The sequence below is a fragment of the Psammomys obesus genome, unplaced genomic scaffold (genome assembly GCF_907164565.1).
Source record: "Psammomys obesus unplaced genomic scaffold, mPsaObe1.curated_primary_1811, whole genome shotgun sequence".
In the NCBI taxonomy this organism is placed as follows: Eukaryota; Metazoa; Chordata; class Mammalia; order Rodentia; family Muridae; genus Psammomys; species Psammomys obesus.
The window spans coordinates 18,042,948-18,110,194 of NW_026596120.1; the positions used below are offsets into that span (position 1 = coordinate 18,042,948).

The 67,247-nt window shown below is 53.2% G+C and overlaps 4 protein-coding genes across 4 annotated transcripts in view; all 4 read left to right on the top strand.

Annotated features, from left to right (window-relative positions):
- Positions 1–1,400: 1,400 nt before the first annotated feature.
- LOC129693038 (cytochrome b-c1 complex subunit 1, mitochondrial) lies at positions 1,401–13,819 on the top strand. The gene is made up of 13 exons (XM_055629599.1): positions 1,401–1,863; positions 2,101–2,241; positions 5,921–6,007; positions 7,767–7,896; positions 8,568–8,766; positions 9,262–9,341; positions 11,162–11,277; positions 11,461–11,604; positions 11,734–11,894; positions 12,015–12,100; positions 12,720–12,808; positions 13,110–13,185; positions 13,633–13,819. Exons 1-13 carry the CDS (start codon positions 1,795–1,797, stop codon positions 13,695–13,697), a joined length of 1,443 nt encoding a protein of 480 aa, XP_055485574.1. The 5' UTR covers positions 1,401–1,794; the 3' UTR covers positions 13,698–13,819.
- Positions 13,820–17,280: 3,461 nt separating this feature from the next.
- Col7a1 (collagen type VII alpha 1 chain) lies at positions 17,281–48,316 on the top strand. Its single transcript, XM_055629932.1, has 118 exons — positions 17,281–17,368; positions 17,861–18,041; positions 18,592–18,751; positions 18,838–18,931; positions 19,022–19,183; positions 19,282–19,445; positions 19,522–19,651; positions 19,764–19,880; positions 20,136–20,282; positions 20,369–20,482; positions 20,563–20,712; positions 20,797–20,925; positions 21,885–22,028; positions 22,114–22,239; positions 22,331–22,474; positions 22,963–23,082; positions 23,217–23,360; positions 23,687–23,812; positions 23,917–24,063; positions 24,277–24,399; positions 24,760–24,906; positions 25,149–25,283; positions 25,365–25,511; positions 25,595–25,731; positions 26,048–26,174; positions 26,262–26,408; positions 26,494–26,666; positions 26,759–26,794; positions 26,879–26,905; positions 26,992–27,036; positions 27,107–27,169; positions 27,644–27,715; positions 27,808–27,843; positions 27,983–28,018; positions 28,192–28,263; positions 28,369–28,446; positions 28,808–28,834; positions 28,916–28,969; positions 29,058–29,120; positions 29,199–29,258; positions 29,354–29,389; positions 29,581–29,625; positions 29,696–29,731; positions 30,019–30,063; positions 30,160–30,195; positions 30,308–30,340; positions 30,718–30,750; positions 30,899–30,952; positions 31,032–31,091; positions 31,176–31,211; positions 31,323–31,403; positions 31,504–31,539; positions 31,736–31,780; positions 32,004–32,075; positions 32,274–32,318; positions 32,556–32,582; positions 32,778–32,807; positions 32,938–33,009; positions 33,084–33,119; positions 33,194–33,229; positions 33,321–33,401; positions 33,611–33,646; positions 34,038–34,091; positions 34,178–34,222; positions 35,085–35,120; positions 35,191–35,226; positions 35,334–35,429; positions 35,544–35,579; positions 35,672–35,707; positions 35,807–35,854; positions 36,150–36,185; positions 36,303–36,425; positions 36,517–36,717; positions 36,810–36,845; positions 36,931–36,984; positions 37,150–37,218; positions 37,293–37,337; positions 37,438–37,500; positions 37,668–37,712; positions 38,011–38,046; positions 38,160–38,195; positions 38,347–38,391; positions 38,503–38,535; positions 38,611–38,673; positions 38,791–38,826; positions 38,908–38,988; positions 39,097–39,165; positions 39,290–39,325; positions 39,404–39,445; positions 39,618–39,662; positions 39,753–39,797; positions 40,685–40,720; positions 40,804–40,863; positions 40,969–41,076; positions 41,231–41,302; positions 41,423–41,458; positions 41,560–41,619; positions 41,724–41,768; positions 42,168–42,203; positions 42,321–42,356; positions 42,427–42,483; positions 42,632–42,703; positions 43,048–43,119; positions 43,330–43,365; positions 43,631–43,711; positions 44,054–44,107; positions 44,212–44,265; positions 44,339–44,401; positions 44,758–44,820; positions 44,924–45,040; positions 45,809–45,886; positions 45,979–46,032; positions 46,181–46,229; positions 46,854–46,886; positions 47,038–47,124; positions 47,327–47,455; positions 47,553–47,747; positions 48,003–48,316. The coding sequence occupies exons 1-118, from the start codon at positions 17,281–17,283 to the stop codon at positions 48,011–48,013; spliced, it is 8,823 nt and encodes a 2,940-aa protein (XP_055485907.1). The 3' UTR covers positions 48,014–48,316.
- Positions 48,317–49,487: 1,171 nt separating this feature from the next.
- Ucn2 (urocortin 2) lies at positions 49,488–49,829 on the top strand. The gene has a single exon (XM_055629470.1). It carries the CDS (start codon positions 49,488–49,490, stop codon positions 49,827–49,829), a length of 342 nt encoding a protein of 113 aa, XP_055485445.1.
- Positions 49,830–55,294: 5,465 nt separating this feature from the next.
- Positions 55,295–67,247, top strand: part of Pfkfb4 (6-phosphofructo-2-kinase/fructose-2,6-biphosphatase 4) — a 22,931-nt gene continuing 10,978 nt past the window's right edge. Inside the window, exons 1-3 of the mRNA XM_055629878.1 lie at positions 55,295–55,445; positions 61,439–61,555; positions 61,712–61,808. Of these exons, the coding sequence (XP_055485853.1) occupies positions 55,349–55,445; positions 61,439–61,555; positions 61,712–61,808 (311 nt within the window). The 5' untranslated portion in view covers positions 55,295–55,348. The remainder of the gene's footprint in view (positions 55,446–61,438; positions 61,556–61,711; positions 61,809–67,247) is intronic.

Consider the following 67,247-nt stretch of genomic DNA (forward strand, 5'->3'; position numbering starts at 1 on the left):
TTTAAGGTCTGTGAAGGAAGGTCGAGTTGGTCACCCTGGGTTTGGTCGCCCTGCACAGGCTTCCAAACAGCACACTCCTTTTTCATCAGAGCATTAAGTTGAAAGTCTTATAAATGGTCACGCTAAAATCGGGGATGGCTGAAAACAAAACATACAAGTTACAAACAAGGGAAGCCTAAGACAGGCAAATGGAAGGTACTGTCCTGGGTCAGAAAAAGGACATTAGGTTAAAAAGAAAACAAACCCTGAAGGAAATCTGTGCAAACTATGGACTTTAGTTAATAATGAACTAATAATGGCCCATTAACATTAATAGATGAGCTGTATTAATTGAAAAGGTCAATAAAGGGAACAGCTCACTTGTGCTTGCAGGAGGGTTCTCTACACCATCTGCTCAGCAGTTCTGTAAGCACAAAGCTGCTCTAGAAATGGCAGCAGCAAAGGTGCGCCCCACACGCGCCTGGTGACCTGGATTTGCCCCCTGGAGTCTAGGTAAAGGTCGAAGGAGAACTGACTCCTCGAAGTTGCCCTCTGACCTTTGAACATGTGGGGACACCCACACACGTGCAGACATCATGTGCACACGCACAAATAACAGATAGTAAAAATACTTTTAAATTAACAGTTAACATTTTCAAAAAGCTAAAAGAGGTCTAACGATGTTGCTCAGTGGGTAGTGTTTGCCTAGCGCTCCTGAGTGCCTGGCTGTCCTCCTCAGCAGCATGGAAATCAGGTGGTGGCACTTGCCTGTGATCTTAGTGCTTGGGAAGGGGAGATAGGAGGATCACATGTTCAAGGTCATCCTTGGCTACAAAATGAATTTGAGGCCAGCTTGGGCTACCGCAAGACCCTGTCTCTGAAAGAAAAGAAAGCAGGTAACTCAGGTTTGTGTCTGTTTGCTTGTTTGTTTGTTTGAGACAGGCTCTCACAATGTAACTTTGGCTCACTAGTAATGTATACCAGGCTAGCTTGGAGCTCAAAAGATCTATTTGCCCCTGCCTCTTGATTAAAGGTTTTTGCTACCAGATCCAGCAATTTAAAATTTTCTGTTTCACTTTATTTTCCTCTCGAAATTATAATTTTGGTCCACCAAATCTCAATAATACTAAGTACCTTTTGTCTGAACATTTTGAAAAGATAACAACAAAGACTTTTTGTTGTTGTTGTTTAGTATTTGTTTTCCTAAAAAGGATTCCTATTTCACAAACTAACCTTTACATTGTTCCTTTTTTTCATCCACACTTTTATTTTTACATTTTGGAGAGGCTGTCTTACACAACCAGTGACCTTTCTCTGTGCCTCCATTTCCCAAGTGCTGACTTCAATACTACTTTGGTAATATATTATTAAACGTCTTTCAGTCAACCATTTAAACATATATTTTATTCTTTTAAACTAACTGCAGTGGTCACCTTGTCCCCCTGGGGCAGCACAAACAGGCAGGTGCTTCAACCCTTGGGCTTGAGAAGCGCGCGCTGCGCCCCAGGCCTCTCGCGGCTGTCGGCGTGCGGTGCATTCCGCGCTCCTGCAGTTGGACAGAAACAGCGCACACCGTCGCCGTCTCCCCCGTCGGAGCGCTGGCGGCAGGCTGCTGGACAGTCCGACGGACGGAAGCTCTCAGAGGCGCTTGGACCAACCAAAGGTCGAAACGGGCGAGTAAATCTCATGAATGGACCTGGTGCCCGCTAGGGGGCGACCGAGCGCCAAGTCTGCCTTATAGCGCCTGCGCCTCAGACTCCGCCTTCCCGGTTCCGCGCATGCGTGGCGCGGCTTTAGGCTGACGGGAGTCAGAAGATGGCGGCGTCCGCAGTTTGCCGGGCGGCCTGTTCCGGGACGCAAGTGTTGCTTCGCACCCGCCGCTCGGTGAGGTGGCGGCGAGGACGTTGGGCTGCAGGGCTCAGGGCATCTTCACACAAATGAGGAGCAGGCTGTCAGCAGTGGCGGGTCGGAGTGGAGAGGTCGCGGGGTCAGGCCGTGGGAAGGTCACGGTGGAGGGCGGGGATGGGGTTGTGCTCGGGCTCGGGCTTGGGCGTGAGAGCCGGGGTCCCACTGCCGGAGGCTTGGAGAGCAGTTCTTACTGTGGTCGCTTTCTTCTGTTAGCCGGCCCTGCTGAGGCCACCTGCCTTGCGGGGTACAGCAACCTTCGCCCAGGCCCTCCAGAGCGTGCCGGAGACACAGGTTAGCGTGTTGGACAACGGGCTGCGTGTGGCCTCGGAGAAGTCCGAGCATCCTACCTGCACGGTGAGTGGTCGCCAGCCCTCTAGATGGGGCCCGCTGTGTTTTCCCAGGCTGGGATGTGACCTTGGGCTCCAGTCTTCTATGTGTTGGGTGGAGACTGGCTTACTGCCGGGTTTGTCGCTGTACCTGACTTCAACCCTGCCTTAACTTCACAGCGGCAGCCGGCCAGCCAGCATTACGATGCTTACCCAGGACCGGGCTAAATTCTTTTCCAGCTTCTTTTTCCACCCGCAAGAGAAAAGAGACTATTGTCTTTCAATGAAGAGAGACAGACAGACACAGAGAGACTGAGACTTCAGGTGGTTTACAAAAGGCATCCAGATCTACTAGACTTCCCACCTAGGCTATGTAATCTGTAGGCTAAACCAGAAATGTACTGCAAGAAATGCCTCGCCAGGGCCAGGAAGATAGCTCAGTGAGTAAAGAGCTTGTGACCAAAGCATGAGGACCTGAATTTGGATCCCCAATGTGGTGATTTGGGTTTAACCACTACTGAGGAGGGTGGAGACTAGTGTGTCTTGTCTGATTTTTATTTTTCATTGTATGAGTGGTTTATCCACATGTATGTATGTGTACCATGTGTGTACATGATGCCCACAGAGGCATGAAGAGGACATCAGATCCCCTGGACCTGGAGTTACAGGTGGCTGTCAGCTATTGGTTACTGGGAATTGAACCTGGGTCCTGTGGAAGAGCAGCCAGAGCTCTTAACCTCTACACCATCTCACCATCCCACATACACGTATTTTAAAAATAAAGATCTTTCCCCCCTTCCCCATTTTTTCAAGACAGGGTTTCTCTTTGTAGCCTTGGCTGGCCTGGAACTCTGCAGACCAGGCTGGCCTCCAACCCAGATCTGCCTGCTCTTGCCTCCTAAGCTCTGGGATTAAAGGCATGCACCTCCAATGCCTAGCTCAAAATAAAAATCTTAAAAAAAAAAAAACAAACAAAAAACCCAGAAAACAAACCAAGGTGGAGAGTAATAAGGGAAAACATGCAATTTCCTCCACCCTCCATAGAAGTTTGTATGGTGGAGTGTGCGTGCATGCGTGCGTGCGCGCGCGCGCACACACACACACATAAACATATGCTACACGTACACACAAGAAATAAATGCCTCTGGAAGACTGGGAATGTACCTGGGATGGAGCCTTTGCCTACGGGGTGTAAAGCCCTGAGCTTGATACACAGCACTGAAGGAAGGAACAAACATGCTTTTGAAGACTACAGTGAATTAGATGATTACCCCAAAATAGTTGCAAATCTGGAATCTGCTGGATTGCTCTGTGGTTAAGAGGGCTGGTTGCTCTTGCAGAGGACCAGCTTTCAGTTTCCCGCTTCCAAGCACCTGTAACTCTAGCTCCAGGAGATCTGACACCTTCTGGCCTTCCCCACTTCTAGTCTCCCTGTGTATGTGCATACATTGGAATACACACACACAACATATTTTATTTAAAATTGCAAATTTGGCTGGAGAATTGACTCTGGTTTATAGTTCTTGTGCTCTTTCAGAAGACCTGGGTTTGATTCTGAGCACCCACACTGGCTCACACCCATCTATAACTCCAGTCCCATGGGATCCTGCTCTCTTTTTTGACCTCCACAGGCACTAGGCACATACATCATAATGTGTACATACATGCAGACAAAGTACTCACAAATGTAAAACAGTAAATGTAGAAGTCAAGAACCCTCAAAATAGAGTCAAAGATTGAAATCTTTACTAGGTGTTTGAGAAAACTCCCAAGAGTCAATCCTCCCAACACATTTAGTAGGGCTAAAGTGTTGTTTTTCAAGACAGGTTTTCTCTGTGTAGCCCAGGCTGCCCTGGCACTCACTTTGTAGACCAGGCTAGCCTCAAACTAGGTCTGCCTGCCTCTGCCTCCCAGATGTTGTGCTTGAAGGTGTGTGCCACCACTGCCTGGTTACGGCTGTTTGTTTTTGTTGGCTGAGTCTGTCAGTTTTCCAGGAACAGTGTCCTGTGATAGAAATTGTTACTAAACACATGACATGGTAGGAGGTAATTTCCTTGCTACGCAGAACCAATATGAACAGCCTCAGAACCCACTAATAAAGCTTAATAAATCCTGTTGTATTCCACAGACTCTGAGACGCTATGATTGTGCTTTGTTAGCTAAAAGTCAAAGGATAGTGTGGATTAAATAGATTTAAGGTGAATTTTTGGGGCTAGAAAGATGGCTCAGTGGTTAAAGACACTGACTGTACAATGATGAGAACAGGAGTATTATTCCAGCACCCAGGTGATGAGCTGGGAGTCCTGCAAAAGCCTGCAACTCTAGCTTTGAAGGATATGGTGTCCCTTCTGGCCACCATTTGCCCACAGGCTCCTGCACCTACACACAGGTGCACATATATCCACACACAAAGTAAAATGCATGCAGAATGGTGTATCAACATCTGTTTGCAAAGTATGTGAAAAACTCAAGTGACTAAATAATAAAAAGCTCGACTATGTGGGTAAGTAGTATGTTTCTCAGCACATGAGGAGGCTGTTTATCATTCTTGCATGCCTGTAATTCTGTCACTTGAGGGGTGAGGGTAGGAGGATCCAGAATTCAAGGCCATCTTCAGCTACAGAATGAATTCCAAGGCCAGTCCGAGCTATATGACACCCTCTCACAAACATCCATATTTAAAAAGACACTTAATTGGGTGGTAGGAGGACACCTGGTATTTAATATGTTACATATAAGAACCTAAAATTTATTTTAGGTCTGTCTGGTGATGTGCATCCGTGGTAAAGTAATTGCTAATAAGTCATGAGGCTTTTCATTTAGTCCCCACTACTGAAATATAATTAAGTGTTAATAAAGATAGGCACAGTGGCATGTGCCTATTGTCCCAGGTATTTGAGAAGTCAAGATTGCTTCAACCCAGAAGTTCAGGACCAGCCTAGCAACATGGTGTGATACGTGTCAAAAAGTTACTGAACCATTACAGAGTCTCACTGTGAAAGTTACCTTCTCTTTGTTTTTGAGACAGGGTCTCACTATGTGATCCTGGCTGGCCCTGAATCTGCTTCAATATTACCTTGATGAAATGCAAAATATTTAAGCCAATAGCTTCCTCCCCTGATGAAAAAATAAAACCATCAGAACAAAGGCAAGGGGTAAAGTTTTGTCTTTTTTGAGACCGGGTTTTGCTATGTTGCATAGGCTAGCCTTGAACTCTTTTCTGCCTTCCAGAATGCTGGAATTACAGATGTGTGACAGATATCTCACTTAGCTTGCATATGATTCTTAGAATGTAGAAAATAAACTGCTGTCTGCAAATGATAGGCTTCATGTAGAGAAGAAAATAGAATTAACTAAAAATTACAGTTTATGGAGCCAAATAAATGGGCACAGCTGAGAATACAGCAGGGGGAATTTCTGTGATTTCAAGGCCAGTTAGGCTTCAGAGCATGACAGTGTCTCAAAGATAAACACCAAAAATGTTCTTGGATGTTTTTGATAACCCATGAGGGAATAGGGCAGGTAAGAGGTGAGGCAGTGTGATTAGTTACTTGGTACCTTCCCTGTCTGTGGGCCCTCCTGTCTCTCTGATTGTTGGGTTCTTAATGGAGCATACCAACGCTGAGGACTTACATGAAAACCCATGCTGAGTTACTCAGGATGTTCTGGGACTGGGAACTAGGCTGATTTGGTCGTTTCTTGTCCAGGTGGGGGTGTGGCTTGATGCTGGCAGCCGTTATGAGACTGAGAAGAACAATGGAGCAGGATACTTTTTGGAACATATGGCTTTCAAGGTAAGTCTTGTGAAGTCCATGTTTTCTGGCAGATTAGGGCACCTATCCAGAAGGCCAAAGTTTGAAAAGCTAGTCTCCTGATTGTGAATCTTTTAGGGCATAATCTCTGTCTACCCTTCTGGAAGGAGCAAGTTTTTTTCTAAGTGAGTGCCTATCTGATGAGCCCTGTGTGAGGTCCTACCTCCACCCCCAGGTTGCAGTCTTTCACAGGAGGGAAAGACAGTGGCAGAGGCTTGGAACAGCTAATCACATCACATCCACAGTCAAGAGCAGAGAGGATTAGACGAAGGATACTGCTTGCGTGTTGCTATGCTCCCTAGAGAATGGTGATGGCCACAGACCAACTTGATTAGATAATCCCTCATTGAGAATCTCTCCAGTGAGGGTTGGAGAGATGACTCAGAGCTTAAGAGCACTGGTTGCTCTTCCAGAGGACCCAGTTCAATTCTCAATACCTACATGGCAACTTACAACTATCTGTAACTCTAGTTACAGAGGCTTCAGTACCCTCACACATGGAGACAAAGCATCAGTGCACATAGAAATAAATAAAAAAGACTGCCCAGTGATTCCAGGTTTTGTCAAGGTGATGGTTAAGACTAACGATCGCACTAGGCTTGTCACATGCCTTTGTACATAGGAACTTAATGAACTTGCACATGTATGCATGTATATTAAATAACAAGTTTGCAGGCATGGCCATGTTTTCTTGCTTGTAATGTCGCACACTAGTAGATTACATACATCACTTTGTTTGTAAGTGGCAAAAAAATTGAGGCAAGTAACTGGGTGTGGTGCACACCTTTAATCCCAGCACTCAGGGAGGCGGAGACAGCAGGTCGATGTGAGTTCGAGGCCAGCCTGTCTCCAGAGTGAGTCCAGGGCAGCCAGGGCTACACAGAGACACCCTGTCTCAAACAACAACAACACAAAAGTGGAGGCAAGTCTGTGGTGTGGGTGGGATATGGAGCCAGAATCAACAAACCAGCCACTTATGTTGTCACAGATACGCAGGTGTGGGTTTTTTTGTTGTTTTGGTTTTGGTTTTTGATTTGGTTTGGTTTTTGGTTTTTCTGAGACAGGGTTTCTCTGTGTAGAACTGGTTGTCCTCCAACTCAAAAGTCATCTGCCTGCCTCTACCTCCCTGAGTGCTGGGATTAAAGGCATGTGCTACCATGCCAGTTGCAGGTGTGTTTTTGTACATTTGAGTGTGTGTGCCATGAGGTAGTACAATGAGACAGTTACATGCCTTACATGCACAGAAGCGGCTGCTAACATACATGAGTGAATACCCTGGGTGGGAGAATAAGTCACTTGAACCATGGCTGTCAGTAAGGGGACATGGGATACTGGAAAAGTTAGGCTTTTGGGTGAACTCTGGCTATTAGGCAACACTTGCTGCAGCCATACTGTTCTCCATCCTTTGGCCGGTGCTGCGCTCACTCAGCTGAGGGCCTACATGATGTGATGCATGCATACAGACTGCTGGGGGAGGTGTGTGCTGGGGTTTCAACCTTTGAAGGCAGGATCCTGTACTCAGTGACTCCTGATTAGTGTTCTTCCCCCCCCCCTTTTTTTCTTTTTTTAATATGTACCATGTATTTACCTATTTGATCTCTTGGCTGGGGTTATAGATGGTTGTGGGCTAATATATGGGTGCTGGGAATTGAACCTAGATCCTCAGCAAGTGCAGCAAGTACTGTTAACCTTTGAGCTATCTCTTCAGCCTCTGATTGGTCCTCTTGGTGTCTTATTCCAGGGAACAAAGAATCGGCCTGGCAGTGCCTTGGAGAAGGAGATAGAGAGTATGGGGGCACATCTTAATGCCTACAGCACTCGGGAGCACACTGCTTATCTCATCAAGGCGCTGGCCAACGACCTGCCAAAAGGTAACAGCTGGAGGAAGGCGTGAACACAGAGGGCAGGTGTTGAGGGATGCAGAAGTCAGGCTCCCTAGAGCTGCAGGACTTTCCTAGAGCCAGACTTACCCAGGGGCTCTGGCCCTGTTACAAAGCACCTAATTCAAGTGTATACAACAGTGGGAAATGCCAGGCTTAGGAATTTTTAAAAAATTATATGTTCATTAGTGTAAAGGTATCCGATCTCTTGAAATTGGCATTACAGACAGTTGTAAGCTGCCATGTGGATGCTGGGAATTGAACACAGGTTCTTTGGAAGAGCAGACAGTGCTCTTAACCACTGAGGCTTAGAGATTTCATGCTGTTGTTATCTGTAAATAAGTCATTTTTTAAACCTTTAAATTGTATATGTGTGTGGAGGTGTATGTTTGGTCAGAGGGTAACTTGAAGGAGTCCTTTCTGCCGTGTGGGTTCTGGCACTCAAACTCAGATCATTAGGCTAATGGTAAATGCCCTTATTCACTGACTCAGTGCTAAAGTTTTTGAGACAGCATCCCATTATGTAGCCCAAGTTGGCTTTGAACTCACTGTGTAGCCCTGACTGTCCTTGAGCCCTTAGTAATCCTCCTACCCTGGCTTCCTGAATGCTAGAATTAGGGGTGTGCACCACCTCTCCGTTAACACATCCTTCCCATGTCCAGCTGTGGAGCTCCTGGCAGATATTGTACAGAACTGCAGTCTGGAAGACTCGCAGATTGAGAAGGAACGAGACGTGATCTTGCGAGAGATGCAGGAAAATGATGCGTCTATGCAGAATGTGGTCTTTGATTACCTGCATGCCACAGCATTCCAGGGCACACCTCTAGCCCAGGCTGTAGAGGGACCCAGTGAGAATGTCAGGTGAGAGAGAGCTGGTTGAGACTGTGAAATAATGCATGCCCCATCAGCCACATACTCTTCAGGCTGTCTGCTGCCTGTGTTATTTGGTTTTCTAATTTTATCACTTTGAATTGAATTGTTCTATGGTCTTGTTAGCTCTGGGCCCTTCACTTGAATCTTGGACTCTGTTTAGGACATCTTTCTATGCATGTCCTGACAGTCTAGGGAAGGGAACATTGAGGTGTCCTTCTGTATACCACTTGTCCTCTGGTGGGGAGTGTGCCATGAGGAGTGTGCAGCAGCAGGAACCTGGTGCCCCCGTCAAAGCCCAGCGTCTGTTCTCACCTTCCTCAGTGTGTTGCCCTCTGGGTCATCTGAAATAGGTGACAGAGAAGGAATTGAGACGGGTGTGTTAAAGCCTGCTCTTCAGAGACACCTTGCCTCTTGTCAGCTACATTTTGTGTGACTCAGCCTGCTGTGGAGTAAGAGGAGTTGACCTGGCTGCATGTCTTGCAGGAGGCTGTCACGTGCAGACTTGACCGACTACCTCAAGAGGCATTATAAAGCTCCTCGAATGGTGCTGGCTGCAGCTGGAGGTGAGTGATGGGCTTGCTGAAGCCCTGGACAGGTGACCCACATCTTGCTTATCCATGCCTCAGTCCTCTGACTCCAGGGGACTCTGTTCTTGTCCTGACGTTGAGGTATGTGATTCTTCTATGCTTTAAGATGGAACAGGAGCCCATTCTGCTGCTACCACTGGACCTGGCCACACAAGGCTGCTCCTACTGTAGTACGTGCCTCAGTTTGGCTGCCAGCTCCTGCCTAGACCTCACCTAGGCCTAGAATACCCTGTTTGTGGGCCAGTGAAAGACATATGGGCTTATTCTTTAGAGCCTTGCCAGTGGGTACCAGAGACGCTGCCTGTGTGATAATGTGCACGTGCTGGTGACTGGGGCCACCCTAGAAGAGAGGCACAGAATTACAGCAGAAGTTTTAGTGGGAGCTTACACTTAGAGCTATGTGGAGAGCACGTGTCACTCAAACAAATTTCTGAAAGGTAGTAGTTGTCAGTGGGGAACGCAGGCCAAGGGAAAGGTGGCCTGCTATTACTCTAAGGCTTGCTCTGCTGCTGGATGGGGTCAGAGGAAGGCAGGCTAATTAGGACGGTGTGACAGGGACCCAGTGGGAGACAGCAGGAGCAAGGGGAGTCTTAGCAGGGTTAGGACAGGCTGTCCTCTCATGGTGCTCACCTGTCAAGGTGTGCCCTCGGGCTTCAGAAGGATACAAGGCATCTGGCACAGAGTCCTGCTCTAAGGCATGGCTGATGTTACTTGTACTCAGCCTCAGCTGTCCAGGCTCCAGGGTGAATCTTGGCCTGCAGGAGCACCTCCTTCAGGGCCATCAGCCATGTCTGTGTGATAGAGCTTGAGGGAAGGACAAAGCAGCCATGTAGCCCTGGGCTCAGGGCATGCCAGTTCCCTCATGCAGGTGAGATGATGCATCTGGGGTGAGAATCAGTACTTGCGTCATATGACAGACCATTGCCTTTTTTGTCCATTTTTTTAATTTACTTTTTTATTGTATTTATGTGTTTGGTCTCTCTCTCTCTCTCTCTCTCTGTGTGTGTGTGTGTGTGTGTGTGTGTGTAGTATGTGTGAATTGTGTGTGGACATCCGAGGACAACTTGTGGGAGTTGGTTCTTTCCTTCTACCATGTAGGTCGCAGAGAGCAAACTTAAAGTCATCAGATTTGGCAACAGCTGCCTTTCCTTGCTTTTTGTGTATGTGACTGTGTATTTCTGTGTATGTATGCCACAGGCATATAGGTGCTCGTGGAGGCCAGAAGATGGTTAGATCCCCTGGAGTGAGTTACTTGGAGTTCTGAGCTACCTGACGTTGGTGCTGGGACCTGAACTCAGGTCCTCTTGAAGAACAGGAAGACACTTAACTGCTGTGCCTTCTCTTCAGCCCCACTCTTATTTGTGGTGCTGAGATTGGACCTAAAGCAAGAGCTCTAACCACTCAAATATAATTTCTAAAAGATATATTTATGTGTATGAGTGTCTTGCCTGCCTGTATGTCTGTGTACCACATGTGCCTGGTGTTCACAGAGGTCAGAAGAGGGCATCAGATCTCCAACTGGAGTTGTAGATGCTTGTAAACTGCCATGTGGGTGTTAGGAACCAGCCCCTGGTCTGCAAGAACAGTGTTCTTAACTGCTGAGCCATCTCCGCTCTTTTGCTCTGCGGAGCCTATCGTGTCTTTGAGACAGCCCTGTCAATGGCCCTCCTTTTCCCTCAGCCTGTTCTAATGGCATGTTTTCACTGAGACAGGACGTGGAAGTCTGCTTCTGTCTGACTTCCTCCCACCAGTGCGGGGACTCTGGGCAGCCACTAACAGCGCTCTGTTCCCCACAGGGTTGGAACACGGGCAGCTGCTCGACCTCGCCCAGAAGTACTTCAGCAGCATCTCTCGGGAGTATGAAGAAGATGCCGTACCTGTTCTAGCTCCGTGTCGCTTCACTGGCAGTGAGGTGTGCTGCCTGGTTGCGGGGTTGGTGTTCTGAGCTGGGGACCTCTGGGAGGACCCTTGTGTGTGTGGTTGTCTTTGTGGTGTCTTTGTCCTCGGGAATTGGCCAGAGGGTCCAGCATTTCCCATCCTTTCTGTTTGCCCAGGAGGTCTGGTTGCCTCTCATCCTTGACATGTATTCTTTCAGATCCGCCATCGCGATGATGCCCTGCCTTTGGCCCATGTGGCCATTGCAGTAGAGGGACCTGCCTGGGATAACCCAGACAATGTAGCCCTCCAAGTGGCCAATGCCATCATAGGCCACTATGACTGCACTTACGGTGGTGGAGTGGTGAGTGCCAGGAACAGGCATGGCAACTTGCCCTCAGGGAGGAGAGGGTGCTGGGTTGTCTGAAGAGCTGTGAAGCTTAGGTTATGTGCCACAGATATGAGGGGTACTTTTGATCCTTGTTTCTGGCAGCACCTGTCCAGCCCACTGGCTTCCGTGGCTGTAACTAACAAGCTTTGCCAGAGTTTTCAGACCTTCAACATCTCTTACTCTGATACTGGGTTGCTGGGTGCACACTTTGTCTGTGATCGAATGAACATTGATGACATGATCTTCTTCCTGCAAGGCCAGTGGTGAGTGTCAGCTCAGTATTGCTTCGTGAGATGGGGGTGTTTGGCCAGGATAGTAGGAGGCTAAGGGACAACACTCTGTCTCCCAGAATGACCATCATTTCAAACTCCCACCTGCTTTAGGATGCGCCTGTGCACCAGTGCTACAGAGAGTGAGGTGATTCGGGGCAAAAACATCCTCAGGAATGCCTTAGTATCTCATCTGGACGGTGAGTCCTGCCTCCCTGGAGAGAGGGGTGCCCACAGTGACTCAGGCTATAGTGTGGCCAGGGTTAGAAAGGAGAACCTTGGCCATGTATGGTATTTCACATTTACAGTTCCTGAATTTGGGAGATAAGCCAGGAAGATTAGAAGGTCACGTTTATCCTTAGCTACATAGTTCAGGGCCTGAGGATAGTACATGAGACCATGTCTTAAAAAGAGAGGCTGGGCAAGGCAGCACACGCCTTTATCCCAGCACTCTGGAGGCAGGGGCAAGCAGATTTTGAGTTAGAGAGGCCAGCCTGGTCTACATAGCAAATTCTAGGCCAGCAGAGGCTACAGAGCAAGGTTTTGCCTTAAAAGAAAACAGGACAATAGGAGGGAGAGGAAAAGAAGACTTTAAGGCCACCCCTACCTAAGGCCACACCTACCCTGCCATCCCATATGCAGGTATTTGGAGCTTCAGGTACAAATGGAGGTAGCCCAGGTCAGTAGGCCACTACTGTTGTTGTAGCAGGTTGCTGTGGAAATAAAGGTTGTAATCTGGGGCCAGAGCCTGGTCCTAGAGTCTTTGTGGGTTCAGGATTGGACTGTGCAGACCTTTAAACTTTTCCCCTTCCCTTGAAGGCACCACCCCAGTGTGTGAAGACATTGGTCGCAGCCTCCTGACTTACGGCCGCCGCATCCCTCTGGCTGAGTGGGAGAGCCGGATTGCGGTAATTGGAGCCCTGGAAGAGAGTCTGGAGCCTTAGGCTAGAGGGCCTCTGCAGCGTTGGAGTTGAAATCTGATATAACAAAAAATGCTCCCATAAACGTGTCTGTTATCCAAGGCAGCTGCCACTTGCAGGGGTGGAGTTAATCATAGAGGTCCTGATGTTGGGGGACATGGGGAGAACCCCGCATAGGCAACCTTTGGGATAGAGGAACAGCTCCAGAAGGTGTGGGCCAACTCAAGAAAGTGCTGGCTGGGAGTGCCCAGTGGCTGTCATTCACAGCTCTCTCTGCTTCCCCCTACAGGAGGTGGATGCTCACATGCTGCGTGACATTTGCTCCAAGTACTTTTATGACCAGTGTCCAGCAGTGGCTGGATATGGTAAGTAGTCTGGAAGGCCTGCCTGTGGTCACTCTCTCCAGGCCATTATCTTGGCCTCCCCTCCCGCCTCTGTTCCCCCATTCCCAGCTTACACTTCGAGGAGGAAGTTGAGGCTCTCTTTAGTAACCCGGCTGCCAGGGAGTTCTTTTTCAGAAAACATGTCCAAACGGTTCCCCGACTCCCTGCCAAGCTACTTCCATTAATACCCCACCTCCCCCCCCCCCCCCAGCCCACCAGGTAACAGGTACCCTGCATGTGGGGTGGGGCTGCCAGGGCCAGAGCGTGAAAGGACAGGCTCTGCACCCTGGAGAATGCGCTCTTCCCTCTTGCACTCAAAGCCTGTCTTGTGCTGCTCTGGGCAGCCACTCTGAGCTGGGAGTGGCGCAGGGCCAGGTGTCCCTGTGCAGGCCAGGCACTCCACCCTGACTCCCCACCCTATCCCCACAGGCCCCATTGAGCAGCTTTCAGACTACAACCGGATCCGTAGCGGCATGTTCTGGCTGCGCTTCTAGGCAAGAAGTCTGTGCAGGCAGGCAAGAGGGTGGGGCCAGGGACTGGGGGTCCCTGCCACAAACACCACTCCTGCTGCTTAGACGCTTGCAGCCAGTTACCACCAATAAAGTCCTATTGAGAATTGTGTTGTCCTTTCTTTACTATTGGCATAGAATCCGTTGGCAGCAAAGACTTCCCTCACATTCTACAGCCTCTGAATCCTTCCGCCTTCCCCTAGTCTCTTGTGTCCTCAGCCAGGGGCAAGCATGGAGGCTGCACCAGAGGCCGGAAGCCTTTGATGCTTGTAGGGAGTTTGCCCAGATGTTTCCACTCAGCTACATGGGGACATTCCTCAGTGAGCCTGTCCCAGGAATGGGATGTGGGAGTTCATGGAAACTACAGGCCCAGCCTGTGCCCTTTTGAGGTCCCAGTGTGGAAACTAGGAGCTTATGTGGGAAACCCTTCACTGAAGACTGTACAGAGCCACCCTGTGGTGCCCTCTGTTTGCTGGGATGGACTAGGAGGGGCCACTGTGTCCCAGAGGAAGCTGCTTCTGTTTACTGTGGGTTATAGAGAGGATAGCCTGGGGCACAATGTTCTGATTTGCTTTCTAACTGCTGTCTGGACAGGCAAGGCAAGAATCCTTTGCCGCTATTTGCCGCTGACTCAGGCTCCAAGAATAGCCCTGAGCTCAGTGGGGCCCAAGCCCACTCCCTCCTCTAGGTCTGTCCTAGGCAAGTCCTGAGTTGTCCTAGAGATCCCTTCCCCATTTTCTAGAGGCAGCCAGGACCTAACCCTCACCTAAGGAAACTCCGAGCTGCTTTTTCCTTCTGCTACCCCTCTGGGAAAAGTGTGGGCTGGTGGGCCTCAGTTCCTGTATTCCCCAGGCTTCAATGAGATCCCTGAGGAGGCCTGAGCATTTTGAAGGAGTGTGAGCAGGATTCTGGACAGTTTGTTGAGACGGGCTATTCAGAGGTCTTCCCAACACCCTCTTGTGAAAATAGCCAAACAAGCCTTGGCTCTTAGGCTGTAAGTTGTTAGGGTAGGTCATCCTTCTGTGTGACCATCTGGAAGGAAACTGCTGGTAACACAACTCAGATGGGTCCAACCCTGGTTTTGTGTGGAGATGGAGCAGGTCAGGGAACAAGTGCCTAATGTATTGCACTCATGGTAGATCTGACTTCTAAGCCTGTGTCTGACCTACAAATATGCTGGGCATGAGAGAGCTGGAGCTGCTGGGACTTGGATTCCTCACATTTATTTCACCTTTTCTCCAGAAACGTCAGGCAGGTGCCCTGCTGGCGATTGAGAAGAGAAATAACTTGGTAGGTAGGAGCTGTGAATTAGCATGGGGACTGGGGCTGTGTTTCTGTGGCAGTCCACAAGAGCCTGGTTATGATCGGGGCCATTGGGAGACGTGAAAGTACAAGCAGGCCATATTCCCAGTATATAGAGAGAGGCAGAGGGAAGGGTGGATCAGAGGACAGTCTGCCCAGTTGGGGTGAGGAGTTTGGAGGTATTGGAGGTACTGTAGCATGTGGACCCTGGTGCCATCTGGCTAAACATGACTGAAGCCAGGGAAGCATAAGGGGAAAGGTCACTCTGGGGACTCCACTGCCTTGATGGAAGAGGTGCAGGTAGACAAAGGTCTCCTGTATTGTCAATAATGCTGCAAACTTGCCAGGGTGCTGCAGGCAAAGCCTTAGAGGGCCACACCCTGTTCATGAAACTTCTGGCTGCTATTGACCTAGTCATCTCCAGCCTTCAGCCTTCTCAGTCCCATCCCTTGACCCTGCACTGAGTCTTTAGTTGAGGGGCACCCCAGGCCTGGTGAGGTTTGCTTTGATGCCAATACTTTTAAGTTGGGCCTCCTATCTTCCCTAAAGGCCAAGCCCACATGTACATGTATGTCCATACTGTATATGCCATCTTTGTCTTGCCCAGTTCTCTACTGCCCTCATCAGGAGCATACCTCCTAGGGACGGGAGGCTTGGGACACTGCCAAGGAGACCCTGATATTGGGAAAAGTTTCCAGGATCTGTGAAGACACAGCACTGGGTCCTGGGAGGGTCCTGGGAATGGGAGTCTTCAGTAACAAGGGACGCTGCAGTTTTCCTGACCACAGGGAAATGGTGGATGGTCCTGGGCACCCTGAGGTTTGGCCATGCTAGAAAACTCTCAGCCCTGGGCAGGCCCAATGGAAACATCTTTTCACTTAGCCTGTGGACCTGAACGTGATTGCAGGACCAGGCATATGAGAAGCAGCCCAGCAGCAATGGTGAATGAAGACATCCTTTCTGTGCTGTGCTGGACTATACAGGACTGGCTAGAAAACAAAGGGGATGGCCCATATGGGGTCGAGTTTTCTTAGGGCTGTCTTAATGTCACCCACTAAACATACATGTATAACCAAAGACCTCATTAGGAAAGTGGGCTTGTGCATGGGGATAGGGAATGACTGTCCATGTGGAGGATTGAGAGGGGGTCAGTTAGAAAGGGGAAAGTTAGATACCTTGAGACAATGAGGAAAGGAAATGGTCATAGGCTCACCCCCGGCTTAGTCGGGGAATTGAGTAAAAAGGGTCTACAAGAGTAGGGTGGAGGAGGGGATTCCGGCAGGCCAGAATGAAGGGAAGTAGGTGGGGAACCTGGCCTGAATCATGGATGGTCCCTGCTAATGAGAACATGGGCATCAGGAGGGGGATTCCTGAGAGATGAGCTGTCAGCATGGGTGGTCCACCCCTCCACATATGGACAACCCTCCCTCTCCACAAACACAGCTGGATGGCATCTGTCTAGGGCTGGTTGAAAACATAGTAGGGAGTGAGGGGCTTTGGATTGGACAATAATAAGCACGACACAGGTATTTTCCAAAGCAGGAATGTATTGCTTAGATCCAGCCCAGGGAGATCTTAGGGTCCCTAAGGTAGTCCCAGTGTTTCTCATTTGCTGGGGGCTGCTCTGCTGGTCATAAAGGTTAGGGTGTGGCACAGGAGGTCCACCAGACAGAAGCATGGCTGATTCACAGGATTTGCGTTTGTCAGGACCTATGGCCTGAGGCCTTGTCTGGGCACCCCCACCGGCTTGGGGTGAGTCAGCTCCAGCTGCAATATGTCCTACATCGGGCTGCTACCCCTATGGTCTGCAGAGACCTGTCCACATTTCAGAGAGCAGCAATGACTTCATTGTCACTCCAACTAAAATGAGTGACAATGTTGCAGTCAAGGCTTGTAACCCTAAAAGAGGTTGGGGGTTCTCTCTCAGCATCTGTCAAAAACCTGGGTGATTCCCAGAAGCCATGGGACGGAGCCTTGGCCTTAAATGTGTCATATCTTAAATCCCGGGAGAAGTGGGGTGGGGGAAGCGACCTCTGGGGAGGTGGGTGAGGGCGGGCCGCCTGGTCCCCGCCTGCTGCTCCGCCTCCCGGGATCAGGGACTTTTCTCCTGTGTGCCGGCGGGACTTGCTGCGGCGGCGGCGGGAGCAGGCTGACGCTCAGGCAAGACTAGGACTCGGGATGGGGGCCAGTGGGTTTCCTCCCGCCAAAGGCTCGGGAGACGAGGGGCAGAGGCCGGGGTCCCGGCTGATGGTTTCTATCACCCAGGATGAGGCTGCGGCTCCTGGTCGCTGCGCTCTGCGCTGCCGAGGTCCTGGTGGGGGCGCCTGGAGTGTGGGCCCAGACCAGAGAGAGAGGTGGGCACATTGCCGGGCTCGGCACCCTGGCACCCATGCATCTACCCAAACTTTATCCCTGACACCTTCCCACCCAGGGCTCCTTCAGACTCTTGGCGGATGCCTCTGATTCTTCCCAGACTCCCTGAATTCCGCTCTGGGCTCTCCTGATTGCCTCCTATCCCATCGGCACCCAAATTCTAGCACCCTAGATGCACACTGAATCCTTTGCCACCGGGCGGCAGTCCCTCTAAGCTGCCCTCAGCCCCAGAGCTGCACCCCAGCTCGCAACTTACCCTCCCCCGTGGTGCCTCAGCCCTCTCTGAGAGGCTCCGCTCTGAGCCCCGCTGTGGCTTGCTCCAACTCTCGCCGCCGCACACCTACCTGGGGCTGCATTTACATACGCAGATGAGGCCTATTGTCTCCCAGTCCCCAAGTCCCAGGGGACCTCCGTGCCTAGGGGAGGGTGGCTGGATTTCCGGGAAAGGTTGCCAACTCTCCTCCCTGCTTCAGTGACCTGCACACGCCTTTATGCCGCTGACATCGTGTTCTTACTTGACGGCTCTTCATCCATTGGCCGCAGCAACTTCCGAGAAGTGCGAGGATTCCTGGAGGGGCTGGTGCTGCCTTTCTCTGGGGCAGCCAGCGCACAGGGCGTCCGCTTTGCCGCAGTGCAGTACAGTGACGACCCACGGTGAGCTGGCGTGGGGCCAGGCAGGACCTTAGGCCCCAGGACCCCTTCCTCAGACAGGAGAGAGTCTAGAAACAGGCTTTGGGGAGCCCAGAAAGGCACTAGCCAAGACCTCCTCTGAAGGGGTAACTTGAAAGAGTGCTGCTTCCCTAAAACACCTGTGTCCTGGGGTGAGGGGTCGAGGGACAGAGTGACTCTGTTTTCTGATGTGGATGGGGGGAGGGGAGTCCAGGAGCTCCAGGTGCTGGGTTCCTGTCAGAGGCTCCATGTTTGGGCTCTCTGAGCCCTTCAGCTCACCAGAAAGGTTTTGTTTGGCTAGTGTCCACCATCCTGTAACTGGGCCCTTCTTCCTATAATTATTTAATCAGATAATTGTGTCGCCTCCTCAGGCTGGGGCTCAGTACCATTGCTATGCCAAGCAGTACCCAAGGAGTCTATTGACACGGAAGCCTCAGTGGTCCAGGGCTGGGCTCTCAAGAGGTCTCATCCCAGAGGTCAGGGCTGGAAGAGATCATGACCCCTCGCCTTTTGCTGCCTCATTTCCTCCCCTCAGGACAGAATTCGGTCTGGATGCACTCAGCTCCGGAGGCGACACCATCCGCGCTGTCCGTGAACTCAGCTATAAGGGTGGCAACACTCGCACGGGGGCCGCCCTTCACCATGTTTCTGACCGTGTCTTCCTGCCGCATCTAACAAGACCTGGCATCCCCAAGGTGTTCCCTAAACCCACTGTGCCTCCACATGTGCCCCCAAGAGAAATGTCCAAGGCATCCCTGACTGCTCTCGGCATCTATCCCAGGTCTGCATCCTCATCACAGACGGGAAGTCCCAGGACTTAGTGGACACAGCTGCCCAGAAATTGAAGGCGCGGGGAGTCAAGCTGTTTGCTGTGGGTGAGAACCAAGCCAAGGGATCAGGTCAGTTGGGTGGGGACCGTTCAGAGAAGGTGAAAGCCGCTGAGCCCTGTTTGGGCGCCCCTTCAGGAATCAAGAATGCCGACCCCGAGGAGCTGAAGCGTATTGCCTCACAGCCAACCAGTGACTTCTTCTTCTTCGTCAATGACTTCGGCATCTTGAGGACACTGTTGCCCCTCATTTCGCGGAGGGTGTGCACAACTGCTGGCGGTGTTCCTGTGGCCCTGCCTCGTAAGTTCCCGCCCATCCTGGCTGCCTCGGCCCAGGGGTCCCCATCCTCTCCCCAGCCTGGGAGTGCTGACCCGAGACTGCCCCAACCCCATTCACAGCAGATGACACTCCATCTGGGCCTCGGAACCTGGTGCTGTCAGAGCCGTCTAGCCAATCCTTGCGAGTCCAGTGGACAGCGGCCAGTGGCCCTGTGACTGGCTATAAGGTTCAGTACGCTCCTCTGACAGGGCTGGGACAGCCCCTGCCGAGTGAGCGACAGGAGGTAAGGATGTCAGCAGTGACTGGGAGCTGCTAAGGGCTTGGCTGGGCTCTCTGAGATGACATCTGACCCTGGGCAGGTGAATGTCCCGGCTGGGGAGACCAGCATCCGGCTACAGGGTCTCCGCCCCCTGACTCAATATCAAGTGACTGTGGTCGCCCTCTACGCCAACAGCATCGGGGAAGCCGTGAGTGGGACGGCTCGGACCAGTGAGCACTGTGGTCAACCCCTGAGCCCATTCTCCTAACTGCCCAGCCCCCAAACCCCTTCCTGCCTTTGGCTTTACTGATCCCCGGTGGGGCCTCCCCCTCCTCCCTCCAGCTGCTGAGGAAGGGCTAGAGCTGAGTATCCAGAACAGCACCTCTCACAGCCTCCTGGTGGCCTGGAAGAGGGTGCCAGGTGCCACTGGCTACCGTGTAGCATGGCGGGACCTCAGTGGTGAGTGAGAGGTGTGGGCTGACAAAATTATAGATTCTGGAATCTGTAAGACCCCAGGATCTACAAGTCGGGCTCAGTGGTGCACACCTGTAATCCCAGCACTCGGGGAGGCAGAGGCAGGAGGATGTCTGTGAGTTTGAGGCTAGCCTGGTTTACAAATCGAGTCCAGGACAGCCAAGGCTACACAGAGAAACCCTGTCTTGGAAAGAAAAGAAAAGGACGCACTGAACCCTCTCCCATCCTCACCCCATCCAGATGGGGTGACCCAGCAGCAGGACCTGAGCTCTGGACAGGGCTCAGTGTTTTTATATCACTTGGAGCCTGGCACGGACTACGAGGTGACGGTGAGCGCCCTATTTGGCCACAGCGTGGGGCCTGCCACCTCTCTGACTGCCCGAACTGGTGAGAAGCCTGGGTCCCTTCTTCAGGCTGGGGTGGGCAGGCGGGGCAGGGTGCAGAGGCCACTGACATCTATGTGCCCTGGGCAGACTCTGTTAAGCAGACCCTGCGCCCCGTCATCTTGGGCCCCACATCTATCCTCCTTTCCTGGAACTCGGTGCCCGAGGCCCGCGGCTACCGGTTGGAGTGGCGTCGAGAGATCGGTCAGTGCAAGTGGGGGAGCCAGGCAGGCAGGCAGGGCTTGGGGCTTGGCTTCAGCTAACCTGGTCCTGCCGTCCTGCAGGCTCGGAGCCACCAGATGTGGTGGAGCTGCCCTCTGATGTGACCCGGCACCAGTTGGATGGTTTGCAGCCAGGCACAGAGTATCGCTTTACCCTCTACACTGTTCTGGAAGGCCGTGAGGTGGCCACGCCTGCCACCGTGGTTCCAACTGGTGAGGGCTCTGCCGCTCTAGGTGACTGGGAGAGTCTAGCAGCTCTAGTCAGCCTCACAATGTCCTCCCTCACGGGTCTCACAGGGCCAGAGCAGCCGGTGGGCCCGCTGATGAATTTACAAGCCATAGAACTGCCTGGGCAGCGGGTGCGAGTGTCTTGGAACCCAGTCCCCAGTGCCACCGAGTACCGCGTCACTGTACGAAGCACCCAGGGTAAGGCGGAAGCAGCCAGGAGAGTCCCCTTATTCCAGAGTCCCAGCCTGCAGCTCTCTCCCCCTCCTGCTGGGTTCCTGCAGCCTCCTTTCTCTCTACATCCTGACAACTGTCCACCCCAGAATGACCTCACAGTCTGCCTTTCCTCTCCTCTACCCCAGCCTGCTCATCTGTTGTCTCCACTCTGCCCTACTCCTGCCATGGCTCATCCTTCTCCATCAACACAGGCTCTAAGACCTGCCCTTCTGCTGTCTTTCTCAAGGAAGAGAAGAGGGCCCCCCTGTGGGCACTGTGGCTCAAACCAGCCAGAGCCTGATGCAGTCACTTTCTCTCTCCTTTAAAATATTTATTTATTTATTATGTATGCAGTGTTCCGCCTGCATGTACACCGAGACACGCCATCTCATTACAGATGGTTGTGAGCCACCATGTGGTTGCTGGGAGTTGAACTCAGGACCTCTGAAAGAACAGCCAGTGCTCTAACCTCTGAGCCATCCCTCCAGCTGCCTGGCTCAGTCCCTTGATTCTTTGCCTGAGTGCTCCTCAGACTTCCATGGCCCCCAGCTCCTCACATTCCCACCACCTCCTCATTAAGGGTCCCCCAATACTACTCTTTCACCTCACGACCTCACCCAACACTCACCTTGGTCATCCTCCGTTAGTGTCTGTCGGTGGCTTGTCAACTCACATCACTGTCACGGACTCTCATCATACTATGTCCCAACCCCTATCCTCCAGTGTCCCGGTTCATCGATGACTCCTTTTGTCCTGTGTCGTCACCATGGACCCTTTAACCCCACATCGTTTTCTCTCACTGTTTTCACCTCTCCCTGCCCCTCGCCATCCAATCTCCCCACCTCCCATGAGACTCCTTGTCTCGTATCCTTGCTCATCACTGACTGCTGTTCTGTATCCCTGTGTGATGCTGACCCCAGCCTGCCCACCCTGGCTTTTTCCAGGGGTTGAGCGGACGCTGTTGCTTCCTGGGAGTCAGACAGCCTTTGACTTGGATGACGTTCGCTCTGGGATTACCTACACGGTGCGGGTGTCTGCTCGAGTGGGTGCCCGTGAGGGTGACGCCAGCACCCTCACGATCCACAGAGGTGAGCACTTCGGGAGGCTTATAGGGACAACACTCACTTGCTCTTGTCCCCATCTTGACCCTTGACCCCTGTCTTTAATCCCCAGATCCGGAGACCCCACTTACTGTCCCAGGACTGCGGGTTGTGGCATCAGATACAACCAGAATCAGAGTGGCCTGGGGACCTGTCCCTGGGGCCAGTGGATTTCGGATTAGCTGGAGGACAGGCAGTGGTCAGTGTGTGGGCTGCTTAGGGGAGCCAGCAGGGTGTGTGGAAGTAAGGGGCCGTGCAGAAACCAGGCTGTCATTTCTCTCTGCTCCCAGGTCCGGAGTCCAGCCAGACACTCACCCCAGACTCTACTGCCACAGACATCCTGGGGCTGCAGCCTGGAACCTCTTACCATGTGGCTGTGTCAGCACTGCGGGGGAGAGAAGAGGGCCCCCCTGTGGTCATCGTGGCTCGAACTGGTCAGCGCCCGACACTCCCTTTGTTCTTTGCCTCCAGTGCCTTTTCAGACTCCTCTGGCCCCTTTACTCACTACCTCCCCCTGAGTCCCATCCTATCCCCATCCCTACTCTCGAGCCTTCTCCCTCCTGTGCGCCTGTGCCTCTCCCGCAGCTCCCACTGTTTCTGTTCTGATTTCTGCTGCTCATCACTCAGAGCCCACCACTTCCTCCTCCTGGACCCAACTCTCCTCTTAGACCTTTTCTTTGTCATTTGCCTGATGCCCTCCCTGTCTCCTAATGCTCCCATAGACCCCTCTCTGTCAGACCTTACCTTTCAGATTGCTGCCACCAGCCAGCACCCTACTGTGCCTTCTGTGGAGTCCTCGCTGCCTCCTTTGTGAGGTCCCTGCCTCCTATAACCACTCAGGCTTCCCCTAGCAAATAGTCCCTGCTCTTCTCCCATCAGGACTCCTGCCTACCTTACCAGATTGCGCATTATCTCTCTCCAGACCCAGTGGGCCCAGTGAGGAGAGTCCATTCGACGCAGGCTGGCAGCTCGTCTATCAGCATTTCTTGGACTGGGGTTCCGGGTGCCACAGGATACAGGGTTTCCTGGCAATCAGGCCATGGTAGGAGGCAGGGGTTTAAGGAGGGTTATGGGAGGCAATTCTGAATAGAATGGAGGCTGGAGATTATTTTGGGGTCCGAGAGGAGCACTAGGTAATCTGGCAAGTCCTGGTGTTACCCCTGTCCCCAATCCCAGGTCCAGAGAAATCGCAGTTGGTTTCTGGGGAAGCCACGGTGGCTGAAATAGATGGGCTGGAGCCAAACACAGAGTACATAGTGCGTGTGAGAGCCCACGCAGCTGGTGTGGATGGAACCCCTGCCTCTGTGGTTGTGAAGACTGGTGAGTGGACCCTGGCCAGCTGTTCTCACACCTCATTGGCTGACCCACCCCGCTAGGTATTTCTGCCAGTTCCATTTGCCCGTTCCATTGCTGCTGCGTGACTCTCCCACCATGCTGAGCCAGCCCCGGGGCCTGAGTGCCCACCCACGGTGGTGACCTTGGACATACTTCACATGACCCCTGAGACACTGACCTCCTCCCTCTTAAGGTTCCTCCTGCTGACCCACGCTAAGCTTGCCCAGCCTTCATTAGCTTGCCTGCCTTGCCACTCTTGTCTCTGCTAGATAGCTGGTGGCCCCTGATCCTTACCTTGCCTTTGTCCCTAGCTCCTGAGCCTGTGGGCAGTGTATCAAAACTGCAAATCCTTAACGCTTCCAGCGATGTTCTGCGGGTCACCTGGGTAGGTGTCCCTGGAGCCACAGCCTATAGACTGGCGTGGGGGCGTAGCGAAGGTATGGATGGCTCCATGACCTGATCCTTGTCCTTCCTGGCCGCAACTGCCCTCTCTGGTTGGCTCCCCATACCCTTAACCCTTACTCTTCACTGGCCCGGCCAGGTGGCCCGTTGAAACAGCAGGTACTCCCTGGAAACAAAGACTCTGCAGAGATTCGGGGGCTCGAAGGCGGAGTGAGCTACTTCGTGAGAGTGACAGCACTTGTTGGAGACCGGGAGGGTGCCCCCGTTTCCATTGTCGTCACCACACGTAGGAGTTTTTGGGGATTGGAAGGGGCCTTGGGTTGGGGCCTGTGTTCATGGGCTGGGGCTTATGGGGCAGGGCCTGTGCTGGAGATTGGAGAAGGGATCAAGGATTTCTAATGAGCCTGTGTGGGTAAAGTCTGGGAGAGAGGGGTGTGGTAGGCGGGATCAGTACGGCCTAAGGGGCAGGGCCTCCCTGACAGTAGTGCTTTCTCTTAAGCACCTGCAGCTCCAGGACCTCTGGAAACCCTTCAAGTAGTGCAGCGTGGAGAACACTCCTTGGGGCTGCGCTGGGAGCGAGTGCCCGGGGCGCCCGGCTTCCGTCTGCACTGGCAACCTGAGGGTGAGCGGTGCCCTTGTAGGAAGTTGGGACCAATTAAAGGAGAGGGCCTGTGGGCAGAGTCATCAAAGGTGGCGGAAGGAGTAGGGAGGCAGGTCTGCAGAATCAAAAACGGCAGGGGGCTTAGTCAACACGGTGGGGGGGGCAATCGGTCTCGAGGGTCCCGTCTGCCGGGGTCAGGGACGAGGACAGAGTAAAGATGAACGAGGGCCATTCATCAGGAGGACGAACCTGTGGTTAGCCATGCTCAGTGTGGTTGTCGAGAGTCAGCGAGGTGGGAACACCCTTCTCGGTGACCGGCCACCACCCTCCTGCTGCCCCTGTGAGAGTGAGGTCCTCATCCTCACTCTCATGCTGTCTCAGGTGGCCAGGAGCAGTCCCTGACGGTGGGACCTGAGACCAACAGCTACACCCTGGGCGGACTGGAGCCGGCAACGCTGTACCACGTGTGGCTGAGTGTGCTGGGTCAGACTGGAGAAGGGCCCCCCAAGAAGGTGACTGCGCACACTGGTGAGCCCCCCAAAGCGCCCACCGGCCTGTGGGGTGCCTGTCCCCCCACTGATGATGTACCCTGATTTTCTGCACTCCAGGCTCTAAGGGACTCCTGCAGCCCCTCCTCCAAGGTCGTGGGGTTGAGTCCCACATGAGCTCCCATGATGCTTTGCTAAAACGAACCTTCTGTAGGATCCCATATCTCTGTCTTGCTCTCTGCCTCCAGCCTCAGATCCTTTGGTCTTTGATTCCTCTTTCAGAACCCCCTCGTGTCCTGAGCACTGAACTACGTGTGGTGGACACCTCTCTCGACTCAGTGACTTTGACCTGGACCCCAGTGCCTGGGGCATCCAGCTATATCTTGTCCTGGCGGCCACTCAGAGGGACTGGCCGGGGTAAGAGGAAGACCAGAGGTGGGGTGGGTGGTAATGGGGTTCCATAGAGAAGCTCCTGTTTAACCAAATTGTCCTCTGCAGACGTCCCTGGGGCCCCACAGACGCTGCCAGGAACCACAAGCTCCCACAGAGTGACCGGCCTGGAACCTGGTGTTTCCTATGTCTTCTCTCTCACACCTATCCAGAGGGGCGTCCGAGGTCCTGAGGTCTCAGTCACACAAACACCAGGTATGGAAGCTACGGCAGGAGAAGCCTGAGGGGCCCATGAAATGGCTAACGGTGCCAGTAAGTAACTCAGTCCTTTTGTGCAGCGTGTCCCCACGGCCGGGTGGACGTGGTGTTCCTGTTACGTGCCACCCGAGACAACGCTCACCATGCAGAGGCTGTAAGGAGGGTCCTGGAGAGGCTCGTGGTAGCCCTCGGGCCTCTTGGTCCACAGGCTGCTCAGGTTTGGCTCTAAAGACAGTCAGACTCCACCTGTCCCTGTCCCTCCCCAGCCACCATTTCTCCGTCGTCACTCGTCACTCGTAGGCTCAGGCTTTGCCCGGCTGCCCCACCCCCGCCCCCCGCTCCAGCTCACCTCACCTGCTGGGTGACTCGCTATCCCACTGACACCCTGGGCAGCAGCTCAGGTTTGGCCACACCTCCCAGGTCTTTTTTTTTTTTTCTCCAGCCCCAGAGTGCCCCGCCCCCCTGTTCCCCCCCCCCCCGTCCCGCTCTGTCATTCCTCCATGTTCTGTGTCTCTTTGTCTGTTTCCACCCAGGTTGGCCTGCTGTCCTACAGTCACCAGCCCTCCCCACTGTCCCCACTGAATGGTTCCCATGATCTTGGCATCATCTTGCAAAAGATCCGTGACATCCCCTACGTGGATCCAAGCGGAAGCAACCTAGGTGAGGACTGCAATTGGCGAGGAGCGCTGGGCCTCCCCCACCAGGAGCTTCAGGGTCTCCAAGTTCTGAGGCACCGCTTTTCCCCAGGCACAGCTGTGATCACAGCTCACAGCCACCTCTTGGCATCCAACGCTCCTGGTCGTCGCCAGCAAGTACCAGGGGTGATGGTCCTGTTAGTGGATGAACCTCTGAGAGGGGACATAGTCAGCCCCATTCGTGAGGCCCAGGCTTCTGGTGAGCTGTGGGGCTGGAGGGGGGCTTTAGAAAGAGGGGGTGGTCCCAGTGAGGTTGTCATGTAGGTCACTGGACCTCTTCTTAGGGCTCAAAGTGATGATGTTGGGTTTGGTGGGAGCTGACCCGGAGCAGCTGCGTCGCTTGGCACCAAGTGTGGACCCCATCCAGAACTTCTTTGCGACGGATAATGGCCCAAGCTTGGACCAAGCAGTCAGTGATCTGGCGGTAGCTTTGTGTCAGGCAGCTGTGAGCACACAGGTTTGGACAAGGCCTCTGGAGACTGGTGGTGGACAGGGGACCGTGGGGTTCTTTTAGAATTTCCTGGTCTCAGAGAACCTCTTTGTCCACAGCCACAGCCTGAGCCTTGTGTTGTGCACTGTCCAAAGGTAGGTGGTCAAGGCTAAATGAGTGGGCAAAAGCCATGGCTAGGACTGGTTATTCTTACGCTCTTCTGACATATCTTTTCCCAGGGCCAGAAGGGGGAAGCTGGAGTGACGGTAAGCGACCCTGGGTTGGTGAACAGGCTGGGTTCAGCGGGGCAGAGGTGGTCAGCAGCACAGGACTTACTGGTTGCCCCTTTTAGGGACTACAAGGACAGGCTGGGCTTCCTGGTCCCCCCGGTCTCCCGGTGAGTGCCTCCCCACACCCGCCTTTCTCCTGGCTGGCTTACAGCCTCCTTACCTGCTGTCCTCACTCAGGGCAGGACCGGTGCTCCTGGCCCACCAGGACCTCCTGGCAGTGCCCAAGCAAAAGGAGAGAGGGTGAGTGTGGTGGTCGTCGCCTGTCTTCAGGGTGTTCCCACTAGTGTTCCTGGAGGGTGTGGGGGCAAGAGGAAGAAGCAGAGTTAGAGGCACAGGATGAGGGGGGCACGGTGGATCACAGTTGTAACCCGAGCATCCAAGAAGCAGAGTAGGAGGAGCCACAACTTTTACGCTAACCTAGACTGTACAGCAAGACCCTATCTCAGTAAATAATAAATAAATAAATAATCACAGAATAGTCTTAGAGGCCTGAGTGAAGATTAGAAACTCACCGGCTTAGGGGGAGGTTCTGGAGTGGAAAGAAAGGGGCTTTGAGATCCCTGGAGAGGCAGGCATCTTGTCTGAGATTAGGCTTCATTCGGCAGGTGGTATCGCTTTTCTGCCCGCTTTTTTACTCACCTCTGGTAGCACTTGGGAGCCTGTGGGGTTGGAGCGGGAGGCTCTTTCCCTGCTTTGACCTCTTTGTCTTTCTAGGGCTTTCCTGGCCCAGAAGGGCCTCCTGGCAGTCCTGGCCTTCCTGGCATTCCTGGATCTCCTGGTGTTAAGGTGGGCAGGCCTTGCCTTTGCTGGTCACAGGGGACAATTCCTTGAGTGGGCGCTGTCATTTTGACTGTTCTGCCTTTGACCTTCATTTCCAGGGCTCCTCAGGATGGCCCGGCCCTCGAGGGGAACCGGTAAGTGCTGTTTCTGCTTCCCCAGTACTTTCTAGGGTTCTTCTAGGGTGAAGAGTCTAAGGCTGGGGTCAGCTGTGGCTCATGAGGACCACTCAGACTCTGAGTCAAAGTGCTCCCCTCCACTCTGCTTTGTCCTCAGGGAGAGCGAGGACCTCGAGGCCCAAAGGGGGAGCCGGTAGGTGAAAGGGAAAGGGAAGGGGGAGCAGATATTCCATGGAGGAGCGGGGATGCCCCAGGCTAGACCCTGTACAAGGCATGCTAAGGGAGAACTAGAACACCGCTAGGTTTTTGTTTTCGTTTTGTTTCTTCTACCTTCCTTACCCTAACAACATGTCTTGCCCCACACAGGGGGAGCCTGGACAACCCACTGGAGGTGAAGGGCCAGGGCTTCCTGGAAGGAAAGGGGACCCTGGACCTTCCGTAAGTCCCTGGATAAGGGACCCCAAGTGATATTTGAGTGGGAGAAACCCAGACAGGAAGCGACAGTCAGGTCTAAAGCACCTTATGTGTTTTCTCCTCTATCAGGGACCCCCAGGACCTCGTGGCCCTTTAGGGGATCCTGGGCCCCGTGGTCCTCCAGGGCTTCCTGGAACATCAGTGAAGGTAACAGCATAATCTCCAAATAGTTTTCTGAATGCCATGTGATTCAGAGACTTGGTGACCCCACTGGAACCCGTATGACACTATTGTTTTTTCTGGCCTTTAACTCCCTTTCCTCAGTTCCCCATTATTCTTTTTTTGGGGGGGTGGGGTAGGTTTTGAGACAAGGTCTCTCTATGTAGCCCTGGCTGGCCTCAACCCACAGAGATCTGTCAGCCTCTTCCTCCCAAGTGCTAGGATTAAAAGTGTACTCCACCATATCCAGCCCCATTATTTGTGTAATCAAATTTGACCCAATGATTCTCCTTGTATCTTGGGGAGGAAGGTATGGCCCAGAGTCATGGGGTCATGATCTGTCTTCCAGGGTGACAAAGGTGATCGTGGTGAACGGGTAAGTGAGTGGCCAGGAATCCTGGGGATGGCTTAGAATCTAGGCCTCATGGCTATCCCCTGACCTACTGTTCTTCCTCAGGGTCCCCCGGGACCAGGTATTGGTGGCACTGGACAAGGAGAGCCTGGGCTTCCGGTGAGGGGGCTTTGGGTTTCTAGTGGGGCAGTGGTTGAGTGCTGGCCTTTCTAGATTTTTGCTTATGAGTTTATTTACTTCCTTCAAGGGCCTTCCCGGCAGCCCTGGACCCCAAGGCCCACCTGGCCGCTCTGGAGATAAGGGAGAGAAGGTAGGAGTCTGACCTCTCGGTAGCCAATAGGCAGGTAGGGTCTCCCCTGGGTCTTCCTGTCATTTGTTTCTCCTTCAGGGTGACTGTGAGGATGGAGCCCCAGGTCTTCCAGGACAACCCGGGGCCCCAGGTGAACCAGTGAGTTAGCTCCAGTTTCTGCCTTTAACCATCAACTCCCACTTCATCCTTACGCTCAAACCTAAATCTCTGAACTCTCGAATCACCCTTTCCAGGGCCTGCGGGGAGCTCCTGGAGTTACTGGGCCCAAAGTGAGTACCAACTGTGGCAGGGGTGTGTTCAGATATGATGTGTTACAATCTGGGACCCTCCCACAGTGTAGCAGAGACTGCAGAGTTAGGAGAGACGGGCCTGGGGAGCTCAGAGGCTGTGGTTTTAGTAGTTGGACACCCATAGGCTTTATTTGGGGTTCTCTGAAAGGCCCTCTCTCCTCCCTCCTTAGGGTGACCGCGGACAGACAGGGAACCCGGGTGAGCCTGGAGAAAAGGTATGCGGACCTGAGGGAGCTTGGGAGCATCTGGGGCTAGTCTCAGTTCTGATCGATTCTTTTCTACCAGGGTAAACAGGGACCGCCTGGTCCAGTGGGACCCCAGGTAAGCCCTTTGACCTCAGTGCTAGCTGACTTGCGGACACTATGTGCCCTCCTAGTTCTGATTTCTTACTCTTAGTCTCATCCACCCCTTGCCCTTCTGCCCATTAGCACGTGACACCTACTCTTTAGGGATGCAGGCTCTAGCCTCTCAGCTGCAGGGACCCAGCTTTGACTGGCACTGACCTCTGTTCTCTTGCTGAGTTTGACTCCTGCCCATCCCAGTCCCCTGTGACCCCTCTCTAACCTGCCCTGCCCACCTGGAGCAGCACGTCTGTTCCTCTTCCCTAGGGGCTCCCTGGGGCTGCTGGACGCCCTGGAGTGGAGGGTCCTGAGGTGAGTCCGTGTGTGTTTGGTGTGTTTGGGGGGCCAGGCATGGGGCCTTCCCGTGTTCCTTTTCTTTGTTTGGCCTCACAATTTCTCTGTGTACAGGGGCCACCAGGACCCGCTGGCCGCCGAGGAGAAAAGGTGGGTTACAGGCTGGATGTCATACTTCCTGGCAACAGGGATGTAGCAGGTGGGACAGTTAGGTTCCCAGGTGGCCCTTTGACCTGTGTCTGTCCCCATCCTCTCTCCATAGGGAGAGCCTGGTCGCCCTGGGGATCCTGCAGTGGTAAGTGAGGGCCAGATGGGGTCTTGAGCCCAGCCTAGTCCTGGAGCAGTGATGTAATAACTATTGCTCAGGGTTGTGAGCCCACAACCTTGGCCCTGAGTAGGCCCAGCTTTGTGAGTCCCTTTATGCTGTAATCCGCCTTCAGACATCTAGGTGTGTCCCTCTGACCCTATGACCATTTTGTAGTCGTGAACATGCTATCAGGCATTAGTCCATTTTGCATAGCCCTTATCTTATTCTTATTAGCGAGCCTGTCTGAGACCTACAGGCAGAGACAGAATTCTGTGACATCCAGCACCATAGATCTCCGACCCCATGGAGACTGGTCCTACGATCCCTAGTCAAGGCTGAGCTGTGTCTGCCCTGTTTGTTTGCAGGGTCCTGGTGGTGCTGGAGCCAAAGGAGAAAGGGTATGTCAGGAGACTGTTAAAGGGTGAGATCAAGGTCACAGGGTCTGTCTCAGATCCTACCTAGAGAGCGCAAGCCTGGCAAGCACTATTGCTGGGTGTGGGAGGACATGAAGCCTGGTTCTAGTACTAATAGTCTTGTCACCTTTAGGGAGACGTTGGGCCCCCTGGGCCCAGAGGAGCTCCTGGAATCAAAGGGGAGCAGGTGAGCGAGGGGGAAGTGTTTTAGGGGTAGGGACAGGTGGAGCTCATGCACTCCTGAATTCTAATCATTCCATCTGTAGGGTCCACCTGGGTTGGCTCTTCCTGGAGACCCTGGCCCCAAAGGAGACCCTGGAGAGCGGGTGAATGGATGTGGGGCTTGGGGCACGTGACGGGGGGGGGTACCTAGAACTCTGGTTGACCCATTACCCTCCCTGCTCTCTCAGGGTCCCATTGGCCTCACTGGCAGAGCAGGACCCACAGTGAGTATCTGTGACCTTGGGGGACCCCAGGGTTTCTGGAGTTCCCTCCTCTCTCAAAGGCTCTCTGCGTTCTAAGTTCTACATCACCTCTCTTTCTTGTCTCCCTGACAGGGTGACTCGGGGCCTCCTGGAGAGAAGGGAGATTCTGGACGACCTGGTCCCCCAGGACCCATTGGCCCCCGAGGAAGAGATGTGAGGCTGGAGCTGGGAGTGTCATGGTGGAATAGGGGGCATGGGTGTTTGCCTGTATCACTGGGGTCGTAGGACCAAGACTGACTCTCGTGTCTCACAGGGCGAAGCTGGAGAGAAAGGTGACGAAGGTATCCCGGTGAGACTCCTCCCCACTGTGACTTTTGATCCTCTACCCTAGAACCAGGACCCCAAGGACATTGGGGCCTGGCAGAGCATTTTGTCTATCCTCTGGCGCCTGTCCAGCCAGTGCCCAGGCCATCTCTGTGTATGCTTGCTGAGTCAATTAGATCCTCACCCACCTGCACAGAATGACTTTTTCTCTCCATCACCAGGGCGACCCAGGTTTGCCTGGAAAATCAGGTGAACGTGGCCTCCGGGTGAGTTTCCACAGGAGAAATAAGAGATCAAGTAAGAGGGAGGAAGAGACTTAGACATGACAGTGGTAAGAGGTTCTGGGTGGGTGAGATGTGAGAGGAGACTCTTCAGGGAGGTTTGGGGTGATGGAAAACTGTTTGGATTTTGGGGTGATGGGGAACACAGGCAGTATAGAAGCTCATGGGAAACCCGAAGAGTCTGTCTCAAACCTGCCATTCTTCTCAGGGGGTACCTGGGGCCCGGGGACCTGTGGGTGAGAAGGGAGACCCAGGAGATCCTGGAGAAGATGGACGGGATGTGAGTTTCAACTTCTGGTCCTTTACCCCTGACTTCAGTCTCCACTCATCCATCCAGCTCCCACCCCACCCTTTCAGTGTTTACCCTCTCACGGTCCTCACCTTTGTCTCTTTTGTAAGGACCCCATGAGCACTCATGGTACTTCTAAATCACTCCCTAATTGCTGTCTGTCCTCAGTGACTCCCTTGCCTTCTACAGGGCAGCCCTGGACCATCAGGACCCAAGGGTGACCGTGGGGAACCGGTGAGTAGTGCTGGTCCTGGACCGGCGTGGGCTGCCATCGGTGGGCCTTGTTCACACAAGAGGCCTGGCAGTTACAGGGAGGAAGCAGCGACGGCCCCTGCCAGGCCTAGCTGCCTTCTGGGAGTTGGTATTGGGGCATTTTAGGGAATTGGGGGGCAGAGTTGAACCTGGGAAACTCTGAACTTAGATGGCTGATAACCTCAGGGCTCCTGTTGACCCTAGTAATTCCTTTTCCAGGGCTTGCCGGGTCCCCCTGGACGGCTGGTAGGTTTGAGTTCCGCCGTGTCCTCTGTCACCTCTCTTCCCTGCCCCACTGACGCCTGTATCCTCTCACTCAATCCATTTCCTTCCCAGTTCCTTGACTCCTCTCTTGATCTTCATTGCCCCTCTCTGTCCCCATTTCGGCTTTCCAGCCTCAGATTTCCTCTTGAAGTGTTCTAACTGAGCATTCCCCCATAGGTGGATACAGGAATTGGCTCCAGAGACAAGGTACTGAGGTCTGTTGGTAGAGAGGAGCTGCAAGTCTGGGAAGGCTCCGGTGGCCCTAGTGACAAGACCAGGCTCCAGTGTGCCTAGTGGCCAAGGAGCTGTTCCCTCAGCAAGCCTGTCTCTGCCACAGGGAGAGCCTGGACAGGAAGGTCCTCCAGGACCCAAGGGTGACCCTGGCCCTCCTGGCCCCTCCGGACAAAGGGTAAGTGTGATGGGTCTTGTGGGGGTTGTAGTCCTGGAAAACCTCACTCTGATTCTTCTGTCCTTTGTCCTCAGGGCATTGATGGGCTCCGGGGACCCCCAGGCCCACAGGTGAGTGTGTGCTCTGCTCCTTTCCCTGGATCACCATTATACTGTCATCTTTTATCTGACCTTGTTCCCCCCAGGGAGAGCCAGGTGTTCGAGGGCCTGCAGGGGACAAGGTAAGAGGATGGAATTAGTTTCCAGAGATACAGCTGTCTCTCTAAGACCCATCTCTGTCTTCAAGGCTTGCTGCCACTCTGTTTTCTTCAGGGCGACCGGGGGCCCCCAGGGCTGGATGGCCGCAGTGGGCTGGATGGGAAACCAGGAGCCCCTGGCCCCCCAGGGCAACACGTGAGTAACACTTGTCCCATTCCTGTGGTCCTTCACTTCACTTGATTGGTCTTGACCTTGAGCTCTGGCATCAGCGATGTTTTCCATGCATCCTCTTAGAGCCTTCCTGTGTGGGGCATAGCAGCGTTATGGGTTCACAGGAACTAGTACTGTCCTGCCAGTGATCAGGGACCCTCATTCCATGTGCCTAACTTTGCATCTCTTTTTAGGGTGCTTCAGGCAAAGCTGGGGACCCTGGGAGAGATGTAAGTTAGGGGAGATGCCAGGATGGAGGGTGGCCTAGGGTTCCAGCAGATGTCCCATCCACGTCATCCCAATCATATCATCAAAGAGAATAGGGCCAGTTGGTCCTGCTGGGTCTTTGGGTGGAGGTCTCAGTCCCTGGTCAGCGGGTCATCTGAGTCCCCTTGCCGACCTCCGCCTTGCACATCTTAGCAGGGTGCTTTGGGCAGTTCTGGAGTTCTTCCATTAGGAATCAAAGCTGGAAGTCCCCTTAACTCGTGGGATCTGGGCCTCAGAGGATTTCCACAAGACTTCTGAATCTCTCTACTGGGGTCCCTTCTAGAATGTGGGGTGCCAAGCCCCAAGAGCTATCTCAGAGACCGTCTCAATCCTAGCAATGATTCCTTTTCCCAGGGGCTTCCAGGCCTTCGAGGAGAGCATGGCCCTCCTGGCCCTCCTGGAGCACCAGTGAGTCCAGGCTTTCATGCCATGCTTTTAGCCTCTTCCTACTGCCACCTGAGCCCCGAGAGCTAACCAGTGCTCTGTTCCCACAGGGAAAGGCAGGCGAGGATGGCAAACCTGGCCTGAATGGGAAAAATGTGAGTGTGTCTACAACACAGCTGCCAGACCTGCCAAGAAAGGCCCACGTGTTCACATAGCCCAGAAACACAGACGACACATAAAACACATGTGCTGGCATGTAGACATACAGATGTGACGATGCATCTGAAGCGTGTTCTAGGGCACACCTAGGCAGCCTTGTGGACACAGTGAGTTAGATCTCTGTGTGGGTCCCCTCAAGAGGGCCAGGGCGTGACAAGTTAAGCCACAGCCACTTGTCCAGTCAAAAAGCCACAAAAACAGGTGGGTATCAAGCTATGCATGTGACATGTGGAGACATGTTAACACTTAGAGATGTACTGAGACGAAGTCCCATGGCCCTGCCATGACACGCGTGAGGACATGCTGGCTTGCATTTATAGCAATAGTCACCAACATGCATCTGACCATATATGTTGAAATACATGTCAGATTTGCAGACACATGTCAAAACATACAGTTTCTAAGGAACTGGGGTCCCAAGTGCATGTATATAAATTCGTAACACATAAATTCATATATAGACAGAGAAACAGTCTCCTTCTAGGATATAGGGAGCCCTGTGTACTCCTCTAAGACACATGTGGCTATGTGCACACTCACAGGACATGGGCACTTACCTGGTCTGCATGGATGTGAATTACATATAGAGAGCGAAAGGAGGAGGGCGTGAGCATGTATCCGTGAATGCAGACACACTTAGACATACCTGTGGACATGCGGCAGTTTGCTGGGAAGGACACAGTCACTCTAAGACACACAGCCGTGAAGCTAGAGGCGCGGATTTAGTTAGAGTCATCTGAATCTATACAGACAGTCTCAAAGCCAGGCCATTTGGGCTTATGAGTCCTCTGCCCACAGGGAGAACCTGGAGACCCAGGAGAAGACGGAAGGAAGGTAAGCCCCGCCCTTGGAGGATGTTGTGGCCTCAGATTGGACCATGTCTAAAAACCCTCTTCTTCCTTAGGGGGAAAGGGGAGATTCAGGTGCCCCTGGAAGAGAAGTGAGTACTTGCGTTTTTTTATATCCTGTGATCCCTGGTCATGACCCTATGAGCAATATGCTTCCACTCTTCCCTGGGACCCTGGATGCTGACTGTATTCTCTACAGGGTCCTGCTGGCCCCAAAGGTGACCGTGGAGCTCCTGGTAATCCTGGGCATCAGGGTCCTCCAGGTCTCCCGGGGCAGATTGGTCCTCCTGGCCAGGTAAGTGTCCAGGGTAATTCTAGGACTTGGGATCAGTAGCCTGTTGTGTTTCCTGGGCTACCTGCCTCGGATGCCCTGACCTATGTGACTCCTTTCTGTCCCACCGTATTTCAGGGTTTCCCCGGTGTCCCAGGAGTTATGGGTCCTAAGGTGAGTGCGTGTATCTATGGTGGGTAAGGTGGGTAATGAGGGGCTGAGCAGGGTTAGAGGACATGTTCTCCCTGGATCATTCTTTGTTCCAGGGTGACCGTGGAGAGACTGGACCCAAAGGGGAACAGGTGACGACCCCACCTTTTTCATCTGCCCATAAAGTTATACCCTCCCCTTAGCCATATACACACCCCACAGGCTGGGTCCCAGTAGCCAATTGTCTCTAGGGCCTTCCAGGAGAACGTGGTCTGCGAGGGGAACCTGGAAGCTTGCCGGTGAGTCAGACCCTTGACCTTTGTCTGCATACCCATCTCGGCCACTCCTCTTTTCCCTTGTCTGGCTCTGCCCTCTGTGCTCAGTCCCTTGCCCTGTTGGGGTTCCTGGGGTTCCTGTAGCTTCTGTTCGAGGGAGGCATAGGCGGTGGGGAAATGCCGAGGAGAGGCTTCCGATGGTCTCATGCCTGACCTCCAGAGGGAAAGAGGGTGTAGAAACTTTCTCAGGTAACAGTGTGGGGCAGGAGGTGGGGCCTTCTCTTGCGTGGATAAGTCTTTACCATCTTTGTGTTCCCAGAATGCTGATCGGTTGCTGGAAATGGCTGGCATCAAGGTAGGTTGTTTAGAAGCTGAGGTGGAGTCAGGTGGGGCCCTAGGAGACAAGCAGAGCCCCCGAGGCCCTGTGGATGAGTTACAGGCCCTGCTCCTCTGGGCCCTCACTGCCCCTCAGGTGACAGCCCTGAGGGAGATTGTGGACACCTGGGATGAGAGTTCTGGCAGCTTCCTGCCTGTGCCTGATCGGAGACCTGGCCCCAAGGGGGACCCGGGTGAGCGAGGCCCTCCAGGCAAGGAGGTGAGAGACTGGGGGCTCCCTAGTGGGTATGCCTTGCGGAGGGTGGGCGTATTCTTAAAGCCACAAACATTCACCCTTCTCTCCCTCCCAGGGCCCCACTGGCTTTCCTGGAGAACGAGGGCTGAAGGGAGAACGTGGAGACCCTGGCCCTCAGGGGCCTCCTGGTCTGGCCCTTGGGGAGAGGGGCCCAGCTGGTCCGCCTGGCCTTGCTGGGGAACCTGGGAAGCCTGGCATTCCTGGACTCCCCGGCCGGGCTGGTGGTGCAGGGGAGGCAGGAAGACCAGGAGAGAGGGTGAGCCTGGGGCTGACCAGGAGCGGAGGGGGGATGGCTGGAGAGACGGGCATCCCAGCTGCTGTCGGCCTTACCCTGCTCTTTGTGTCCAGGGAGAACGGGGAGAGAAAGGAGAACGCGGAGAACAGGTACATGTTGGGGAGACACCCTGAAGCAGGTCCGCCTGGAGCCTGTGCTGACTGGCCCTGCCTCCCGTTCTCCTTCCTTCTGCAGGGCAGAGACGGCCTTCCCGGCCTCCCTGGACCACCTGGCCCTCCTGGCCCCAAGGTGAACACCCAGCCTACCCTGAGACTGAACACCTACCCTGAGACTGAGCCCCAGGGGCTCCATGTAGTGGCTTCAACCCCGTAACTTTATGCGGTCTGGGGACCTGTGCTGATGCCTTCACATCTATATGAAACTCATCTTCCCTCCGTGATTTCGGACTTACAGGTGGCCATTGAAGACGTAGGTCCTGGACCCGCTAGAGAACAAGGACCTCCCGGACTCAAGGGTGCTAAGGTCAGTGTGGGCTCAACTTGTGACCCAAGCCCAACTGTGACACTAGGGCCTAACCTGACATCTCATCTAAACAGGGGGAGCCGGGCAGTGATGGCCACCCTGGACCCAAAGGAGACAGGGTGAGGCTCCCTACCCCTTATGCCCCCTCTCCATGGTTCATACCGAGAAGATGTAAGTCTGGCAGAGAATGGGGCTCAGGGCAGGACATTCTGTTTGCAGGGCGTACCAGGCATCAAAGGAGACCAGGGAGAGCCTGGAAAGAGGGGTCATGACGGCAACCCGGTGAGTCTTGTCCCATAGATCACATGTGTGCAAGGATGTGGCTCTTACATGTGTTGACACATTTGCAGGGCTGGAGTCGGCACTGCTTAGAAGCGTAAATCCCATCCTTGACCATTGGGGCTGGGGTTGGGCATGAGGCAAGATGCTCTTAGATTTTTTTTTTTCAGGGTCTGCCAGGGGAGCGTGGCGTGGCTGGGCTGGAAGGGAAGCCGGTGAGTGGCCACAAGAGTAGCTGGCCTGGGATCTCAGAGCCTCGCTGTGTGTTTATTAATTGAGGGGAGGAAGGCTATGCCCACGTGCAAACTGTAGACCCAGGTGCATGGTGTCCGGCAGGTTTGCTGTGTGTATGTCTGCGCGTCCATGCGCTATCTGTAAGAGTAGTCCGCAGATATATGCTCATCTATGCCAGAGAGGTGGGGAGGATAAAGCCCAGGCAAAAAGGCCAGCAGAAGGTGGGAACAGGCCAAGGTGAGGCCTGGACCAAGGTTTATCAGTTCCTTCCTTGTGCAGGGTCTGCAGGGCCTGAGGGGTGCCCCTGGTCCAGGGGTGAGTACAGGAGAACCCTCACTCCACTCCTATCCTGTGCCAAGCCCCAGTGAAAAACATTGCCTACTTTCTCTGGGTGGGATTGGTTCCTTTCATCAGACTCTCCCCAACAGGGTAGCCATGGAGACCCTGGACCACCTGGTGCCCCGGTGAGTGATGGAGAAATACTGCCTAGTGAGGGTGGGAGAGGGAGGGGATGGTCATCTGTCACTGGTGATGAACCAGGCTTAATTTGGGAGAATCCTGGAGCTCAGGCCAACAATGCTGACCCCTGGCTTCTGCCTTTCCACATTTCTCTAGGGTCTTGCTGGCCCTGCAGGGCCTCAGGGACCTTCTGGTCTGAAGGTGAGTATAGGCATGGAAGGGGAATGGGATGTGCAGATGAAGGAGGAGGGAGATTCTAGGATGCCTTCTTTTATGATGACGCTGAACACATGGTTTCTGGGTCTTTTACAGGGGGAACCTGGAGAGACAGGACCCCCAGGACGGGTGAGTGGTATAGCCCTCGGGATAGGTTACAAGGACACTCATGGGGTTGGCACTGTTCTAAACTCCTTCTTCCAGGGTCTGCCTGGACCTACTGGACCCGTGGGACTTCCTGGCCCTCCTGGCCCTTCCGGCCTTGTGGTGAGTGAGTTGCAGTAGGGTACCATGTTTAGCCCCCGTGTCCCACAGGTACCACATTCTCCTGTGCCCTTGGTCTCTCACCCCATATGACCCTTGTATCTGCTTCTCCCCAACCAGGGTCCACAGGGGTCACCAGGCTTGCCTGGACAAGTGGTAAGTCCTGGCGATTTTGGCCTGGGTTCCAGGGGGTTAAGGGTCATTATGCAGGTCCTTATCTGAGCCCCTTCTTTTCAGGGTGAGACAGGGAAGCCAGGACCCCCAGGTCGTGATGGTACCAGTGGAAAGGATGGAGACAGGGGAGGACCTGGCGTGCCGGTAGGTGTTTTAGGAGGGTTGGTGGTGGTCTGTTGTGGGGCCCTGTACTCAGCTGGGTGTCGGGGATAGGGTGACGAAGACTCAGTTCCCCACACTGCTCTTTTGTAGGGGTTACCAGGACAGCCTGGCCCTGTTGGACCTAAAGGAGAACCTGGGCCTGTGGGGGCCCCTGGCCAGGTAACAGTTGGCTCTGCTCCCTACTCCCTGCCTACCCTTAAGCCTCTGTTTCCATCTACTACCTGGGGCGTCCGGATGGGGTGAAGGAAGAGCGGCTAGGCTACTCACTAGCTGTTCCCCACAGGTGGTGGTTGGGCCCCCTGGAGCAAAAGGAGAGAAGGTGAGTAGGCAGGAGTATTGGGAGAGAGGGCGAAGGAATGGGAGGGGAAAGAAACCCATTGACGTCCTCTGTTGTCAGGGAGCGCCCGGAGACCTCGCTGGGGCCCTGCTGGGTGAGCCGGTGAGTGTGACACCCTGACAGCAAGGGCCCTTTGACCCATAGTTTCTCTATCCCCATGACTCTTAGCTTTCACCATATCCTTCACATTTGACCTTGGCCTCGGGACTACCTCCTTAAGATTCATTTGTTTGTGGTGGACACCTGTGTTGTCATATGACCTTTATGTCTCTAGGGAGCCAAAGGTGACCGGGGACTGCCTGGACCACGGGGTGAAAAAGTGAGTGGGTGTGAGCTTCCAGCAAAAGTGTTGGGCAGAGTAGGGGGTGGGCCTGGGAGGCCAGGGGCCTTTACCATCCTCTCTCTGCAGGGTGATCCTGGCTGTGCGGGAGAGCCCGGGGACCCCGGGGAAGATGTAAGTCTGGGGCCTGGGCAGGAGCAAGCCTGGCTTGACCATGAAAACCAAGACCGTTCTTGGACTTGTTCATATCTCCGACTCTCTATGCCTGTGTTGTCAGAAAGTTGTGTTTGGAGCGCACAAGGCCATACGCTTTGGGTTCTCAGACTTGTGGATTCAAGCTTGGCATTGTGTGCCCACCCTTAATCATGGTCCCTTACCGTGGCTGAGCCCATGTGTGTCTGTTATCGCCTCAGCACCCAGGTCTCGGGACACAGCAGACTTTCCTCAGGCCTCTCCCTGGTCATATGTTTGTAATCGTGTCTCCCTCCCCCGTCTGTCTGAGCACACATCTGTGGTCACATCTAAGTTCCTTGATGGAGTTTCCATTGAGTTCCACATCTGTGGTTCTTCGTGTTTGCACGCTCATGTGTGAGCTCTGTGTGCCTGTGGTCACGGCTAAACTCCCACGTGTCTGTGGCCACATCTGGGCCTCTCTTGGCCTGTGCCCTCAGTAGCCTAAGGTCCTGCCTGACTTCCCATGGGCTCTTAATTATCTGAGTTCCCTTGGGAATATTTTTGCTCCATATAAAAGCTTGATGTTCACGTCCCTACACTTTATATATATATATATATATATATATATATATATATATATATATATATATATATATATGTCTATGAGTGTTTTGCCTGCATGCTTATTTGTGCACCACCTGCCTGCCTACTGCCCTTGGAGGCCAGAAAGGACATTGGATCTCTTGGGACTGAAGTTGTAGATAGTTGTGAGCTGCCATGTGTGTTTGCTGGGAACTGAACCCAGGTCCTCTGGAAGAGCAGCCAGCACTCTTAACCTCTGAGTCATCTCTCCAGCTTAAATTATTTATTTATATATATCTTTTTAGGGTCAAAAAGGGGCTCCAGGACTCAAAGGTTTCAAGGTACATTTATGTGGAAGGGTCTTTGCTTTGGGTCATGGGCTTATGACTCCTTTAGCCTGATAAGACCTCTCTTTCCCTCAAAGGGTGAGCCAGGTGTTGGGGTTCAGGGACCCCCTGGGCCAACTGGTCCTCCAGGTACGAAGGTAAGTGAGTGTCCGTCATGGCTTCTGAGGTGGGAGAAAAGAGTTCTAGGTCCTGACCTGGGAAGGTGTCTTTCTGTGACCACTCTCCTTTCTAATCTGTTTCAGGGAGACTTGGGTCCGCCTGGTGCTCCCGGTGCTCCTGGTGTTGTTGGGTTCCCTGGTCAGACTGGACCTCGAGGCGAGATGGGGCAGCCAGGGCCTGTTGGAGAGCGGGTAAGAGGGCTGGGAACAGATCTAGGGCCCTCTGAATCTGGTAGTGGGTGAGGAGGAAGGGACTCGGCCTTTCCTTGGCGATGCCCAGTCTTCAGGGTAAGAGAAGGATGGTTCCTGAGTCACCCCCTATCCCCCTTGTCCCATTTTCCTATAGGGTCTGGCGGGCCCTCCAGGAAGGGAAGGTGCCCCAGGTCCCTTGGGACCACCTGGACAACCAGGGTCAGTGGTGAGTAGAACTGCCGGATGCCCCGGGTCTGCCCATGTGAGGGTTATTGGTGGGGACTCGGCCATGAGGTTGGGTACGTGGACACTCTGAGCCCACGGGTCCCTGATCTCTGCTCCACAGGGAGCACCTGGCGCCCCTGGACTCAAAGGAGACAAGGTAGGTGAAATGCTGCCGGCTCTCGCCTGTGCCTGTCACTCCCCAGCGTTCGCTGGGCTCTATAACCCTCTGTCCCCTTACTTATACCCATTTCTCTGTAGGGAGGCCCGGGAGTGGGGCTGCCTGGGCCCCGAGGGGAGCGTGGCGAGCCAGGTGTCCGGGTACGTATGCCCTCACCACAGCCAGGGCACCACCCCTCCGTCAGTCACAGCTCTCACCTCACATTCCCAACCTCTGAGTCACCAAACCTCATGTCACCATTCAGGGTGAAGATGGCCACCCCGGCCAGGAAGGACCCCGAGGACTCACGGTATGTCCTGGTGGGGAGAGTGACAGTGGTCTGGCTGCAGCTCCCTGCCTGATTGCAGACTGTCCTAGCCCTCTGGTTCGCGTCTGTCGGCTCTGTCTGTTTCTCTCTGCCCTCTCTAGTCCTCTCCGTCTTACTCTGCCCCTTAAGCTGCCTCCTCGATAGAGCTCCCACATTCCCATAACTCATGAGCAGGTTTTTTTTTTTTTTTAATTTATTTACCTTTATGTGCATTGGTGTTTTGCCCGCATGTGTGTCTGTGTGAGTTTCAGATCTTGGAGTTACAGTTATGAGCTGCCATGTGGGTGCTGGGACTTGAACTCGGGTCCTCTGAAAGAGCAGTCAGTGTCCTTAACTGCTGAGCCATCACTCCAGCCCCTCATAATCAGTTTTTTCACACAGGGCCCCCCTGGCAGTCGGGGAGACCGAGGAGAGAAGGTAAGAATGTGGAAGAGAGGCCCCTGGGGTGAGTGGGGGTGATAATGGATATTGTAATTAAGGTCTGTCCACCCTACCCCCCAGCTTAACTGAGGTTCACATTCTTCTACCCCATAGGGTGACACTGGAACCGCAGGGGTCAAGGGTGACAAGGTAAGTGGTTATCAGGGAGGGCTGGAGCAGGAGCCTGGGGTGTTCCTGACGCTTCTGATTCCTCCCCCAGGGTGACTCAGCGGTGATAGGGGGGCCTCCAGGGCCACGAGGTGCCAAAGGGGACATGGTGAGTGGTTCGAGTTCAGATGTAAACCGGATCTCCCTCAGCTGTAGGGAAGAGTTCTGTGGGGCTGGCACAGGTGATCCAAGAGCTCAGCTTTCCAGAACGTGAGGGGCATCTGGCTCCTGACCCTGACTTCTGACCTTTGCCCTAGGGTGAACGAGGACCTCGAGGCATAGATGGTGACAAAGGACCTCGGGGAGAGAGTGGGAATCCTGGTGATAAGGTACAAGGAAGAGGGTGGGCTCTCCTCGTGGGTCCTGCGAGCTGTGGTGTGTGTGTGTGTGTGTGTGTGTGTGTGTGTGTGTGTGTGTGTGCGCACGCATGCCAGTGTCTGTGTCACAGAGAGTCAGAAAAGGACGAAGCTTAGTGTGGGTGAGAGGGACGATTAGGCTGTAGTGACTGTAAGGGGTGGACATGAGCTCCAGAGGCTCATGGTGAGAACAGGAGGGGGCCCTGGGCTGTGACTCTATCAGGGGAGCCTCTGGAAACAGCAAGGGAGCTCTGTGGGTGTGAGGGGTACTCCGGACGGTGTCTTGATTCTGTCCTTTCTTCCGGTCACTCCTAAAGGGCTCCAAAGGAGAGCCTGGTGACAAAGGCTCTGCTGGATCAATTGGAGTTCAAGGACTCACAGGGCCAAAGGCAAGTTCCACCCCAGGCTCAGTCACGCGTAGCTCACACCTGCCTTGGGGATGTCTTATGTCAGGGGGATCTAGGTTTCCTTGGTCACACATGTGTTCACACAGGATCTGTGTGCAGACTGGGCCTGGCTTACTGGGTCACCAAGTGGCTGCGCGTGCCAGCATGGGGCGTGGCTGTGCTGAAGGGCTTGCTTCAATCTGTTTCCCACAGGGCGAGCCAGGTGCCGCTGGGATCCCTGGAGAGCCGGTAAGATGCCACAATGCAATAGAGAGCCCCTGTCTTCACAAGGCCCCCATTCTCATGATGGCAGGCCCATGTAGCCTTTTGGGGGCCTAATTTTGATCTTCTTTTTATCAAAAGCTCCTAGCCCTACAGTGAACTCTATGATGGTGACCCCAGCCTATGGTGACCCTTGTCCCCATGGAGTTCCCTGGTGGCTTGCAATCTAGGGTGATTCCTTTTGATACCTCAGTTTCCCCTCTTGAGCCATGTCAACACCTTTTCTCCCCAGGGAACCCCAGGAAAGGATGGAGCCCCTGGTTTCCGAGGAGACAAAGGAGATATTGGCTTCACGGGTCCCCGGGGCCTCAAGGTGAGAAAGAATCTTTTTTCTTTTCTGGCCAAGATGGTGTTGGAGAATAAGGGGCCTAGGGTCAATTTGGGAGCTCAGGATACAGTGTTAGCTCAGGTTGGAATGTCTGGAGCCAACAGTAAGAGCTGTTTTGAAGGTGAAAGAATCGGAGTGAGGTAGAAGTGGCTCGTTTTAAAATCTTTAAACCCAGGTTCTCATGTAACTCATGCTATGAACTTGTTATGTAGCCAAGCCTGGACTTGAACTCCTGACCCTCCTGCCTCTATGTCCCAAGTGCTGGGATTACAGGTGTGTGCTATCACAACTGAGAAGTTGCTTTCTTATCTGTTTTCCTTACCACAGGGTGAAAGAGGAATAAAGGGAGCCTGTGGCCTTGATGGACAAAAGGGAGATAAGGTATAGATGTATTGGGAGATCCTGGGGCTGTGGGGCTGATGCAGGGGCCATGGGGACTGTGGGTGCTGGGGCCCAAGGCTCACTCCTCCACCTGATACCTGCAGGGAGAAGCTGGGTTTCCTGGTCGCCCTGGGTTGGCAGGACGGAAAGGAGACATGGTGAGTGTCAGGGTACACCCTACATAAAGAGGGGCAGTTGACTAGATCCAGCCTCACATTTTCTTTCCTCTAGGGGGAGCCTGGTTTGCCAGGTCAGTCCGGGGCTCCTGGCAAAGAAGGCCTGATCGGTCCCAAGGTACAGGGGCTCTTAATGATAGACTTGGTGGGATAGAGCCCAGATGGGACAAAGTCATGATCGGATAAAGGGAGGTTGTGACTTTGGGGGATCCTGTGTGGCTGCTTTTGAGATTCCAGGAGAGGTTGGGGTCACAGTAGAGAGAGTGAAAGGGTAGAAGGAGAAGGAGGGAGTCGTGTTGTATCAGGACAGGGCTTGGGTAGAGCTGGTGTCATGGGATCATAGTTGGGGCAATAGCAGACACTTGGCTCATACACCGTAGAGGGCGTTGGGCCAGGAGGCTCACAAAGCTCAGAGACATACAAGAGCAGAGGGGTGGCAGCACTGAAGATATTTCCTGCTTCTTCTGTTTCCAGGGTGACAGAGGCTTTGATGGGCAGTCAGGGCCCAAGGGTGACCAAGGCGAGAAAGGAGAGAGGGTAAGTTGAGGTCAGGGTTTGTGATCTGAGGGGAGCATTGTCTTTGGTAGTGGTTTCATCTTGAAGGGGTTTTAATCACCAACCCTTTTCTATCTTTCTACAGGGGCCCCCAGGAGTTGCGGGCTTCCCAGGTCCCAGAGGGAATGATGGCTCTAGTGGTCCCCCCGGGCCACCCGGTGGTGTTGGTCCCAAAGGCCCTGAAGGACTCCAGGGTCAGAAGGTAAGGATCCCTAGCTGTGCTACCAGTCCCTTGTCCCTACCCTTCCTGCTTTTGATTTTAGACAGGGTCTTACTATGTAGCCCCGGGGGGGTTGGAACTCTCTATGTAGACCAGGCTACCCTCAAATTCAGAGTTTTGCTCACCTCTGCCTCCCAGGTACTTTTTGTTGTTTGTTTATTTTGGAGGCAGGGATTCTCTGTGTAGCCCTGGCTGTCCTGGACTCACTTTGTAGATCAGGCTGGCCTCGAACTCACAGCGATCTGCCTGCCTCTGCTTCCCCAAGTGCTAGAATTAGTGGCTTGTGCCACCACGCCCGGAAACATCTTATTCTTCATTCCATGTGTATGAATATTTTGTCTGAACACATGTCTTCCACATGTATGTGTGCCTGGTGCCTGAGAAGACCAGAGAGGCATCAGTCCTGGGGTACTGGAATTGCAGATGATTGGGAGCTGTCACGTGGGTGCTGGCGACCAAGCCTGGGTCACCAGGAGCATCTCCAGCCTGGCTTTCTTGGTTTTTGTTTTGCTTGTTTGTTTGTTTTTAGTAGAGCTGAGAGTTAATTCCAGAGCCCCACACATGCTACTCAAGGGCTGTATTGCTGAGCTAGGCTCCCGGCACCCTACCTTTCCTGCCTCTCTAAATCTTGAACCTACAGCCCATGCTCAGGTCTCCATGCTCCAACCTCTGAAGCCATGGTCCTCCACTTGCCTGTATTCTGACCCAAACTGTCACTGACCCTGCCAACTTGGTCCTTGTGTCTGACAGGGTGAGCGAGGTCCCCCTGGAGAAAGCGTGGCGGGGGCTCCTGGTGCTCCCGGCACCCCCGGTGAGAGAGGGGAGCAGGTGAGTGTGGCTTCCTGGGCTTGGAGTCAGAGATTAGCATGATCTCTGGTGTCTGAGATCTGTCACAACCTGGTCACATATGCTGCACGCAGGGGCGACCAGGACCTGCTGGCCCCCGTGGGGAGAAGGGCGACCCTGCGCTGACTGTGAGTTTAACCTGGGTGGGATGGAGCACCCAGCACCCTGATCCCTCGTCCCAGGGCCCTTGACTTGATACGACTTGTCTTTGATTCCTGATTTATGCGACCCATGATTCATGGGTTCCCTGGGGACCTTGTGGTCTTGTGTTCCCAGGAGGATGACATTCGGGGCTTCGTGCGTCAGGAAATGAGTCAGCACTGTGGTGAGTGAATCTGGCGTGGAGACTCCTGCCCCCCACTGCATCCCAGGACACCTAGATGGGGGCTGGCAGGTCCCCAGAACTTACAGAGGGCAAGCGGAGACTGATGGCTATGTGCGCCTCAAATGCTACAGGACAAACATGTTAACAGGGGCTTCCTTAATGGAGGGAGGCAGACAGATGTGGTCGGCTGCATAGTGTTCTGATGACTCTGTGTGTGGAGGGGTAGAGTAGGGAGCAGAGCTGGTCCCAGCGGCAGCTGGGACACAGGTGGGAGAGTGGTGATTCTGGGGGCCTGTTTCTTCCTGTCACAACTGCTTTCACGTCTGTGCCTCCTGCCCCCGACTTCCTTTGGCCCTTGCTTCCCTGGTCTATTCCTAACTTCTCATCCCTCCTGGTCCGTTTCCACTGTTTCTTCTTGTCTTTCTCCTTCCTTCCTCCTCTTCACCTCTCACATGTTCTCTCCTCCTTTGTCTCGCACTGGCTCTCCTGCTGTCTCTGTGTATATCTTACCCCCTTCCCCATGCACGTGTCTTCTGTATGTTCGTTCTTCCTTCTCCATCTTCCCATCTTTTTGTTTCTTCTCCATTTTTCATGATCTCATTCTACTTTCTCTATTCCTTCCAGCCTGCCAGGGCCAGTTTATTGCATCTGGATCACGTGAGTAGCTTTCTGTATCTAGAACTTTCTCCATCCAAGGCACCGGCTGCCCTGCCTATCACTTGGGTCCTCTCGGCGGGGGTGTGTGTAGCTAGGGTGGCCGAGCGTGATACCGACAGTGTCATCACCGCTGTTCTGCTCTGTGCTGCAGGACCCCTCCCTGGTTATGCTGCGGACACAGCTGGCCCCCAGCCCCACCGTGTGCCTGTCCTCCGGGTCTCTCATGTAGAGGAGGAAGGTGAGGCTGATAACCCGTGGGCCATGTACAGGCTGGGCACAGATACGCATACGGTTCTTCATGCACCAGGGCGCAGGGCATGTGTGCGGAGTTCGCACACAGGACACACACACAGATTTGCGTAGGGGGGAAGGTGAATGTTGTCTGCCCTGTCCCAGAGCCAGCAGGAGTCTCCTCACAGCATACCCCTCCCTGCCTGCAGGCCAGGTGCCCCCTGAAGATGATGACGACTTCTCTGAATACTCAGTGTATTCTGTGGAGGACTACCAGGACCCTGAGGTTCCTTGGGATGGTGATGGCGAGATTAAGAGCTTGGACCAGAGAGGTTCAGGTAGTGCCAGACAGAGCCCATCCCACTGCTGATCTTTTGTGATCTCTGATTCCTCTGATCCCATTATCCCCAATGACTTCACCACCATTAACACTAGATCCCTGCTCCCTACCACTGGATGAGGGCTCCTGTACTGCCTACACTCTGCGCTGGTACCATCGGGCTGTGCCAGGTGGCACGGCCTGTCATCCCTTTGTCTATGGTGGCTGCGGAGGGAATGCCAACCGATTTGGAACCCGTGAGGCGTGTGAGCGCCGCTGCCCACCCCAAGTGGTCCACAGCCAGAAAACAGGTAGGGGCCTAGATTCTCTCAGTGAAGGCTGCACCTACATATGCCTGGCCAAGAAGTTCCCAGGGACTGGGGACCTGGAGCAGACCCCAGATCAAAGAACTGGTGACATATCCCCAGCTGTGGAGCCTTCGTGGTCCATCTCTGAGTCAGAGCCCATACTCCATCGCTCATGGCTGCTTTGCCATGTTTTTATGCAGACGTTATGCTGGGAAAGAAGTCCAGGGGGCTGAATGTTTTCTGATGTGCTCCACACAGGTGCTGCCTAGGGCTGAGGTCCGGACGGCGTGCTTGATGGTCAGCAGTCCCAGGAGGTGGCAGGGCTCGGCAGGGTCCTGCTCTTCTCCACTTGGTGCTAGAGTTGTGTGTGTGCGTGCGTGTGTGTGCACGTGTCCACTGTTTCAGTGACTTGGTCCTGTGGGTCAAGCCTTCCCCCCTGTGGACAAATACCCATTGTGGCGCCTGCTTTCCTGGCAGATGACTCACTGTTGGGGGTGGTTGTGGGTAGTGAATGGATGTGACTGGTGTCCAACCTGCCCCTTGACCCAAGGCTGTGATGCCATGGTGCTGATTCGGGGTGGGGTGGGGGAGTCATTAAAGCTGCTGTTTTAAAAGGCTCTTGTTGTGGACTGTTTGAGTGAGATGGGAATATCAGGAGGCAAATTTCCCTTGGGGAAGGGGTAGTCAGCGTCATATTGCATGATATAGAATTCTCATGCCTACCCCTTGTTAGTTTTCTGTGTTCTTAGTCCCCTAGCTTGTCCCCTTAAAAGAAGTAAATGGGGGGGAAACTAAGGAGGTGTCCTTACTGCTCCCTAGGAGGGGATGAGTCATAAGTGGGGGGCTGCCTCATGCCAGGAAACATGTCCTAGCTCCTACCCCAGGAGGCTGGGGGACATAAATGGGCCTTGAAGTAGAGTAAAGGATCAGGCCGTAGGACAGTGTTGTGTGGCCCTAGTCTCAGCAACCCCAGCAGCCCCAGCAGCCCCAGACGACCCCTGAGGAAGCTGGCATTGTGGTATGAGTGGCATTGGGTCGGGATGGGAAGGGTCTGGGGTTGAGGGGGCCTGGGCTTTAGGTGAATGGAGACCCCCGAACCTGGGAGACTCTGGGGTCTCTGGTTGCTCTGTCTACTTCATCTGCCCTCTTTGTCCCCATTGCTGTCCTTCCTTAATTAGCTCAGAACCTGTCTCCATTTTGTCACTGTGGGGTCATCTGTTTCTGAATCTTTGTTTCCATCTAGCTGCCTCCTGGATGGTTTACCTCTTTCTGCCTTGTCTTCTTTCTTGTCTTCCCCTATCTTGCTTTGTCTCCATCCCATCCATCTTCCTCTCTTCCTCTTATGCTCCTCCCCTTCCAATCCCTTTCTTTCTCTGCCTCTGGGTGTCGCTGTGTCCTTAGTCCCAGTTGTTCTCATTCTGTTACCTTTGGAGGTCTTTAGACAGGGTCTCATTATGTAACCCAGTCTGGCTTCAAACTCAGGTCCTGTCTCAGCCTCCCAAGTGCCGGGATTATAGACATATGCCACCATGCCCAAGTCCATGTTTTCACTCTTTCTGTCTGGCTCCTGCCTCTGCCTGGTCCTGTCTTGGCTTTCTTCAACGTTGATTCTGTATCTCTGTCCCTGGCTGGCCTCTTTAAACTCTCCAGCCCCTCCTTGTCTCTTGCAGTCTGTCTCCTTCCAATGAACCGCAGCTGCAGAGCCCAGACCCTGAGCCTCTTTTCTCCTTACAGCCTTACCACATGATGACCAGGTGGGCAATGGTGATGTTCATGGTCCTGATGTTGGGTAGGGTCCTGTTTGTCCCAGGGACCCCCATCCCCACCTTCCAGCTCCTTTCTCAGAAATATCTGGAGACAACTCCCTGCTCTGTGGCTCCAGAGAGCCCTTCAGCCACTGCCACAGGGCCCTCAGCTTCCTGGAGCAACTCTAAAGCCAACCCTCACCGGGACACACAGATCACACTCTCACTGGATGTCCCCATTGGCCTCCTGCGGATCTTACTGGAGCAGGCCCGGAACAAGGCTGCCAGGGATCAGGCTGCCACCAATGCCCGAATACTAGCCCGTGTTGGCCGCCGCTGAGACTGAGGAAGGGGGTCCCAAAGATGGGGTGACTCTGGATGACAAGTCCTGGAGGACAGCAGCAAAGCTGGACAGTATTGCATCTAGGCAGAGCACACAGCCAGGCCTCACCATCGTGGACCACTGCCATAGCTTCTGGGAATCTGCAGTATGTCTGTGCAGCCATATAGTGTCTTACCATGCTCTGTGCCCCTCACACTTAACTGTTTGGGCATCCTGGACACTAGCATGTATGTTTACTACATGGAATCTTGTTGTATATGACTGTGCCTGGCAGGCACAGAGCATCTTGATGCCACCATGTAAAACTCCATCACTAAATGTTAAGGAGAATCAAGCCAGGATCTCAGTGCTGTACCTGAAAGCCATCTACAGCCACAGGCCCGGGCCCCTCCCCCACCTGGGGCTGCTTCACCAGAGAGTGATGTCAAAGCTTGTCCTGTGGTTTTGTTTTTGTTTTTCAAGACAGTCTTGCAATGGAAACTTTGCATGTGCTAGAACTTGCTAGTAGCAATCCTTCTGCCTCTGCCTTCTGTGTGTCAGCGTTACAAGCCTGTGTCGTCACACCTGAGGACATGCTGGTTTTGTGTTCTGTTTGGCAGCACCCACTCACTTAGATGTTCTTATCAGAGACATCTCCAGGCACCGGCACAGATGGTTACACAGGAAATCTGGCCCTGGTAGTTTTGCCTGTGTGTGTACATGCTGAGTCCCTGCTTGATATGAGACTCTCTGACAGCTGTGTGTGTGAGCAAATGTTGGAAATAGAATAGAGGGTGCTTGACTCCCAAATCTACACAAAATACACACAGCCGAGCATTGTCCTAGCCACACCTCAGCACCCCCGCTAGGTCCATGGACGCACATGGCTCAGGGTGGAGGGCGTGGGTACTGCCAGGGCTCCCAGCCGACTCTGGGCCTTCCTTCATGAATTGTCCTAAGCATAGGTGTTTGCATCTTCCGAGCCCCAGTTCCCTCCACTGTAAAGCAGAGTGATGCCACCAGCTTCTTGCGGCACCCAGTGACAGCGTGTACATGAAGGTTGTGGCTGCCGGAGGCACTCGTATAATAAACGTCAGATGACTGAAAGATGGGAAGCACCCAGATCACCCAGTCATGTGCACCCAGGCAGTGGCATATGAGGACTGAGTCATACCTAGCTTCCCTGCCCTTCCATTCACCTTCCCTCCCTACCCTCTGACCTGCACACTTCGAAAAGAGTAGGCTTCACCTCCTTCACATGCCCTGGTCAGCCAGGGCTGAGACTGACTTTCTGCGAGGTGTGATCCTGTTCGCCTGTGGGTAAGGCAGGTGCTCCCAGTGGTGTAGAGAACTCATGAAGGAGAGAAGACAGCCCCTGAGAGGTATGGGCAGCTCGGACTGGAAAAAAGCGCTACCGGCCAGCGTGCCGAGCGCAGCTGCTTGCCTGGATGGGGCCTGGCAACCTCAAGGAGCAAATCAGCCCTGGGTAGGGGAGGGCGGGTCTGGGGCGGTTGGAGAGGCGGGGCGTTTCCCTCTGAGCCTGCGGGGCGGGGTTTTCTTACCCTTGCAGAGCCGTGGGGGTTAGGGGGGCACGAGGGGGCGGCGGCCCTGGTTCGGTAGCATGATGGACAGAGGTACAACAGGAGGCACCTCTCTAACCGACCCTGGGCAGGAGAACCACGGCCAGGGTAGGCACTGGGTAGCGTGGGGAGGGTGGACATTGGAAAAGATCTGGGATGTTGTGAAGATGGTGTTGCAGGAAGCCCAGGGGTGTTGGGGGTCTCTCAGAGTAGCCTGAAAGGGCATCAATCTGTCAGTGGCCTGAAGGGGAGGGAAAACTGGGGCCTTGTAGGGAAGAGGGGCCTGGACCAAGGTGGGAGGACTATAAATAGTCTTTCTTTAGCCAAGGAGGAGAGTGAGCCAGCTAGAGCTGCCTAAGGCACTCCCACTATGCCCCTTGCTGGCCTCCAAGGGGTCTTGTTCATCAGTGTCGCCCAGTTTGGGAAGTCTTTTGTGTAGATCAATCCTAGCCTTTAAGCCTGTATTCCTAGGGCACCCACTGTGTGTTCTATGCTGGCTCCGAGTTTCTCCACTCACCTACTGTGTACTCTTTTTTTTTTTTTTTTTTTTTCCCATTGGCCTCTCTGGGCAGTTTCTTTGCACTTTTGCTAGCTTGCGGTCACTTGAGGCACCTACTGCGTGCCTCGTGCCAGGCTGGAATCAGGAAGAGAACTACAGGCTGCCACTCATATGGCTGTATACCCTCCAAGTTGTAGACCCACGCTGTGAACTCTGGGCTCAGAGGGATGCTGGGAGCAGTTCTTGAAAGTGGCCAGAGGAAGCTAGGATTCCTGGGAACTCTCTCCACCTAGCAAAGCAGCCTCTGGTCAGAGAATAAAGAGGAAGAGAAGGTGCAAGGCAGCAGGCCCTGGACCTTATTTTGTTCATGTGCGCGTGCATGGATCCAGGACTAATTAATATCCGTGCCTCTGTGTATGTGCATGAGCATGTTCCTGAGCAGTGTGTGGCAGGGCTGAGGCCGCTGGATCTTTATGTTGTAAACGGTGGCTTGTTGGTACAGCCAGGACTAGGCAGAAGAAACAGAGAGAGTAGGAAGAGTCTGAGCCCTGAGAACTTTGAGGACTTTGATCAAATGGCTTCTATACTGGGATACTAGGAGGTCAGTACCTAAGGTGCCCAGAGAGCCAACCAGGGTCATGGTAGAGAAGGGCTGAGCTAATAGTGTTCATACGTGAACTGGCATCACACTGGCATCTCAGCCCTTCTTGTGCCTTGGTACGCTTTGAGATGCCCTGAAGAGGGAGAAGTCACGAGGGCTTACTGAACATCTGCTAATGTTGGGGGAGCAGAAAGCTTGGAGGGTGTTTCAGCAGAGGAAGCAAGCCAGAGCCTACCTGTGAGAAGCGAGACAGTAAGGCGAGATGTAGGAGGCGAAGCAGTGACTGCTGGGAGACGAGCACCACGGGCTGGCCCCATTCTCTGCACTCCTCCCTGGTGCATCCTCAGTTTCTTACCTAAGAAAGGAGGCCGTGGAAGGAAAGGTGTCTACGTCCTCGGAACAGGCGTAGACCCTGGCTTTGGGAAGGTCGCCTAGGTTCCTGATGTTGACCCATGACTTCCTAGCTGGAGGTATGGACTCAAGAGGGCGTGTCTGGGTCAGCCCAGGGTGAGTTGAGTAGAGTGGAAGGTATGGAGCCACATTTCCTGAAACCAGGCTCAGGCTGGGTGTGGAGATGGCTTTGGCCCCTTTCCCTGCCCTACGCTGCCCTAGCTACCAGCTCTTGAGTAACATCCAGGAGTTCTGGGGAAGAGAATGCACAGGCCTGATGAGGTGCTGGGAACCCCTGGATGTTAGAGGTGGGAGCTTCTGTGATGTGTATGAGTGAGTGGCAATGAGGTTTCTGAGGCCAAATGTGTTCCCAAAATGGCCTTGGTCATGGCCAGGACACAAGCAAGAACAGAGTGAATGGTTTTGGAGAAGGAAGAGCTGCTGATGTTCACAAGAGGAGCCTTGCTCATTATGAGCCACCAGTGGGTGTGTGCCAAGCTGCCCACCTCCCTCTGGGCATGGAGGGAGGATACTGCAACTGTAGAATGAGGAAAGAGGAAATGGATATCTGCCTGGAGCAGGGTATTTCCCAAAGTAGCCTGCCAGAGCTGGTCCTAGGGAGGCCCCAGGTGGGCTTCTGACCTTTTATTTCCTTGGGAAGTGGTTAAGATATCTTTGTTACAGTCATTCGAAGGGTCTGTTGCCAGACTCTGAAGAGTTAGGTTGGGACTTGGTGAGCTGATCCAAAGCAGAGATGTGAAAGGAGGGCCTGGTGCATCCATTGTGAATGACGTCAGCCTTGTTTTTTATGTCCCTGGCTTCTGGTGGGGCATATATGAGTCAGGAGACCTGCCAGGGCTTTGGTGGAGGATTATCACTAGAGGGCAGAGAGACTCAAGCCCTGCTGCTGGGACCCAGAGCAGAAAGCAAGCGTACAGTTTGGAGGGGCGGAGCTGGGCAGAAAGAAGACGCCTAAGCTTTCAGAAGACCGTGGTGGAGATCAGACACAGAAGACTAGCTTCCCCACGCATCCCCTCACAGGCCTGCAAGGGGTCCTGTTCACCAGGGGTTACCCGGCTTGGAAAGTGTTTCTTATGGCACCGCCTTAGCCTTTAAGCCTGAGCTATGAGGCCTGGCCCCTGGCCCTTGCCCCAGTACATTTTCAGAGGCAGAGAGGAGGATAATATAATGAATGAAGGCCTGCACGTCTTGGGACAGATCTCTGAGACTGATACATTTAATCAGCGCCACAGTCTTGTAAAATTGATGTCTGCCTCGCATTTTCCTGATGAAGAGACAGAAGCTCATTTTAAAAATTCATAAACTCATTATTAAAACTTTTAATTGGGTTGGGAGTGTAGCTCAGTCGGTAGAGTGCTTGCCTAGCATGTACAAAGCCCTGGGTTCAATTCTCAGCCCTGTATAAACACTGTGTGAGAACAGTGGAACTTGGATGGTGAAAGCAGGACAATCAGCAGTTCAAGGTTATCCTCAGCTACACGTTGAGTTCCAGTCCAGCCTGGGCTTCATGAGACCCTGCCCTTTTTCTCCCCAAAAGAAAGAAACAACAATTGGTATATGGTGATTGGTAAAATGTAAATCCTGGGAAGAGAATAAAAAGAAACTGCTAGGGCTTGTGAGTCCCCAAATAGTTTGGTCATGTATTTGCTCCAAGTGGGCTGAGGTTTAGCCCAAGTTCCCCAGTAGCCATGCCAAAACAGGGTCAAATTTGAGATGTATCCTGTGTCTATGTCCCTGAGATAAGGGAACTAGAAAAAGTTCCCTTATCTTGCGTGTTTGATGCGTGTTTGAACAAGTTGTTCTTGTGGACGCGGGAAGTTTCGAGGGTGGGAGCAGCTGAGGAGGCCGGAGAAGGTCTAGGAGGGCGCAGCGGTGGTTGATTGCCAGGACAGCAGGCCAGTCACTAGAGTCACTAAGGGACAACTGCCAAGCGGGTCTAGACTACCTAGGCTCCGAGCGTCACGCGGGCCCCGCCCAGCTTCCTACGCCTCTCACCCGGTAACCGTGACGTCCCATTTCCCAGGCAGCAGAGGCGGCACACGCTTTGAGGCGGGGCCGCACAGCCCTGGGCGGGGACATGGGTGGGGCCTATGCAAATATAAATCCGGCCGAGGGCGGTAAACTTCACATCCGGGGCGGGGCCTGCATAATCCGGGTGTCAGACTCATTGGAAACTGAGCATGCGTGTTATCAGCTCTAGTTTGAAGGACGGGGCGCGCTTAGTCCAAAAAGAGGCGGTAGGAAAATTGGGCATGCGTAGTCGTAGGCCAGCTCCTCTTCAGTTTGGGTGGAGCCTATTAGTGCTGGGGCGGGCCTGCGGGAAGATGGACAAGAGTAGGAGCCGCTAGAGGAGGGGCGGGGCCCGAGGGGCGGGACCTCGGGTGGCCCGAGGTGGCCGGGTTTGCTGGGTGAGAAGCAGCGCAGTCCGATTCATCCCGGTACGGGGATGGCGTCCCCAAGGGAACTGACCCAGAATCCCCTGAAGAAGATCTGGATGCCGTACAGCAATGGGCGGCCCGCTCTGCACGCCAGCCAGCGTGGTGGTAAGACGGGGTCCGTGGGGAAAGGAGGAGGAGGTGAACCCGGATGGTGGGTAGATGGCCTGGGCGAGGGTCTTAACGTGGAAAGGCGGAAGACAGGTAAAGAAGCGGGCACAGGTGAGGCTGTTGTGACTGATGGGCGGAGTCGGGGACAGCCGAGAGGCTGGGAACAGGTGAATCGTGGGTGACAGTGGTGCTGTGGCGGTGGCCCGCAGAAGCTAAGGGTGGTGGAGCGGGAGTGGGGATGGTGTGAGGGGACATCTCAGTCTGTTGGAGACTGGGTCTGGACACCATCAAGCTGTTTCCAGTGCCTGGGTACAAGGGAGGACTTCGTGGTCGTGGGCACTACTTTTTCCTCTCTCCTGGCCACAGAGCGGGCTGGCAGGTAGTCCGGCTGGAGACTGAGCTCCAGACACGGCTTTTGGCCTCTCTGAGCCGAGAACTTTTGAAAGCCTAGCAATGGGCTAGTAGTCCTCAGCAAGACAGGTACCCCTTGGTCTTAAACCCAAAGTTTTGGAGGACCTTCAGGGGAGCGCAGTGGTCAGGACTGAGTCAGGGGAACAGCGCACCGTGGGGCCTATCTCAGTGTCCTTGGACATCGAGGCATCGAATGAGTTCATATGTAAATGACTGCACTGGAGGACGGAACATCTGGGGGATGTGCTGAAATTTGTGAATTGCTAAGTAACTCACTTCTGGGATCCTGGGTGTTTTCATCTGCTTCCTTGGTTTTTCTGTTTGTTCTTAAATGAATCTGCAACTTTTTCATTAACAGGGAAAAGGGGGAAAAAAAACTTGTTTTAGGAGTGATTCAAATATTGTAATGAAATTGCAGCTTGGCAAAGACCTCAGAGAACATCTAGTCCAACTGGAGGCGCAGATATGGAAATGGCTGTTGTGTGATGTCCCAGGGTCTCTGTGCATTCCCGAAGGCTGCTGTGTGTGTGATAAGGGAGGGGAGGGTCCTCTGGGCTTCTGTTGCCAAGGCCAGCCTGAGGCCATGACTTTGGCCATTACCTCAGTGAGAGTCCTAGGAGAGTGGGGGCGGGGAAGGTGTGTGTCTGTGATCACAGCTCGGGTCCTGCTAGGCTGGCTGTTGTTCATAAGCTGCCTGTCTTCCTGTGGGTGGAGGCTCTGACCACAGTATGGGCACTGGGGGATCCGTAGCTGTCCAGAAACATTGCTAGTCCCCAGAGGCTGTGGCTTTAGCCTGGCCAGTCGTCCTTTTAGAAGCTCCTTGCCAGCCTTTATTAGGAGTGTGGTCCTAACCAGGGGTGGCTGCACTGAGCCGGAACCTGGACTTTGGGGACAGCGACACTCAAGCCACCTCCGGGACCAGCTGTGTGATCTTGGACAAGGAGCTAACCCTTAGACCTCAGCGTAGGATGGGACCATTATCGTCTTTGTCTCTACTAAGGAGTGAATACTTGAAAAGAGGAAGCAAGCCGAGTGTGGTGACGAAAACCTTTGATCCCTGCACTGAGGAGGCAGAGGCAGGAGGATCTCTGTGAGTTTGAGGCAGCCTGGTCCATGTAGTGAGTTCCAAGATAGTCAGGGATACACAGAGAAACCCTACCTCAAAAAAAAAAAAAAAAAAAAAAAAAAAAAAGACCCTAAAACAAACAAACAAGTAACTCTTGTGTTGGAATGGTCTGGGTTGTAGACTTACACTTTTCTGAATTAGGAAGTGACTTGGCCAAAGATGAAACTTCAGGTGTGTGCCTGGGGATGGGGGTCTGGGCCCCAGCCAGGGATCCCAGAGGTCACAACACAGCCAGGCAGCCCCTCTGTTTGCACCTTTGCACAGGGAGCTGGGACCAGGTGGGAAGGACAATAAAGACCCTAGGTCAGGGAAGATTAGCCTGACTTTACAGGAAGGAAAAAGTGGCTCCTGCTTCTCTAGTTGGGGCTGACGGGGAATTTCCTCCGGTGTCTAGTCCACAGCCCCTCAAGTTGCTGGGGCTGACTGACAAAGCCATGTTCTCCACGCTCAACACCATAAATAGTTGACAAAATTTGATATGTTTATAAAATTCAGAGCCATACTTACACGTCTGGAAGCTAATAGATTTCCTTACCATTAGAATCCCAGCTTAGACCTTCAGGAGCTCTGAGGAGGTAGGACAGGGCATGAGAAGGGACCCTAGGACCATGACAGGTAGGATGTGGTTTTTTCTTTGTTTTTGAGATTGTAGTCTCCTGGAGCAGGCCTGGAACTGGCTTGTGGATGGTCCTCTGCCTCCTCAGTGCTAGAATACCATTTTTCTTTATTTTTTAAAGTTTTTTAAAAATATTTATTTCCTTATTTTATACGTATGAGTATTTTCCTTTCATGTATGTCTGTGCACTTTCATGGAAGTATGTGCTTGATGTCCTGAGAAGTGAGGGGAGGGCAGCAGATCCTCCAGAACTGGAGTTATGGACTCCTGTGGTCCTTTGTGTGGGTGCTGGGAATCCAACCTTGTCCTCTGCAACAGCAAGTGTCATGTCAGGCTTCTCTGTGCAGTCCTGGTTGACCTGGGCTTACGCTGTAGACCTCAAACTAGCCTCAAACTCAGAGCTCCACCTGCCTCTGTCCCCAGAGTGCTAGGAATAAAGGCGTGTGCCACTACGGCAGACTAAGAATAAGTGCTTTGAATCACTGAGCTATCTCTGCAGCCCCTAATATTGTTTTTCTGATGGCTTTTTTAGCTGAAAGTGGCAAGATGGCATGATTCCTCTGGTGGACACGGCTGTGTGTATGCACAGGGCAACAGGAGGACAGTTTCTGTCCTCTGAGGGGAGGGACTGTCATGCCTTTCCTTCCTCAGTCTGGGCAAGGCGGTGGGAGCAGGTACAAGAAATTCAGGAGTTTGCTGGAACCCACTCCAGGAACTGCTGCTGTGCTCTTGGCAGAAGTGCCTGGAAGTAGGCAGGCGCTCTTGATTGCCACAGATGCCTCAGGCCTTCGGGCTCCTAGGGCTCTGTAGTAAGCCTTCAGTAAATATATGGAAAAGGGAGCCAGAGAGGGCTGAGCTGACGTGTCCTGCTGTCCTGGCAGCTAGATGTTAGGGTCCTTGTTTCTCAGGGATGTGGTTCTGGCTGTACACCCCACCTCAAGGTCTCAAGGTCTGGGCTGTGCCCTCCCTTGTTCTGACCTTGAGTATAATTTCTTCACTCTAGGGACTATCTCCACATCCTGCTGTTGTAAGCAGGACTGCCACAAATGGTCTTGAACTTTGGTTTGCTTTGATTTTTTTCCCCCCTGGGGAGCTTATCTTGAGGAGCAGAGGTGATCACCAATTTATTGCCTTGTTTTGTCCCCAGATCCAATCTGCTGTCCTTATTGCCTGCCCACCTTCCATATTGGTGGGAGTGGAGAACGGGGGCCCTGTCAAAAGAGAGTGTGGGAGGAGGCCCCACGTCAAGCTCTGGGAAAATAGATGTTGAGCCGTCTAGTTTTCATGTCAACTTGACACAAGCGCTGGTTACTTGAGGGGAGGGAACCTCAATTGAAGATGAGGCTGCAGACAAGCCTGTGGGGCATTTTCTTAATTAATGATTGGTGGGGGAGGGCCCATTGTGGGTGATGCTGTTCCTGGGCTGGTGATCCTAGGTGCATAAAAAAAGCAGGTTGAGGGCTGGAGAGATGGCTCAGAGGTTAAGAGCACTAGTTAGTCTTCCAAAGGTCCTGAGTTCAATTCCCAGCACCCACATGGTGGCTCACAACCATCTATAATGAGGTCTGGTGCCCTCTTCTGGCGGGCAAGCACACATGCAGGCAGAACATTGCATAATAAATAAATAAATAAATAAATAAATAAATAAATAAAGTCTTTTAAAAAGAGAAAAGATTAGACTTAGCAGCCCATGATGTGCAAGGCAGTAAGCAGCACCCTCTATGGCCTGTGCATCAGCTCCTGCCTCTAGGTTCCCGTGTTGTTTGAGTTCCTGTCTGACTTCCTTGGGTGAAGAACACTCATGTGAGAATGTAAGCCAAATAAACTCTTTCCCCCCACGTTGCTTTTAGTTATGTTTTGTCAAAGCAACAAACCCTAAGACAGGTGTAAAGCGTAGTACAGTACCTCAGTCTTGAAGTGCTGAGCACTGTCCCTGAGAGATTAATGGTGCATGTGTGTGTGTGTGTGTGCGTGTGTGTGTGTGTGTGTGTGTGCGCGCGCGCGCGTGTGCGCGCTCATGGGGAGGGGCAGGCAGATGGATTGCCCTCATAAATGGCTGATGTACTTTAAATTGCTTCAGAGCGAGCGCCTGGTCAGCCTGGGCAGGAGTTGTGCAAACAACAGACTCCAGCAGTGTGCAGAGGAGGCGAAGCCTTGCTTAACGCGGTTTCCTCTCTCCTTAGCCAACTCTGAGGTTATTCTGCAAGTGCCCTCACTCTTACTTCAGCCCATGTCTCCTTCGCCACCTTGGCGTTCACAGTTTGAGTCATGCACAGAAGTGATGCTGCTTCCATCCCAAGTCCTAAGTGCAGCTGGGGCTGAAATATACCTGTGTCCATAGTCCAGGATGCTTCGAGGGCAAGGCAAAGGGTGCAGCTTCCCAGCGTGCTCCAGCCTTCCCTGGGGGAGGTGCTAGATCATGCTAATGGGGACACCAAGACTCAGAGTTGCCAGGAGTCAGAATCAAAATCAGGACCCTGGTGCCTGGCTGTGGATGCCAGGCACAGGTATTCATGAGGCCTGTGTGTTCTAGAGAGACAGCTAAGGGGGCCCTGATAGTCTGGCAAAGGAGGGCAGGTGGCTGGGCAGAGGAGAGGCCTGCACAGCTCCCCACATCTGCTCACAGCCTGTCTCCTGTGGTTTTACTGGGCCAGGTCTTAGGGGTGATGAAAAGGAAGGCTCCCATGGCTTCTAGGGAGGGATCACGTTTGGCCCTCATTGGAAGCTGAGCTGAGTCACAGGCAGTCCTGCTGCTTTGGCATCTGTCCCCGGCCACTGCGGCTCAAGGAGATCCTCCTAAGGTCCCAGTGACACACAGAGTCACAGTTCCGAAACTTCAGTCTGAAGAGCCAGTGAGTTTCCTGGGTTTCCTTCTAGAGCATAGGTGAAGGGCTACCAATATAGCCGTGGGGCCATACCGCAGGTGGTAGGAAGCAGCTGGCCACTCGGGTAAGGGTCTCAGGACCCTTCTCATCCCTCCATGAGGGGAAACAATCAACAAGCCTCGCCGGGGTAATGCTTTCGTGAAGGGCTCAGTTGGTTGCTTGGCTCAGTGGACAGTCATGCATAAAGCGCTACTCCAAGGAATCAGTCCAGAGCTCACAAGGAGACGACGGTGGAGCTGGCTCTGGTAGACAGAGATTAGGGTATGGAGAGGCAGGCGCTGGCTCCGTCCTTTGGGCAGTGGGCCGCTCCTCAGCAGCGTCAGCGCCTGGCCTGGCTGGTTGTGCCTTATAAACTGGTGTGTGCTTTGTGATGGAAGGGGCTGGTGAGGTTCCAGAGCCCAGACTGACCTGGGAACAGAGCACAGATCAGCCTAAGACGGGATCCGGGGTTACTTAGCTGCCTGATGCCAGGCAGCCAGAAGTACAGCTGGTGTCAGTCCTATGCCCCGAGGCCGACGTAACCTGGGAAGAGAGGGAGACTCGGGCTGATCAGCAGCGTGCAGCAGTGTATGCGCCCGAAGGAGTCACTCTCCTTGCGGCTGTGATAAAATACCTGACAGAACACCTTAAGGAAGGAAATGCTTTTTCTGGCTCACAGTTCAAGGGGAGAGACCGCCATGGCAAGGCTGAAGCTGGCAGAGCTGCTGACATCGCAGCCCCGGGGAGGAAGCAGAGAGTGGGTGGGTGCTCCTGCTGGCTTTCTTCTTCTTCTGTCTGTTTTCTCAACTCAGGATCCCTGCCCACAGAACGGCACTGCCCACATTTAAGGTGGACCTTTCTGCCTCCGTTAACCTAATAGAAACCTCACCATAGACAAGCCCAGAGATTGGTTTCCACGGTGACTCTAAATCCCGGTGACAGTCTAACCACCACAGTGCTGCTTGCCTTCCAGTGTGCATGACCAACTGCCCAACACTCATCATCATGGTGGGCCTGCCCGCCAGGGGCAAGACCTACATCTCCAAGAAGCTGACCCGCTACCTCAACTGGATCGGTGTGCCTACTCGGGGTGAGGCTCCAAGGGGCTCGTGGGGGTTGGGGGCCCTGCTGAGGAAGGGGAGGAGAGAAGGCTTCTCTCTGGGAGGCGGGCAGGGCCTGGGGAAGGGTCCTGGGCAGGGGTCTGTGAGGTTGCTACCCTGTGAAAGCTGAGCCTCTCCTCCCCTAGAATTCAACGTTGGCCAGTATCGCCGGGACTTGGTCAAGACATACAAATCTTTTGAGTTTTTCCTCCCAGACAATGAAGAAGGCCTGAAAATCAGGAAGTAAGTGTGGTGAGGGGTGGGGTGGGGCAGCGCTGTAGGGAAGGCTTGATAAGTGACAACACCTTTGCTGAGAAACAGCTCCTCTCCCAACCTCTGGAGCCTCGCTGCCGCTGACTGCTTGAGCTGCTCCTGAGCTGCAGCGTCACCGTCCAGATGCTATGTGACAGAGAGAAGTGGCATCTTCGTTTTTTCTGTTCTTTCTTTCTTCTTCTTCTTCTTCTTCTTCTTCTTCTTCTTCTTCTTCTTTTTTTTTTTTTGAAATAAGGTCTTACTGTGTTGCCTGTTGTGGAAAGGTTGGCATATAATGGGTTTAGCGGGATGTTGTATGTAGCCTTGATGATCTCTTTCCTGCCCTAGGATTGAGGGCCTTAGGTAAGGACATTCTGTGGGAAGGGGGGGCTGGAGCCTCAGGGAGAGGAGAGGCTTGGCAGGCCATGTCAGGGACCACTGCATGGCATGCATGTCCTGCCTGTCTATCCCAGGCTGCCATGGAAGGTGCGTGTCATTCCCTCTTCTGCCCAGGATTAGGCACCCTCATGAATGCTATAGTATGTTTGCCATGTGCTTGACATGTTCCTGGCATGTAGCAGCTAGGTTTTAGCTTGGTTTTGGTTTAATGTGTCCTGGGTGCTGTGGGGAGAGTAGCTGACAGTCACAAGACAGAAATTTCCATGTGACCTTTCTCCCCCTCCCAATTCCAATGTGAACTTTCTAAGTGATGATGCGCCCTTCCTCGGAGGGGACTGGCTCGGATGCTCAAGGAGCCCTGCCTTCCCAGGCATGTGCACACGCCTTTAATCTCATCACTTGGAATACAGATGCAGACAAATCTTTAGGAGTTCAAGGCCGGCCTGGTCTGCATGGTGAGTTCCAGGCTAGCCAGGGCTACATAGTGAGACCCTGTCTCAAAACAAGGACAACAGAAACAAGCCTTGTCCCATTTCCATTTCTGTTGCTGTGGGAAAACACCAGACAAAAACACCCGACAGAAATAAAGGGGAGAAATGCTGGTTTGTTTTCCATTCCGGATTATAGTCCACTGAGAGAAGTCAAGGCAGGAACTTAAGCAGCTAGTGACATCCACAGCTCAGCACAGAGACACAGTAACTGTGTGTACGCCTGCTTGCCCAGCCTGCCTTTTCACTCATTACACAGTTCAGGACCAGGCCATGGCAGGGGTCACCCACATGTTCAAGGGTCTTCCCATTTCAATTAACCTAATTTTTAAAAAAAAATTGGGGGCTAGACAGATGGCTTACTGGCTAAGAGCACTGGCTGCTCTACCGAGGACCTGGGCTCAATTTCTAGCACCCACATGGCAGCTCACAACTGTCTGGAACTCAAGTTGTAGAGAACCAGACACTTTCACACAGACATAAAATACAGGCAAAACAACAATGCACATAAAAATAATTTTTAAAAAAAAATCTTACTTTTTTTTTTACATGCATTGGTGTCTTGCCTGCATGTATGTCTGTGTGAGGGTGTCAGGTCCTGGAACCGGAGTTATAGACAGTTGTAAGATGGCATGTGGGTGCTGGGAATTGAACCCCAATCCTTCAGAAGAACAGGCAGTGCTCTTAACTAACTGCTGATCCATCTCCCCAGCCCCAAATAAATAAATCTTTAAAAAAAGAAAAAGAAAATTCTCACAGACATTCCCACAGGCCACCTGACCCAGACCATCTGTCATGGAAACCTTTTCCAGGTGATGCTAAGATTGTGTCAGTTTCACAATTAAAACTAACCACCACATGCCCCTTATTAGCCTCAGGTGGCACAGACTTGCCCTCCCTCAGCCATCTTGGTAGGACAGTACCAGCGGCTGCCCCAGCTTTTGTAACTTCCTCAAATGAAGCCCAGCTTCAGGGTTAGAGGGCACTAAGCTACCTATTCCCCTGTGGCCACCAGGGGGCAGGAGTGCGCCTCTGTGCACGAGACCAGGTTCGTCACCTGACTGGTAAAACTGGAGGCCAGGAGATACATTGATATTAGAAGCTACTGTGTGCTTGGTGTCTGATGCCCATTGTCCCCATTTTTTAGGCAAGGAGGCTCCCAGATCCCACACACTTCTGTGTGGGTTACTGAATAATTTTGAACCTAAATCTACTTACCACTAGAAACTGTATCAGTGCTGAGTTTGATCTGTGCCAGCATTTGGGAGGTGAAGGCAGGAGGGTCAGGTTCAAGGTCAGCATCTTTTACATAGTTCAAGGCCAGCTCGGGCAGCAGGAGCCCACATCTCAAAAGACTAGAAACCAATCAATTAAACAAAACAGCGGCAACAAAAAGTTTCCACCATCCACTCACTCAAGGATCTCACGGCTAGTGGGTCAAAGAATGTCTCAAGTGCAAAATCTAAAGCAAGGCCAAGGTCCGGGCCCCCGTGTCTGATCAGTGCCTTTCCCACCTATGGAGGCTGAGCTTGGAATGAAGGTCTGTTTGGGGCCATTGAGTCTGAACTGGAAGGCTGGTAGTGTTGGTGTTCCCAGTCTGCTGGCCGTTTCACTCAGAATCTGGGGAATAGTTCAAATGGAGAAACCCAGACCCAGGTTGGAGGAAGTAGCCCAAAGTCACCTGCTGGAACAGAGGAGCCCGTGGGGGAAGGTGAGGCATTCCTGTTGGTTTTTTGCACTGGGAACTGAACTGGGGCCTTGTTCGTGATAAACTGACTGCACACAGCCCCGGAGCAGAAAGAATTTTTGTTTGTTTTGAGATGGATGGCAGGATGTAGCTCAGGCTTGAACTTGAATGGCTTTGAACTTCTGATCCTCCTGTCTCCACCTTCCAAATCCTGGGATTACAGGCATTTGCCACTATGTGGGTGGGACCAGAAGTCTTAAAAATGGGAACCCTAAGGGCAGGCCTTGGTAAGGCATGCCTTTAATTCCAGCGCTTGGGGGATCTCTGTGAGTTCAAGGCTTAGTCTACAAAGAGAGTTCCTAGACAGCTAGGGCTACACAAAGAAACCCTGCCTAAAACAAGAACAAAATAACAACAAAAAGGGAAGCCTGAGAAGAAAGGGCTGCGTTAGAGGCCTGGCTACACATCCGCTGTCGAGGTCTCAAAGCTATGCAACATCCAGATATATGAAAGCAGAGAGGAAGGTGTCAACAGGAATGTGACAGTCATTGAGAGGCAGGAGTACACAGCCACGCTGCCTGTGGGAGCATGTGTGCCCCTGCGTGAATCTGTGGGAGTGTGCGCCTCGTTCTTGGTGTGCGTCCCCCGAGCCGCACACCCTTGCTCAGCCTTTGCATCTGCATAGCCAGCACGCTTGGATCCTAGCACTACCTGCGGTTGGTGACCTCCAGGGTGACTCCCAGGGCTCACGGCTGAGGTTTCTTACAGCACAGTGACAGGAAGCAGGGAAAGACTCAAGGCGTGAAGTCCAGCCCAGACATGCGAGCCGTCTCCTTGGAGCCCCCAGGATGCCTTCCGTTCCTCCAGCATGGGTCCAGGGGATTCTCACACACACTGATAGGCTGGCGTGCCCCAAATGGCTATAGTGCACTCACACAGACCTGCCCATACACAGGCAGGCAAGTACTAATGTCTCCCAAGATGTTCTGGTGTTTCCTTTGGAGCCCTGGGGTTCCTCTGTAGGTCCGTAATCAGGACAGCTCACAAAGATCTTAGCTCAGCTCAGAACGTGCTGGTCTATAGGCAGGTAGTAAAATGACCCAACAGCGCTGATTTTCTACACTCAGAATTTAGAGGTTTTGACAAAAGAAAACACTTTAAAAAAAAAAAAACCCAAAACCCAACTCCTTTTTAGCATTTATTTTGACCACGTGTGCCTGTGCGCTGCATGCATGCCTGTATCCTCTGAGGTCAGAAGAGGGCGTGGGATCCCCTGAACTGCAGTTATGATGGTTGTGAGGTACCGTGTGGGTGCTGGAATCGCACCCAGGTCCTCTGCAAGAGCAGCAAGTGCTCTTAACCACTGAACCCTCTCCCCACCTGCTTAAAATTTTTAAGAACATTTTCTTTATTTTTATTTTATGTGCACTGGTGTTTCCCCTGCATGTTTGTGTGAGGGTATCAGAGCCTGTGGAACTGGAGTTACAGACAGTTGTGAGCTATCATGTGGGTGCTGGGATTGAACCCAGGTCCTCTGGAAGAGCAGCCAGTGCTCTTAGCCACTGAGCCATCACCCCAGCTCCCCAAAAATATTTCTTAAAGATTAAATTTTCTTTCATTTTATTATTTTTGCATGTGTCTGAGTGCTTTACCTGCATGTCTACAGAAACCAGAAGAGGGTGCCAGAATGCCTAGAACTGGATGTGGGTGCTGGGGATTGAATTTGATCCCTTAGAAGAGTAGTCAGTGTTCTAAACCACTGAGCTGTCTATCTATCTATCTAGGGTTTTCTTTTTAAAAAAATTAATTTATTAATTACGTATACAATGTTCTGCCTGCATGTACACCTGCAGGCCGGAAGAGGGCACTAGATCTCAATATAGATTGTTGTGAGCCACCATATGGTTGCTGGGAATTGAACTCAGGACCTTTGGAAGAGCAGCCAGTACTCTTAACCTCTGAGCCATCTCTCCAGCCCTACCTAGGGTTTTCTAGACAGAGTTGCTCTGTAATAACTAGGGCTGTCCTGAAACTCACTTTGTACACTCACAGAGATCCGCCTACCTTTGCTTCACAAGTGCTGGGACTAAAGGTGTGCGCCGCCGCCACCCCACTTTCTTTTAATTTTTAAATGTGTGTGTGTGAGCACGCACCCACGCGTGTGCATGCCATGTACGTGAAAGTACCACAGAGACAAGAATAGGCATGGGATCTCCTGGAGTTGGGGTTGCCTACTTTTTAAAAATAATTTATTTATTTTGGTTTTGTGTTCATTGGTGTCCTGCGTGCTTATATGTGTGTGTGAGGGCATCAGATCCCCTGGAACTGGAGTTACAGACAGTTGTGAGCTGCCTAGTTTTGCATTGCTTGATGGGTGCTGGGAACTGAACTCAGGTCCTCTAAAAGCACAGAAATTGCTGTTAACCGCTGTGCCCTCTCTCCGACTCCCAGAAGAAAGAGCTTTGAAGGGTTAACTGAGAAACCCATAGAGCACAGGGTCAGGAGGAGGCAGGAAGGCACAGCTGTTTAGTGGCCTGGACTTGGCTCCGCAGTGACAGCCCTACAATATAGGCCTTTGACTTTGACACACTGGGAATCTCCGTGCACACTCTAGGATCACAGATGGGAGGGCTGGCATTACTCTACGTCAGTACGTGAAGACGGGTGGGAGGGATTTCTGCTGTGGGCAATGCCCTGGGTTCCATCTCCAGCATCACTTTCTTTTAAAAGCGAGGATGTCATAGATAAAAAGTAAAAGTACGGCACTCAGGAGGCAGAGGCAGGTGGATCCCTGTGGGTTCAAGGCTAGCTTGGTCTATGTAGCAAGCTCTAGGTCACCTGGTGAGACCCTGTTTC

Bases quoted from the DNA above. Each gene is read 5' to 3' on its own strand.
- Col7a1 (XM_055629932.1), top strand. From the start codon at position 17,281: ATGAGGCTGCGGCTCCTGGTCGCTGCGCTCTGCGCTGCCGAGGTCCTG. The intron at 34,092-34,177 runs GTGAGTCCAGGC...CTGTTCCCACAG, and splicing joins CTGGCCCTCCTGGAGCACCA to GGAAAGGCAGGCGAGGATGG. The intron at 42,357-42,426 runs GTAAGTGGTTAT...TTCCTCCCCCAG, and splicing joins CAGGGGTCAAGGGTGACAAG to GGTGACTCAGCGGTGATAGG.
- LOC129693038 (XM_055629599.1), top strand. From the start codon at position 1,795: ATGGCGGCGTCCGCAGTTTGCCGGGCGGCCTGTTCCGGGACGCAAGTG. The intron at 7,897-8,567 runs GTAACAGCTGGA...TCCCATGTCCAG, and splicing joins GGCCAACGACCTGCCAAAAG to CTGTGGAGCTCCTGGCAGAT. The intron at 11,278-11,460 runs GTGTGCTGCCTG...GTATTCTTTCAG, and splicing joins GTCGCTTCACTGGCAGTGAG to ATCCGCCATCGCGATGATGC.
- Ucn2 (XM_055629470.1), top strand. From the start codon at position 49,488: ATGATGACCAGGTGGGCAATGGTGATGTTCATGGTCCTGATGTTGGGT.